At 35.9% G+C, this 72,089-nt stretch overlaps 1 protein-coding gene and 1 pseudogene across 1 annotated transcript; one reads left to right on the top strand and one right to left on the bottom strand.

The window, feature by feature from the left end:
- Window positions 1–33,253: 33,253 nt before the first annotated feature.
- On the top strand, window positions 33,254–34,095 carry LOC149234784 (AT-hook motif nuclear-localized protein 24 pseudogene; annotated as a pseudogene).
- A 2,364-nt stretch (window positions 34,096–36,459) lies between these two features.
- Window positions 36,460–37,014, bottom strand: LOC149234783 (uncharacterized). The gene has a single exon (XM_089368381.1). The coding sequence runs from the start codon at window positions 37,012–37,014 to the stop codon at window positions 36,460–36,462; it is 555 nt and encodes a 184-aa protein (XP_089224507.1).
- Between the last annotated feature and the right edge of the window lie 35,075 nt (window positions 37,015–72,089).

Below are 72,089 nucleotides of genomic sequence, written 5' to 3'. Positions count from 1 at the left end.
ATGCGTCCAATGATCAAAATAATTTCCAACTTGATTCAATATGATGACCATTATTCAAACCACACACATGTATATATTATATTCTTATGGAAACCCTATACACATAAGTTATGTAGTCACCCCCCTTAGTTATTTATTTATACAAAAAATCGAAATTTTTGAAACAAATGCAAGTATACTTGTAGTTAAAGTGAATAAGATAATTGAGAATGAATATCATAAGGTTATTAGGTGGAAAATAAATATATTCTTCAAAAAATTACTGTAAAAAAGGAGGAGACCAATGGTCAACCACAATCAATCCCAACGGTTGACACGGGACAACTCTTTTGGAATGATTTGAGTGTAGCAATACTACGTGACCAATAATGGTAACGTTTAGGTGATTTTCTCTTATCCTTATGAAGATGTTGAAAAGAGGTTGAAATAGTTAATTTTTTGTTTATGCAAACTGAAGGCTATGTGCAGCAACATTGTCATCTAGAATGACATTGGTATCAATGTCGTTGATCTATTTATCACAATAAACAAAAGTATTTTCTTCCAGTACCTTAATCTGAATTCCTTTCCCAAGAAATTACACCTCTCGATTCTCAATAGAGCTAGATATCACTGATGATGCAACAACATGACCTTATTCAATACCTGCTCTTAATGTCTGCATCATAGAGTTAATAGGAACAATGATGTCTTGTCCTTTCTCCCCAAGTCCTCCTTTACTATATCACAATTTTGTCAACATTCAGAACCCAATAATAGCAACATGTTTTTCAAAACTTGGTGTCTTAGGATTTAATTGTGAGTCTCCATTCCTATTGAAAAAATGGCATTTCCTATTGAAAAAATTGCATTTCTTCCTTTTATCTAGATAAAAAAAAATTAACGTGGGAAAATTAAAATTGGGCTAATTTGATGGGGCCAGCGCACGTGGTCCCGCCTTATCTCAGCTTACCTGGACCTACGCTATTAAACTGGCTCGGATATATGCTAATTGCAAATTGATTTTGGTTTAATTAACAATCAACTCACTGTACCTGGTGTTGATCCTCCGTTGGACACCTGCCCTCCTCGAATTTGGCAAACCCTACCTCACTTTTTGTTGCCCGGTTCGCGCCTTTACCATCATTCTTACCTTCGTCGCTTGGTCTCTGCGGTCTCTGTATGGTTTTGGCTCCGCCTCTGGGTTGTTTCTGTCTGTGGTGAAACCCTGTTGGATTTCCGCCGGTTCTGTGGTGAAATAATTTTGCTCAGCTATGTCTGGTCATTACTATGTGAGTCTGTCTATTTGGCTCCTGGTTTTGTGTTGGTAAGTTGCTATGACTCCACCGTGCGTTCAGTTCGTTTTCATGACTGTAAGAACATTTCTTGGTTTGCTTTTGTGGATACTGTCGGGTCGGGCCTTCTTAGCAAAACTGTGGTGAATGACTGTGGTGTATAATGTCTGGCCCGCTCAGTTGACAGATGCACAGGTCGAAGGACTTTCAGTTTGGTTTTTCTCCGGCGCTCGGCTCTGTGGACAAGGTATGTCACCGGTTCATGCTATCATTCCTTTTCCTCTGTTTGCGCTGGAACTAACGTTCCGCAGCCCCTCTATGGACAGGGTCTCTGTTTCGGGTTCTGTTGGCCTTCTGTTCCGGCACACTGTCAGGTATGGTTATTCCACCTTCTCCATACTCAGGGTTTTGTATTTACAGTGTTATAGTTTCAATTTCTTGTGCAAGGGTTTTTGCTGGGAAGAAACCCTGCCCCTCCACCTTCTGTTTCGTTTGCAGGTTTGGCCAGCTCTCGTATCTTCGCAAGGGCTTCTGTCGATTCCTCCCGGGTAGTTTTGTTCTCGTTTTACTTTCTTGAAATGGTTCTTGCTCTTGGTCACGTTTGCAGTCGCTTGTTATGTGAACTGTTGGTTTATCTGTTGAGTCTGGACTTTCTGGGTTTACCAAACCCTTAGCCGTAACGTAGGAGGGTTTTGTGGGTCGTTTGCAACTCTGTTCGGTGAACTCTCAATGCACAGTCTATGTAATTTTTATGTAGAAAATACAATGTAATATAAAGTGATATATCAACTCGTTCACAGATAGTTCTGGTGGCTTACCCGGTTGCTGTGGTGGTCTAGTTTGTCCCTCTGTGGGTGCTGGTTCTTTCCGCCTTGTGTTCACTTTCGTCTCGGCCAGTTAGTAGATTCTCGGATACTGTAAAACATTGTTGTTATATTTAAATGAAATGGAATGATTATACAGCACTGTACATGTAGATTTTTGTTACTGAGGACATATATATTTGAACAGTTTATTTGCTCGTGCACTGAATAAGATGAAGGAAAAAATGTATATTTATTATTCTCATGCAAATGCTTCGTTGCTGAACCTTTCTGGGTTATCTTGCTTGTCTTTTTATACAATGTTTCCAGGCAGTTTGATAACTGCTAGTAGTTATTCAATTACAGTTTATTTTGCAGTTACTATATGCATGATTTTCTTGACTATCAATTAGTTTACTTTGTCTGCCTTTCTACCATAGGGGTTCATTGTTTTAATCACCTATCGACACTAATCTACTCTTAACGTGTCTAACTAGGACCTATTACAACATTTTAAATATAATGAACATAAATTTAAAATAACAGGAGTTAATACTGTAGTTGACCATGAAAGAAATAAAACAAAAAAAACATAGGAACTTGACGGACTTGCTGTACGTTCAGTGAACTGTTTTTCATTCCCAATCTTCTTCAGAAAATGTGTTCTCCCTCTCTCGGTCTTCACCCTGTTGGCCAGATGCTCCTGCATCAGGCTGCCGGGGTAAAAAATATAACTCATGGCTCCGTTCCATGAGCTCCTCCACCGAGTAGCCAGCCTTCCGAATCTGTGCCTCGTCGAGCCAGGAGTTGTCCTCCATTAGATGGTCCTTCCACTTGACGAGGTAACGCAGATACTCCTTCCTGCGCGTCTTCTTGGCTACCTGTGTGCTGAGGATTCCTTCGATTTCATGGGTTCTGACCGAAGGCAACTGTTTCTTCCAAAGACTGCTCTCGAACTAGGTGTCTCGTTGTGGCTGTACCATTCTATCATCTTCCGCCTGGGCATGATATGGGAACAGGTCTGCCACGTTGAATATAGGTGATATACCTATATCAGGTGGCAACTGAATTTCATATGCATTCGCTGAAAATTTCCGCAGAATTTTGCATGGACCTATTTTTTTGAATTTCAGCTTGTTATACGTACCCTTAGGAAACCGTTCCCGGTGCAGATGCGCAAGGACTTCGTCTCCAATCTCAAAATGTACCTCTCGCCGCTTTATGTCTGCATGCTGTTTGTATTTCTGCGTGCTGTCCTATAATCTCAATTTGACCTTTTTCTTGCAGTTCGCTCATTGCTTCGGCAAAATCTTCTCCATCTGCACTTCTCCTTTCTAGCTGTCCCAAATCTCGTAGTTCATGTACCCCTCGCGGATGCATACCATACAAGATCTGAAATGGGCTAAATCCGGTGCTCCGATTGGGCGAATCGTTATAAGCGAATTCTGCCTGGGCAAGAGCTTGATCCCATAATCGCGAGTTTTCTCCTGTCAAACTTCGTAACAAGTTTCCCAAACTCCTGTTCAACACCTCTGTCTGTCCATCAGTCTGCGGGTGATACGCAGAACTGAAATTTAACTGTGTGCCCAACGTTTTCCACTGGGTGCGCCAAAATTTTCCTGTGAACTTCACATCCCTGTCTGAAACTATAGTTCTAGGTAAGCCATGTAATCGAACTACTTCTGTAAAGAAGAGGTGTGCCACATTTGTGGCGTCGCTAGTCTTCCGGCAAGGAATGAAATGAGCCATTTTCGAGAACCTATCCACCACCACCATCACTGAATCATATCCCCGCTGCGTTCTAGGCAATCCTAGGACAAAGTCAATGCTGACCGAATCCCACGGCCTGCTCGGAACAGGTAGGGGTGTGTACAGCCCAGTGTTCTGGCTATGTCCTTTCGCCAGTTGGCAGATTTTACACCTAGTTACATATTTCTGTACGTCCCGGCTCATTTTTGGCCAATAATAAAAATGCCCGAGCTGCTCCAATGTTTTATCGATGCCAAAATGTCCCGCTAGTCCGCCACTGTGTTTCTCTCTTACTAAGTTTTCCCTCATCGAACAGTCTGGAACACATAGCTGTCCTCCTCGAAACAATAATCCTTCCTGTAAATTGAAATCTAGCCATGGGCTTGTATTCCTCAATACGGGATTTTGGCATGCTTCAAAAGCTTCTTTGAAATCTGCGTCCATCTGGTACAAATCCTTCAAGCACTCAAATCCCATCACCTGTATGCCACTTTCTTGTAAGAGCAAAGCTCTTCTGCTTAAAGCATCTGCCACTTTGTTGGCTTGCCCACTTATGTGCTTCAACACAAAAGTAAAACTCTGCAAGTATTCCACCCACTTGGCATGTTTATGGTTCAGTTTGTGCTGCTGTGTTATATATTGTAATGCTGAATTATCAGAGAACAAGATGAACTCATTGCCTAGTAAGTAGTGCCTCCAATGCTTCAAAGCTTGAACCACTGCATAGAACTCTTTGTCATATGACGAATACTTTTGCCGACTCTCATTTAGTTTTTCACTAAAAAACGCCACTGGTCTGTCCTCTTGACAAAGCACAGTGCCAATAGCTGTCCCGCTTACATCACAACGAACTTGAAAAGGTTTGCTAAAATCGGGTAGTCTCATGATTGGCCTCTCCATTATTTTCCGCTTCAGAAGTTGGAAACTGTTTTCTGCCGCCTTGGTCCAACAAAAAGGTCGGCTGGCCTTTTTGATGGTCTCTAGCATTGGTGCGTAGATTTCACTAAAATTCTTAATGAACTTTCGATAAAAACTTGCTAAACCGTGAAAGCTATGTACCTCAAATAAATTCTTAGGTGACGGCCAACTTATGATCGCTGCAATCTTTTTTGGGTCCATCTTTAACTCGTTCTCTGCAACTACAAATCCTAGATAGATTAACTCCTTCTGCAAGAAAGTGCATTTCTTCAAATTTATCAGCAGCTTGTTCTGCTGCAGCTTCTCGAATACCCTTCGAATATGCTGAAGGTGCTCTCTTTTCATCCTGCTGAAAATTAAAATATCGTCCAGATAGACTATCATGAATTTTCCAATAAATTCCTTTAACATTTCGTTCATTAGTCTCATAAAAGTACTCGGAGCGTTACTCAACCCAAATGGCATGACCAGCCATTCGTACAGTCCTTCGTTGGTCTTGAAGGATGTCTTCCATTCGTCTCCCTCTCTAATTCTGATCTGATGATACCCACTCTTCAGAACTATTTTTGTAAAATAAGCTGCCCCACTAAGACAGTCCATCATGTCATCCATTCTAGGCAAGGGAAACCTATATCGAATCGTAATTTTGTTTATAGCCCACGAATCTATGCACATTCGCCATTCTCCACCTTTCTTGGGTGCAAGAACTGTAGGTATTGCACAGGGGCTCAGACTTTCTCTGATTAGTCCCTTATCCAACAACTCCTGCACTTGTTTGCGTACTTCTTCATTGTCCTTTGGACTCATCCTGTATGCTTCCTTGTTCGGCAAGCTTGCTCCTGGTATAAAATCAATGTGATGGCTGATGCTCCTTTTGGGAGGCAATTTATCAGGTATCTCATCAGCCGCAATGTCTTGAAATTCTTCTAACAGGTCTTGTACTTCCTTGGGCAACTCTGATTTTTCTAAGTTCAGCAATACTGGCTTCTTCCTCCTCACAACTGCAAAATTAACTTCATTTTCCTCAACCTGTTTTATAAACTGTTTTCCTCCAATTAACATCGCCTTTGTTCCGCTTGATTCTGCTGAATCTTCCTCTTTGATGGGTACAAGTGTGTGTTTGACCCCATCCTTCGTAAATTTATAACAATTAGTCTTTCCATCGTGTGTCACCTTCCTATCATACTGCCATGGTCTTCCGAGCAGTATATGGCACACGTCCATTGGCATAATATCGCAGACCACTGTATCGTGGTACTTGCCAATGTGAAACTCTACCTCGCATTGTTCATCAACCAACAGCTGGTGGCCTTTCTGTAGCCACGAAACCTTGTAAAGTGTGGGGTGCTTCAGCCGCTTCAACCCCAGTTTTTCCACCATCTCAGTGGCAACCAAGTTATTCGTACTCCCGCTGTCTATTATCACTTTGCAGCACTTTCCATGCGATTTACAGACTGTCCGGAACAGTGCTTTCCGCTGCGTTGGTTCAGCCACCTCCTTGGTTGGCTTTAACAGCACTTTATTCAAAATCAAAGCTTCTCCTGTTTCCGCCATGTCTTCCACCTCCCGGGGTTGTGCTTCAGCTTCTTCAGGCTGTGCCATAAGCGTTCCCCTCTGACCGGCCTGTTCAACTTCTGGACACTCAAAGGATCTGTGCCCCCATTTATGGCACCTGTAGCACTGGACACCAGTCCCTCTTCCGCGGCCATTCCCTCGTCCTCTCTGATATGACCGACCTCCTCTGGTGCTATCTCCTTTTTCTGTTGTCCCTGAAATTTTTGAACTGCTGCCTTCTTCGCTGTTCGCAACATTCCTTCCTCTGCCGTAGGACTCTCCCCATCCTCTGCCATTTCCTCTCCCTCTCCTGCTATTCTGTTTTCTGTTAATTTTTTCCTCAGCCTTTACAGCGCTCTGAAAGGCTTCTTCAATATTCCGGGGAGAAAGAATACTGATTTCATCTAATATCTCCATCCTCAATCCATTTACGTACCTTACTGTTTTTTCTGGGTTATCATTAGTATAACCAGCACGTAAATTCACTCGGTAAAACTCTTCCGTGTACTCTTTGACAGTCACTCCCTTCTGCCTTAAATTCTGTACCCGCCGATATAATTCCACCTGGTAATATTTTGGCAGAAATCTTCCCTTCAATTTCGCTACCATCCTTGACCACTGTCGTATCGGCGACTTATTCATTCGTTTTCTGTCCGCTTGGACACTGTCCCACCACAAGAGTGCGTGTCCCTTTAACTTAGTGGCAGCGAACCTAACTCTTTTATCCTCACTGACTTCTTCATTCTCAAAATATTTATCTAGTTCGCTTATCCAGTCCAATAGGACATCTGCGGACAGACTGCCATCGTAATTAGAAATTTCTGTTTTGGGTTTGTTGTTGGCCAATAAAATTGAACGCAGCAGTCTCAATTCCGGAGCTTCTTCATCAGACCCGTCTGTAGCAGTTACCACTTCCTCCTCACTGGTATCTCCAAGTTCCGGGTCTCTTCGTCTACCCGCCTCCACTGCTTCCAAACGAGCTGTAAGAACTCTGATCTGTTCCCTCAATCCTTCATCTGCTCCCCTACGTGCACCTCTTCCACGTCCTCGTCTTGGTGCTTCCATCCTCTTCTATTTCAAAAAACTGCTCTGATACCACTTGATGGGGCCAGCCCACGTGGTCCCGCCTTATCTCAGCTTACGTGGACCTACGCTATTAAACTGGCTCGGATATATGCTAATTGCAAATTGATTTTGGTTTAATTAACAATCAACTCACTGTACCTGGTGTTGATCCTCCATTGGACACCTGCCCTCCTCGAATTTGGCAAACCCTACCTCACTTTTTGTTGCCCGGTTCGCGCCTTTACCATCATTCTTACCTTCGTCAGTTGGTCTTTGGGGTCTCTGTATGGTTTTGGCTCCGCCTCTGGGTTGTTTCTGTCTGTGGTGAAACCCTGTTGGATTTCCGCCGGTTCTGTGGTGAAATAATGTTGCTCAGCTATGTCTGGTCATTACTATGTGAGTCTGTCTATTCAGCTCCTGGTTTTGTGTTGGTAAGTTGCTATGACTCCACCGTGCGTTCAGTTCGTTTTCATGACTGTAAGAACATTTCTTGGTTTGCTTTTGTGGATACTGTCGGGTCGGGCCTTCTTAGCAAAACTGTGGTGAATGACTGTGGTGTATAATGTCTAGCCCGCTCAGTTGACAGATGCACAGGTCGATGGACTTTCAGTTTGGTTCTTCTCCGGCGCTCGGCTCTGTGGACAAGGTATGTCACCGGTTCATGCTATCATTCCTTTTCCTCTGTTTGCGCTGGAACTAACGTTCCGCAGCCCCTCTGTGGACAGGGTCTCTGTTTCGGGTCCTGTTGGCCTTCTGTTCCGGCACACTGTCAGGTATGGTTATTCCACCTTCTCCATACTCAGGGTTTTGTATTTACAGCGTTATAGTTTCAATTTCTTGTGCAAGGGTTTTTGCTGGGAAGAAACCCTGACCCTCCACCTTCTATTTCATTTGCAGGTGTGGCCGGCTCTCGTATCTTCGCAAGGGCTTCTGTCGATTCCTCCCGGGTAGTTCTGTTCTCGTTTTACTATCTTGAAATGGTTCTTGGTATTGGTCACGTTTGCAGGCGCTTGTTATGTGAACTGTTGGTTTATATGTTGAGTCTGGACTTTCTGGGTTTACCAAACCCTTAGCCGTAACGTAGGAGGGTTTTGTGGGTCGTTTGCAACTCTGTTCGGTGAACTCTCAATGCACAGTCTATGTAATTTTTATGTAGAAAATACAATGTAATATAAAGTGATATATCAACTCGTTCACAGATAGTTCTGGTGGCTTACCCGGTTGCTGTGGTGGTCTAGTTTGTCCCTCTGTGGGTGCTGGTTCTTTCCGCCTTGTGTTCACTTTCGTCTCGGCCAGTTAGTAGATTCTTGGATACTGTAAAACATTGTTGCTATATTTAAATGAAATGGAATGATTATACAGCATTGTACATGTAGATTTTTGTTACTGAGGACATATATATTTGAACAATTTATTTGCTCGTGCACTGAATAAGATGAAGGAAAAAATGTATATTTATTATTCTCATGCAAATGCTCCGCTGCTGAACCTTTCTGGGTTATCTTGCTTGTCTTTTTATACAATGTTTCCAGGCATTTTGATAACTACTGGTAGTTATTCAATTACAGTTTATTTTGCAGTTACTATAGGCATGATTTTCTTGACTATCAATTAGTTTACTTTGTCTGCCTTTCTACCATAGGGGTTCGTTGTTTTAATCACCTATCGACACTAATCTACTCTTAACTTGTCTAACTAGGACCTATTACAACATTTTAAATATAATGAACAAAAATTTAAAATAACAGGAGTTAATACTGTAGTTGACCATGAAAGAAATAAAACAAAAAAAACATAGAAACTTGACAAACTTGCTGTACGTTCAGTGAACTGTTTTTCATTCCCAATCTTCTTCAGAAACTGTGTTCTCCCTCTCTCGGTCTTCACCCTGTTGGCCAGATGCTCCTGCATCATAATTGAAAAGGAAAAAACCTTGTGAATTTTCAATTCCGATGACCAGTGTGGAGGGAGACTTTGATTCAATGCTTTTCATTCCCGATGAGGATGTTCCTACCAGTTCCCCTGCTCGTGATGATGAAGTTTTGATGCACTTTTCCACATAACTTGTTGCTTTCATATTGTTTTCGTGTTCAATTAGAAAATATGTCTCATAATAGAAATCACATTTAGATTAAAAAAAATAAAAGATTAAGATTAAGCATGGCAGGAAATGCCCCAATAAAAAATATAATAGACCCCAAAAAGAATTTAGTAGGGCATGGAATGCCTACTGTGAACACATGTAAGAGTATTCTATTAGTCACAAATTTTATTAAAGTACATAGGAATCCTCCATTATATAGAAATGGAGGAGGTCTAGTCTCCTTTAAGGATAACTACGAAAACTGGTAAGATACAAATCCCTATGTTAGCTTACGACTCTTAATAGCTAGCTCCTTAGGAAACAAAGCATTGGAAAAGCCAACTCTAAAATGGTATAACAAAAAACTATAACAAGTGGATAACTAAGATAATTATAACTATATAGAGTATCCTATATGACAACTATAACTATATAGAGTATTCTATTACTCACGAAATTATGTAAAAGCACGTAGGAAACCTCCATTATATAGTGTGAGAGACATAGCATTGATTAAGGATAGCTATGACAATTAGGCAAATACAAATCCCTATATAAGCTTACAACTCACTATACCTAGCTTAAAAGGAAATGAAGCAACGGAAAAATCATCTCTAACAATTAATAATCTTGTCACATGTTTTATGAAATGTATACATTTTAGCTCATGTATAAACTCTTTTTACAATTAATAGTAAAAGTGATTTAAAATAAAGTAACAATTTTTTTAATCACAAAAATATATAATGAGACAAATATTTTTGTATCTATAGACATTTACTAACCATTCAATTAATATATGTGTGCTAGTTATAATTGAAAATTCAAGTTATGTTCATGTCAATACATATTTATTATCATTTTTTTTACCCTTGTAATCTGACATACATTTAAAATTATTCCATTTTTAATTTTTTTTTATTTCTTTTCTTTATATATTTGATTAATACTATTAATGATTAAAAAATATATATATATTCTTATGATTGGATGAGTGTGTGACTTTGTATTACCTTATTTACCAACATAATAATTTCTAAAAACTAATAAAATACTAACATTTACAGAAATATAAACTCGATCGAATGTTTATGTTCTCCCTCTTGGAAGGGTAAACCCTTCCACTTGCTGAACAATCCTTTCACTTAGAAACCGTTCTACTTGCTAGACAATACTTGCTAGACAATCCTTTCACTTGCTAAACATTTTCTCTACAACTATACATGTTTTCCTTTCGCTTGCTAAACATTTTCTCTACAATTATACATGTTTCTATTTCCCCTGCTCCGTGATTTTTTCTCTCAGAAGCCATTAGACCTCCTAAACATTTCATTCTACGTTAGTTGGTGTGTAAACTTTTCAACTTTCGTTTCAAAATATTTGCATGTTGTAAAATAAGTACGCCCATCCGGCCCACCGTCTTTTTCGTATGTGTTAACGAATTATTGAAATTTCAATTTATTGGTATGAGAATTAAATATATGTATAGAATTTTTATTTCATTGATGGTTTAATTTGACATATTGATTGAAATTTCAATCTATTGGCATAGCAAGATATAACTTTGCAAGTTTATTTCATTGATGTTATAATTTGACTTATTGTTTTTGTAGTAGTAGGATATACTATTTGATTTATTTTTAAATAAATAAAATTTTTGTTTTAGATTTATTTTAAGAGTTTTAAAAATTATAAATGCGAATTTATTTTTTTATTAGTAAATAATAAAGGTATAATTTTTTTTAACTTTTTTATATATATAGGTGTTTTCTTTGTAATTTGTTAAATAGTGCCCATTGATTTTATTATTTAATATTGTTAGTATTTTTCTATAAGAAAATATGAAATTTCATATTAGTAAAAATGTACTACATATTGTACAAGCTAGAGATGATTGTGAGAGCTTGACTTTAGTTCGAGATATTTTTTTCCAGAAACCTATTTTATAGTGAGAAGCATTGTAGAGGGGCCATTTACATGTAGAAGGGAAACTAGATGATCCCTTGGAGACATCATGAGAAAATTTGGGGTAGATTTGAGCATGTTTAATACAAAATTGTTGCTCGCTAGAAGCGCTAAAAAGACTGAGACTGTGCAAATAGTGAAAAAAACAAATGTGAGTAGGGTTTATTGAGAGACATGATCATGATGAGTGCTTGGACTTGGAGATTTTTGGGGTTGACATTTTTTCTCTTTAGATTTTTCCTTCTACTTACGCATTTTTAGGTAGGAAAAAGGGTTGTAATACCCTTTAGGAAGTCATTCATAGCACTCCCTTTCAATTACGCAACCACAAGAACTTGATGGCTAAGAGGATTCTTTCTTGGTAGTTGGGGTAGCATTATCATCATGATGAGGACAATTGTTATGCTTGGGATAAATCTTCTTGTTCGGTGGGGAACTGCCTCCAGTTGCAGGATCTTTGGTTTTTTCATGCACCATAAGTTGGCCACGAATCTAAGAGGTATGGCCTACTCAGTGGAGGAATCCAATGCTACAAAGTCTTCCTTAGAGCTAGTGGATATCAGAATGAGAGACAAAGGACAAAATTCAATACCAATTGATTGAGAGAGATTCCAAATATGTAGCAAAGTGTTCTTTAAATTCAAATAGATGTCTCCCATTTTGTTGGTGGTTCCATCTTGGGATTCTTCCATGGACCAAATATGACAAGCCAACATATTTTGCACAACCCAATTCCCATCACCTAGACGATGTTGTTATTCTACTTGCACTACTATGACTAGGATGTGAATGTGTGGTATAATTTGAGGATTAAAAAGCTCGTTTGGTTGGTCAAGCCAAGGAGAGAGAGGCAGACGACCACGACCTTTGTCCCTGCATCTAGTTGTGCCCCAATCACGAACAATAAATACTTTCTTGGTGTTGAAACACTTGGAACAAAGGTATATGATAACTTTGTGCACAAGAGAAGAGCTAATCCTACATGCAATTATTGCTTATAAGATAAAATACATATCCTAGAGGCTAAATAAAGAACTTGGATAATGTTCTGGATGGACCGTAATTTCGACTATACAATATTGATGGTGCTCTACCTTACATAATTGCTAATTTGGCATGTGTTTAAATGAAAGGTTGGGATATTTCATAACAACTCTAAAAGTGTCATGCACTTTGTGATAGGATGTAACCACTTAGATTCTAGGGAATATTGTCACCCGTTATTAATTATACATTTAAATTATTATTTTTATCTTTAACTAAAGATTATGTGTATATTTACTTCTGTTTAGGATAGCAAACTCGTGATTAGTATAATATACTTAAACTTATTTCTTTGTATTAGACTTCATTGTTAAGAAGCATCTAATCATTACAGCTAGATAAAGTTTTAATTAATTTGTAATTAGGATAAAGCACTATTAAGTTTGGTAGATAGGGTATTTCACTTTCTAATGTATCTTTCTTCTCTATGCATATAGAAGCAAGGCTTACAAATGTTACAAAAAAATATTGCACAAGCTTGTATGAAGTGTTGATGTAAGACTAAATGAAGCAATATCTCAAAAAGAAAAGTCGTAAACAAATGAAAATCTAGAGGGCACAATATACAGAGAAGAAGGAAAGGAAGAACAAGAAGAAATAGAATGTTAATAAGCAAAGGCATCATCCATAAATTTCCAAAAATATTGGTCTTCTTAAACTATTATTCAATTGCACCATTCCCTCCAAAGGAATCCTCTTTCATTGGTCTATTGGTTGAGCAATATTATCTGCATAGTTTTTCTAGGATGTTCTCTAATGTCTAGTGAGACATAATAATTCGCATAAAGATGCGATAATTTTTGTAGGAGGACACTCAATAATTACCTCATTCTTCTTTTAATCCATCTCAACTTCTTCTATCAATACTATATGTTCTATAAATTCTATTTATCTTATATCAAAAATGTGTTTTGATTTGTTAAGATAAAAGTTATTTTCCTATAATAGTATGAACAATATATTTATATACTTAAGGTGCAAAAATTATTCTATAAACAAGTATATCACCGATGGACACAAGCACAAAGTCTCATAAGTGTGAAAAAAATACATCATTCATTACTACTTGAAAGGTTAGTTTGGTAATTAGATAATCCAAAAGGAATAACAAAAAAGTCATGTATGTTATAAGGTGTACAAGTTTTTTGAATGTGATACTCTCATATTATTATCTTATAATAACAAGATTTAAAATCAAGTTTCTATAATTATTTAGTTCCATGGAATTTATCGAGTAGTTCATCCACAATCCAGATGGGAAAATTATGTTTGATTTTAATCTTATTTAACCCATGATAGTTGAAATCAATTCCTAATGAGCCATCACCTATTCCTTACTATTATGACTATCATTAAATACAATATCTTGCTTTGATTTATTACACTAGTGCTGGATAAATCTTGAACTTGACACTCAACTTCTTTTATACGTTGATGACATTTCCTATAATACCTCCTCCTAAGTGGAGCTTAGATAGGAGTGAGATCTATGAAATGATATATTGACCATGCTAAAGTAAGGTGAGAAGGTATGTTTTCAAAGATGGTATTATTTTTCTTGAGTATCCTATCAAAAGTTTCAAGATATTTTGTTCATTATATGCTCCCTTAGCGCAATAAAAACGTAAAAGATAAGGTTTGGTTCCCTTGTTGATCATTTTGTGCATTTTTTTTTATGAAACTATTTGTATCGTTAGTTGTTTAATTCATTTTGAATTTTTAGTTTGTGATGTCTTTGTTATATATTGTAAATATGTTTTGGACATTCAATTGTACTATTATGATATAACACAATCCTTAGGATACTATGAAAACGTTTACCCCTTTATTTTGCATCACATACATTACATATTTTTATTAGTAATCATTGATAATGAATTCTAACTTATTTCATTTTCCATTATAGGAAGTAGTTCTATCTTGTAGAATTGCAATCTGGAAATTAGAGATAAGGAAAACACTAGATTTCATTGTATTATTATTGTTGTTTCTATAAAGTTGTGTGAATGACCATTATTTATAGCCACAATTAATTTAACATTATTATTTTATCCAAACAATTTAAGAGTGAAATTTTGAGTAATAATATATCCAAGATCTTATTAATTTTGAGTAATAATATATCCAAGATCTTATTTTTTAGCCAACTATAGGAAATTGGAAAATATAATAATCACATTGAATAATTCATTCTATGGTTTACATTTTTAAATAAAAACTATTTACTATGGAATAAATAAGCCACATTTTCTCATGCGAGAGTGATTCTCATCAATTTACTTACCATAGTTAATTATAATTATATTTAGGATTATCGCAAAAGAACAATACTCCACATTCAATAAATAATAATATCCAATGCAAATCTCGTAAACAATTAATATGAAAACATAGAGAGAGTCCTATAAAATAATTTTTCATAGTTTTATTAGAATCACTATCCAATGCTCTCAACATTTATTTTTAATTGATAGAGAGTTAAAGGCCCTTATTACTCCAGTTTCCCAATTATATTAGATATGGGGACATGGCTATTAGATTGCCAAGCCATTTGGCATTTTGGATAAATTAATAATTTACTTGAATAATATGGGGTTAATATTTGTCTTCTCCACTACCCAACATAGATTAACTATTATTTATATAATATTCAACATTGATTTTTAAAAATAAGTATGTGGAAGAAAGGCTTGGTTTTAATGTCATGTTTTTCTCTTTGGCTCAGGTTGAATGATAAACTCAATATTCTTACATGAAACACTATAATGAGAGTATAATATCATGTATCTTAAAATATATAAAAATTTAGAATCATAGCTCCAAGTATTAGCTACATGCGAGTGAAAATGCTACGCCTTTGTTTGTGCAAAAACCTAACAAATTATGCTTATGGGTCTTTAACTAAGAAGAGCTTGGTCATGGAACTTAAACCAAATTAATTTTGATTATGTGTTGTGAAATTATTATTAATTCATTTTACACAAATATATCAAAATTTAATACGTTAACTCTAGACATTGAATATGTGAAAGGTAAGACACTAATTCCTTTCTATAAAAATCTAGGAAAACTAGGCTTGTTTCTAAAGGTATCTAAATGGTTCCAAAATTAATAAATTATTTTTGTGAATTTCATAAATTGATTTCAAATTATTAGAGGGCAAGGATTCAAATGCTAGGCCTCTTTCGATGAAAAATAAAATATTGAAATTATTGTTCACTAGTTTTGATGTGAATGGCTATAAATTTCATAAATTATCCCAATTTTTTTTTAAAGTATAATATTATTTTATCTATACCATAGAAAAAATGAGCATATGATTCCATGAGAATAACACTCATTAATCAAAATGTTTAACCTTATTGTTACTAAAAATATAGAAATAATAGAAATAAAAGATAGAGTTGAAAAAAAAAAGTATTTGGGTTTGTATGATGACTAAATCCCTAAAGATTCTCTTAATTCATAGTCTCCTCGTTAGATTTTTTTAGAAACTCACTCATAGTCTTGGTGAGAAAAATGTATAGATTATGTAATGTACTATACAAAACTTTGTTGCTAAGATCCACTATACTTTGATTTTCATGACTTCAACCATTTTTTCATTTGCTCCATTTTTTTATGCTTTCTTACATTCTTTTGAACTATAGTCCACAATATTCCACTTCCATTTCTTCTTCAATCTCATGGTACTTTCTTCCTTAAATGATCACTTTTAATATTTCTTCATACCTCTCTATCCTCTTTGTTAAAATTCATCATCACTATTTCAACATATATACCTAATTCTGATTTCTCAAGCATCTCCTCACATTGTTCTTTTACTACAATGTTGGCATTATGACACTGGTTTGGCTCTATGACACAAGTGTTGTCCTTGATGGCAACTCACTCAAATGACAGATCACAGTTCAGGATCACAGAATGAAGGAAAAAGTGGTATACGCAAGTTCTCCTTGACCAAACCGCGTATACACGCGAGATTGCAGACCAAAAGGCGCGTATGCATATACATGCACTTTCATGCAAGGAAAAGCATGTACATGTTGGAAAACTTGGTTTTGGTCCATGGTATTTGGTCCGTGGTATTTTGACCCATGATATTGGTCCAAGGTATCTTGTTCGAAGTGTTGACCCCAGTTATTTGGTCCAAGGTATTGATTCTAAGTGGTTTTGGACCATGGTATTGAGTAAGGCCTAAGAATATAAAAGGAGGAGGAGATAATTCGGCAAATGCACTCAAGTATTGAATATCTAATGAAGAGAAAGATATAGAATACTAGTCATTGGGTTATGGTACATACTTGGACTTGAATCAAGGAGGAACCTGAATGCTTGAAGAAGGATAAGTTCTATTGATGGGTCAAGATCTTAAGCCTTGAAGAGAAGTATCTTTGTGTGGTTTTTGATCTTTTATCTGAATAATTGGCGCATGTCGTAATCTATAAATCTGATGGTCTAGGTATAACCGATGTCTGAATAGTGGTAAAGGTTAAATCATCTTTTACAGATCTGTATGCAGGTTCAGTATAGCAAAGGCACGTATACACGTTGGGTCGGCATTTCAAAACTACGTATACGTAGGTCTGCCTTGAGAAAGGTGCGTATGAACATAGGTTTGACACATTGAAGTAGCATACACCTCATAAAATATGTTTTAGCTACTTCTGTTTACTGTTGTAGTGTTCTAGGTTCTGGATTGGGTTCTAGTTACTGTTACTGTTGTCTGGTTACAGCTTTCAGAAAAATAATCGTTTGATTCATTTTTGGTTGGAGAAAAGGAGATTGGTTGATGCAGATATATTTGATTTTTGATTGATGTTATTGATGGATCTAGTCTGAAAATTAATGAAATGTGGTCCCTGGAAGAAAATAGAAGGTTGTAGCCTTCTATAGGTCAGCAACTACGTACTAATAACACATCAGCTAGTACAAGAGCTAAGGGGGTGGTAGCTCCCTTCCAGGAAAATCTAGAGAACGAGAGAAGGTTGTATCCTTCTACAGGTAGAAGCCTACATACTGGTATAACGTTGTACACCAGTACAAAATTTGTAAAAAGAAGTTTCTTATTAAAGAAAGACAGAGATGATTGCAGCAGGTGGTTTTCACCCACATTGGGTTTCCACCTTACATCTTGTGTTCATGTGTGTGATTTCCTGTTCTGTTTACTGCATCTGAATACTGGTTATATGGTTCTAATACACATATTAAATATCAACTAACTAAATTATAAGTTTGCAAGGTATACGCTAGTTGCTCTAAACACAGTTTCGTATACACGCAAATTTCATTAACACAGGTAGCGTATATAAATCTTTTTATGGAAATGAAATACTGTTAAATTGCTAATACTGATTCACCCCCCGCTCAGTATTATTTACAACAATTGGTATCAGAGCAGGTCCTTCAGAAGAATCCTGATCGCTTGAAGGAAGATCTATCATCATGGGCAAATACGAAAGAGAGGGATCCATTAGACCACCAATCTTTGATTGGAGCAACTTTGTCTATTGGAAGGTAAGAACCAAAACCTATCTTTAATCTCTTGGAATAGATGTTTTGGAAAACGTGGAAGGAGGATATACATTTCCATCAGCAATTCCTACAAATATGATAGGTAAAAAGCAGTATGAAACAAATGCCAAGGCTATCAATACTCTATTGGAGAGTCTGTCATAATCAGAATTTGTCAAGGTTATGCAGCCGAAAACCGCCAAAGAAATATGGGACAAGATTGTTTTAAGCTATGAAAGAGACAATCAGGTAAAACGTGCAAAACTACAATATCTTAGAATTCAATATGAAACTCTCAAAATGCACAACGATGAAAGTATAGCTCATTATTTCCTATGTATAGATGAGGCTGTTAATTGCATGAAAAATTTGGGTGAGGAGGTAAAATAAGTCACTTTCGTTGAAAAGGTTTTAAGATCCTTGTCTTCTAAGTTTGAATCAAAAGTTTCTGCCATAGAAGAAAAGCAAGATCTTCAGAGTATGACTATGAAACAGGTGCACGAAATCCTAACTGCTATTGAAATGAGAAAAGGAGGTCCATCAGATATGAGAGAAGCCGCATTCAGGGCTTTAGGAAGAGAAGAGCTCAATGAATCAGGGCACATTTTAGAAGGAGGAAGAAGCAAACTTTGTAAAAAACCTTCAACGAGGTTCTGCAAGATTCAGAGGTAAACTACTTTTCAAATGCTTTGATTGTGGAAGAGTCAATCATTATGCAGCCAAATGTCCTCATAAAGATAAGCTTGATAAAGGTAAGGAACTGGCAAAATGGAATAGAAAGCATAATATAAGTAAGAAGAGCTACGATACACATGAAGATAGCGATCGTTTATCAAATAGTGATGACGATGAATATGGTAATGATTATAGACTTTTGATGGCTTTTGAAGATGATAATTTCTTGGATGCTTTAGATGAAGATGGTCTCTATGAATAAATTTCTAAACTTAAAATCTATTTAGAAGAAAAGAGTATGATTATAGATACTCTGACATTCCAACTCGCTGAGAGGGAAAAACAAAATGAAAAGTTAGAATGTGAAATTGTGGGTCTAAGAAAAGATATTGAGAAAACAAAAGCTCTTAATCTTAGATTTGCGGAAGGATCAAAAACTTTAGATGAAATTATCAAAGTGCAATGTTCTCCTCTGATAAAGGCAAGTCTTGGATATACTAAAGAAGCATCTCAAGCACAGAAGCCATAAACCTCCAAAATCTATCTTGATGCAGCAAGGAGAAATGAACAGGATGACAATCGTCAGCAAAGGCATAAAGAAGATCATCAGGTAAATCAAGTCCAATTTACTTCAAGGATGAATAGAAGCTATAACCAACCACAGGTAAATCAGTCTCAATTTACTTCAAGAATTAATGTCAATGGAAACTACAATCATCACGTCAGTAGATTTGATAATCACAAGAATTTCTTTAATGGCCAATGTTTTTCATGTCATAACTTTGGACACAAAGCTGCTCAATGTGTTTCTTACAAGACCATCATGACTAGAGAAGCACGAAATCAAAGGAATGTGATTGGGATCATGAAAAATACCTACAATAACTTTTTTTCTCTTGAAAATGAAATAGAATGCTCTATCTGTAACAACTTCAGTCATGAAGATTCTGAATGCATGAGTAAATTTTGGCAAACATCTCAAAAGGAGCAAGATTCATTGGGTCCCAAAACATGGAGAAAGAAATAACCGAAAATAGAAAGATGTGGAATAGCCTTGTATGCAGAAGGACAAGAAAATTAGTGGTGCATCGACAGTGGATGCTCGAAACACATGACAGGTGATAAAGAAAAACTTCAATCCTACAATGCCTTAGAAAAGGAAAACAAGGTCTCATTTAGTAATGACACTCCTATAGTCATCAAAGGTAAAGGTTCTGTTCTCTTAAAAGAAAAGGTTAAAGATGGGAATGTTATGTATGTTGATGGTCTAAGGCATAACCTATTAAGTGTCATTCAAATGTGTGATCAACGAAATGAAGTAGTATTTCGATCAAATGGATGTGTTGTTCATGAGCTTGATATAGGAGAAACAGTGATGAAAGGTGTAAGAACTCCAAACAACTTGTACATTCTCAAGGGAGGACAACAACAATGCTATCTAAGAAAAAATGATCAACACTAGCTATGGCACAGAAGACTGTGGCATCTAAGCTTCCCTCAAATAAGAAAAGCATGAAAATACTAGGCGGTTCGTGATCTTCTAGATATCTCCATTCCAAAAAATACAATATGAAAATCATGTCAATTTGGTAAGCAAACCAGAACACATTTCCCTGGAAAGGAAGGATCAGCTAGTAAGCCTCTTGAGCTTGTTCATACTGACTTATGTGGACCATCAAGGAAAAACTCACCTCATGGAGAAGAATATTTTATATTGTTCATCGACAATTTTTCAAGAATGTGTTGGATAGGACGTCTAAAGCATAAAGACGAAGCATTTGAAAAGTTCAAAGCCTTCAAATCTTTAGTTGAAAATGAATCAAATCTCAAAATCAAATGTCTCAGATAATATTGAGGAGGCGAATTTACCTCGGATGAATTCTTTGACTTCTGTGAAGAACATGGAATAAGAAATGAATTCTCTTCTACAAGAACTCCTCAACAAAATGTTGTGGTAGAAAGGATGAACAGAACTGTTCAACAAATTGCACGTGCTATGATAGATGAGTCTGGAACTCCTGTAACCTTCTGGGGTGAAGCTACATTCGCTGCCATCACTATTCTCAACAAAAAAAGCCTCTGGGTAAACAACACTCAAAATCTACATGAACTTTGGTATGGTAAGACTCTTACTGTAAAATACTTCAGGACTTTTGGAAGCAAATGTTACATCAAAAGGAATGATGAAAAACTTGGCAAGTTTGAACCTAGAGCAGATGAAGGCATTCTCCTTGGTTACTCTTCCTGAAGTAAAGGATACAATTTTTTTAATAAAATACTTGGGAAAATTGTTGAGAGTATTGATGTTGTGGTTGATGAAGCAAGAAAAAATCCAAAGCAGGTAAAAACTGAAGATTATGAAGAAGATGAGGACTATCCTTCCACATCAGATCAGACTAATTCTGAAGAAGAAACCAATGAGGCACCAAAAGAACAGATAAGGTTAGAAGAAAAGACTCCATACAGGTATGTTCAGAAGAATCATCCAGAGACTCAAATTTTGGGGTAGAAAGAGGCAGGTGTGCAAACAAGAAGAACTATTATAGAAGCTTCAAGCTATCTAGCATTGTTTTCCTTTGTCAAAATGAAAAATGTAAATGAAGCATGTAAAGATGAATGTTGGGTCAAGGCCATGAATGAAGAACTTGAGCAGATCGAAAAGAATAATACTTGGGAATTGGTTCCTAGACCTAATGATAAGAATGTCATTGGAACCAAATGGATATCTGAAAAATAGATGAATGAAAATGTAGAAGTTATTAGAAACAAGGCCAGACTTGTTTGTAAAGGGTATGCTCAACAAGAAGATATAGACTTTGAAGAAACTTTTGAACCTGTTGCTAGACTTGAAGCCATAAGAATTTTCCTTTCTCTTTCTATCTTTTAGAAGTTCAAAGTATATCAAATGGATGTGAAATCTGCCTTTCTTAATAGAGACCTAGAAGAAGAACTATATATTGAGCAACCAGACATATTCATCCTTGAAAATGATCAAAAGCTTGTATGCAGACTCAGAAAGGCTCTCTATGGTTTAAAACAAGCTCCAAGGGCCTGGTATTATCGTCTTGACAAATACCTTCATCAACAAGGTTTTTCAAAAGGATCAGTTGATAGCAATCTATATATAAAAATTGACAATGATAAATTGCTAATACTTGTTGTGTATGTTGATGATATCATTTTTGGTAGCAATGAAGAAGCCATGAGTCAAAACTTTGCTTTGGTAATGCAGAAATTTTTTTAAATGTCCCTACTTGGTGAGCTCACATATTTTCTTGGCTTACAAGTTCAACAAAATAAAGATGGTATTTTTCTATCACAAACCAAGTACCTCAAGCAGATCTTGAAGAAATATGGCATGGAAGATTCTAAACCAGTATGTACCCCTATGGTAACAGGATGCAGCCTTAGCGCAAATGATGAATCAATAGCAGTACATCAACCAACCTACAGATCCATGATTGGTAGTCTGCTCTATCTAACAGGTACCCGACCAGACATTATGCATGCAGTGGGAATAGTTGGAAGATTCCAAGCAAATCCAAAGGAATCACATCTTTAGGCAGTCAAAAGGATCTTCAAATATCTTCAAGGAACTCATAATTTTGGCTTATGGTATCCTAGAGACACAGATCTTACACTTCATGCATACACAGATGGAGATTGGGTAGGAAGCATGGATGATAGAAAAAGCACTAGTGGTGGCGCATTCTATATGGGTTCCAGATTAGTGTCTTCGTTCAGTAAGAAACAAAGTTCAGTTGAATTATCTAGAGCTGAAGCAAAATATGTGGTTGTTGCATCTTTCTTCACACAACTCCTTTGGATGATGCAAACATTGCAAGACATTCATATCACATGTACTCCACCCATCTCCATTCTATGTGATAATACAAGTGCAATCAAAATTTCAAAGAACCCAGTCATGCATTCCAAGACCAAGCACATACCTATTAAATATCATTTTCTCCATGAACAAGTGTTTGAACAAAAGGTCAAATTGGGGTACGTTCCCTCGAAACAACAGGTTGATGATATATTCACCAAACTATTGCCAAGAGAGACATTTGAATATCTCAGACAAAAGCTAGGAGTAGTTGGTGCATCATCTTGTTGTTGAAACCTACCCGGTTCAGAGAAAAGTGGTTGTACGTGAGTTTTTTGAAGCATATCCGCGTACATACACTGGTTGTTGTGGATACAGTCACGTATATGTTGGTTTGAAGAAAACAGTGGGCTAGACTCGGGATGAAAAGAGTATGATATGGGTCTGACAAAGACCATCTGGCACAGGTTTAGGGGGATCATATACTTCTAATAATGCATTGTTGGCATTATCTTAGAAGATCTTGGTACAATTTCGCAGTTGTTTTTTATTCAAGTGGAACAGGTGCAGAGGGAGATCATGGTTGCTGATGGTGTTTGACAAATGCTACTAATGATAGTTGTTGATAAATATCTTGTTTTAGATATTTTTTCTCTATGTCATATATATATTTTATTATCAAGGTCATGTAACGACCTATTTTGTTTCCCAACTATGCCTGGGATAAATGATGTAATGTTCTTGTTTTCTCATGTATAAACTTTTTGTGTATCCCCACTTGGTTGGGTGGATGAGTTAATTTTGGTATATCCCCACTTGGTTGGGTGGATGAGTTAATTTTGGTATATCCCCACTTGGTTGGGAGATGGATGTATGCATGAGTCTTTGGTGATAAGAAGGTCATCTATGATGATAGAGTCATGTTCTTCTTGAAGAACATATTTTCGCAGACCTTGCTTATAGTCAGGGGGAGCATGAACAACACACTTCAACATATCAGAGAATTCAGCATGTACTCAGGGGGAGCATAACCTTTTGCCCTTGATGACAAAAGGGGAGAGTGACTTGGTGTTGTCATCAAGTCCAAAGGGGGAGATTTTTGGCATTATGACACTGGTTTGGCACTATGACACAGATGTTGTCCTTGATGGAAACTCACTCATATGACAGATCATAGTTCAACGTCACAGAATGAAGGAAAAAAAGGTATAGGCAGGGTCCCCTTGACCAACCCGCGTATACATGCAGGATTGTAGACCAAAAGGCGCGTATGCGTATACACACAGTTTCACACAAGGAAAAGCATGTACATATTGGAAAACTTGGTTTTGGTCCATGGTATTTGGTCTGTGGTATTTTGACCCATGGTATTAGTCCAAGGTATCTTGTCCGGAGTGTTGACCCCAGTTATTTGGTCCAAGGTATTGATTCTAAGTGGTTTTGGACCATGGTATTGAGTAAGGCCTAAGACTATAAAAGGAGGAGGAGATCATTAGGCAAAGGCACTCAAGTATTGAATATCTAATGAAGAGGAAGATCTAGAATACTGGTCATTGGGTTATGGTGCATAGTTGGACTTGAATCAAGGAGGAACCTGAATGCTTGAAGAAGGATAAGTTCTATTGATGGGTCAAGATCTTAAGCCTTGAAGAGAAGTATCTTTGTGTGCTTTTTGATCTTTTATCTGAATAATTGGCGCATATCGTAATCTATAAATCGAATGATCTAGGGATAACCAATGTCTGAATAGTAGTAAAGGTTAAATCATCTTTTATAGATCTGTACGCAGGTTCAGTATAGCAAAGGCGCATATACATGCTTGTTTGGCATTTCAAAACTGCATATACGTAGGTCTGCCTTAAGAAAAGTGTGTATGCATGCAGGTTTGACACATTGAAGTAGCATACACCTCATAAAATATGTTTTAGCTACTTCTGTTTACTGTTGTAATGTTCTGGGTTCTTGATTGGGTTCTGGTTGCTGTTACTGTGTTCTAGTTACAACATTCAGAAAAATGATTGTTTGATTCAGTTTTGGTTGGAGCAAAGGAGATTGATTGATGTAGATATATTTGATTTCTGATTGATGTTATTGATGGATCGAGTCTGAAAATTAATGAAACGTGTTCCCTGGAAGAAAGGAGAAGGTTGTAGCCTTCTGTAGGTCAGCACCTACGTATTTGTAAACACATCAGCTGGTACAAGAGCTAAGGGGGTGGTAGCTCCCTTGCAGGAAAAGCTGGAGAATGAGAGAAGGTTGTAGCCTTCTGCAGGTAGAAACCTGCATACTAGTATAAGGCTGCACCAGTGCAAAATTTGTAAAAAGAAGTTTCTTATTAAAGAAAGACACAGACGATTGCAGCAGGTGGTTTTCACCCACATTGGGTTTCCACCTTATATCTTGTGTTCATGTGTGTGATTACCTGTTTTGTTTACTGCAGCTAAATACTGGTTATATGGTTCCGATACACAGATTAAATATCGAATAACTAAATTATAAGTTTGCAAGGTATACGCTGGTTGCTCTAAACACAGTTGCGTATACCCACAAGTTTCATTAACAAAAGTGGCGTATATAAATCTGTTTATGGAAATGAAATATTGTTAAATTGCTAATACTGATTCACCCCCCCTCTCATTATTATTTCCAAAAAACAAAAAATGCTCCATTGTAATCATCTTCATGTCACTAAATGAATTACTCTTCTTATCATACTGCCATAATTATGTTTTCCTCTCTCGACAATACCAATTATTTTCCATTATGCAAGCTTCATGGCATATAATTATGTCTATGATTTATTCTTGTACTCAAAATCAACTATAATTTCTATGCAACCTATTTAAAATTATTCAACAACTCATATTTAATGAACGCTACCAAACACCCATCAAGATTGAAGTTGTATCTCCTATTCCTAGAAATATATAATCAACCCACTTAGGGAATGTATTGTTAACTCATTTAGATAACTTGACAAAACATCACACCCTTGATAGAGACATGTACACTTTTACTCTATCTACGACAAATTTTCCACTATAAGCATTGCTAGACTCAGTATAAATATCCTCTTAGTACTAAATATATTTTCACTATCATATCACCTTTCTACTAGACGTATTCATATGCTTCATTGCCTAGTATCAATTCTTATTGATACCATTTCTTCTCTATTAAGAATATATTATTCTTTTCTTTGTAATCTTAAAACAATCTCTAATAATTTAGGTTACACTACTAATATGCATCTCCACCTTATCACCTCCTTAACATCAGCAACATTATTTTTGCATCCTTTCTTTGATTTTTTCAACACTTCTTCAAGCAAATTGATCTTTTTATCACCTATACCCACATCAATACTCAAACAATCATGGTATTAATTTTAAATATACATGTATTTCACATTTTCATTTGTGGTAACATGATATTTTTGCAATTCAACTACTACAACATCACTTTTGACAATAAAATTAATTTTCTCATATATGTTGCCTCACTAATTGTTTTGTTTGAATAATTTTCCTCTCTTTCTCTTATGTAGGCCACCTTATTTGATAATCCATTAACATATTCAATTTTTTAGCAAAATACAATTCTCAAAGGCACACATTTGACATTCTTCCCATTCACATAGAATCTAAACATCAATCTTACCCCACATTCACTTACATATTTCTTCATCTCTACTAGTATATTTGTAATACACACGTCCCTTCTTTAAACAAAAAATATTTTGCTTTGATGTCTCATTCCTTCATAGGTATAGTTATCATGATATTCAACTAGTTTTTGCTTCTCCTATTGTTATAATTGGCAGTGATACCACTTGGTACAACATGGAATATAATTACATTAACACAAAAAAATCTATGATATCACTTGACATAATAAATTCACCCTTTTGTATTACAATATGTGGTCCTTAAACTAAACAAACATCTCTAGATTTCCTTTATACTCCAACCAATGATACAAATAATATATATGATGGATAAAGGGGTTTTATAAGGAAAAGTTAAATTCATTCCAAATAGATATTATTTCTAAATACTAGTTTACAAAATCAATATCTTATTACTCTAATTTTTATTCTATTTTACATTCCCAAAATTAATATATATCATAAGAGATATGGATATTGGACAACCTCCCACACTTAGTAATAGTAATAATATCAATGTTGGTTACTACATATCATCATTTAAGAATAGTGAGATTTTGTCCCTACTACTACTTATTACACACAAACTTACCTTATTAGAAGAATTAAAAATGAGATATCCATAAAACATCCTAATGAATTTAAATTGAGTTAGCAATATTAACTTTGCAACCAATAAAACTGCTCATAAAAATTATATATTTCAAATAAAACTCAATATTCGATATTTCTAATAAAAAAATTAATATATCATAATATTTAGTAAACACAAAAAAGAAAACCTATATATAAATATCAATAAAAAATTAATATATCATTATATTTAATAAACACACCAAAAAAAGCATATATAAATATAAATATGATAAACTTTGTAATATATTTTGGTTCGCCCCAGTTTTTTTTTAAATGAACATGTTCTTAATTTAGCATAAGAATAAATTATTACAATGATTATGAAGGGAATCTCTTTTCAAAATAAACATTTTTCCTGGAATAACATAAATTACTTCTTGACTTTATCTAAAATTTCATCGTCTATAGTAAGTTAACATTTTCGTGATTAACCATAAAGTATTTCTTGACTCTATCTAAATTTTAATATTCACTATAATTAAAACCATGTGTAAAATATTACAGGTAGTGAATGCACGACAATATTATGACCCCATCTTAAGTGAAAAGTCATCACGATGAACATGGTCATAAAAATCCTATTACTTTAACTTGACCTGATGCATACCCTTATCTTCGTACACACGTATTAATGGGAGCCTTGTGATGTATAGGTTCCATCATCAAATGGAGACAAGGTGGGTTAAACTTTCAAATGCACTTTCCTATGTTTACTTAATGGTGAAATTTGGGAGACCACCATCAAATGGAGACAAGGTGGGTTAAACTTTCAAATGCACTTTCCTATGTTTATTTAATGGTAGAATACGGGAGCATTCTCTGAAAGGTAAAAATGGTCTCTGAACGAGTGAAAAAAAAATTAATGTGTTTGAAATTATAATGATTATTATTAGATTTTTAAAAGTGTAGATTAATAGTAATTTTCTCACATTTTATTTTTATATTTTAAAAGTAAAGATTAAGTGTAATTTTTTAACATTTTATTTTTATATTTGAAAGGAGTGAGAGGAGTATTTTAAAATCAGTATAATTTTCTTGACTTAAAAAATCTAAAAGGATGGTTGTACCACATTTTCTTTGAAAATTAGATCAAATGTAAGTATAAGATGAACACTTGAAGAAAAAAAAAATCATCGTTTAGGAGCTAATATTTTTTGGTCATAGTCTTTTGGGAATTGATCAACTCCAACTTTCACTATGAAGCTCATGAGATTGAATTGTTGTTATCTTCACAATTTTTAATTTCTTCTTAACACTAGCAAAGTCAAATAGACATTTTACAATTTTGAGATTGAGGTTGAGTTTATTTTTTTGTCTAAGTCTTTATTGTCCCACAATTTCCACTTAAATATTAAAGTAAAAATATTTTTAATATTATCGTTATTATGCAAAATGATCTCTTCCTTTATCCCCCATTGGTCTAGCCAAGATGGGGCATCCTTATGCCATCCTTGCTTAAGATGAAGGTGGGGTTTTAGCTAGAGTTACAAACAATTTTAGAAATCCTCTTGAGTTCCATGTTGTATAACTTCTTTTTATACATAAGATGTCTAATAATAGACAATATTTTTAATGAGGGAAAGTGTTGCTTCAATTAGGGTCCCGAGCATTTTCTTTAATTTTGAGATTGTATGTTATAAATTGCTTTTGAATCTATTCAATCTTCTTCCATAATTTTGTACATATACTAAAACCCTAATCCCAATCCTTAAAAAATAAAATAAGTGAAGAAAAAAAAATAAAAAATAAGAAAATGTTTCATTTATAATTTATAATTTATTTTTTAATTTCTAATAATAAATAATGAATAAACTAATTTTTAATATTTATATTAAAATTATTAAAATATTTTTCAAATAAAAAATTTAAAGAAACTAAACACCAATTTTTTAAAGAAAATAAATAATGACAAAACTATAACTATACATACATATTTAATTGAAAAAATAGAGAATGTTAAAGCGGCACCTCTAATTTTATCATCAATTAATTCTATTATTTGTCATACAATATATCATATTCAAAATCTCTAATCCATTAATGTAAATTACGTTAAAACTTCCATTCGTAACTTTAAGGACAATGTCATATTTTTAAATTGAAAACCCATGCAAACCATTAAAAAAACAAAAATCAATAAATAAAACAGCTACAGTTAATATTATTCATAAAATATGAAATATAAAAACCCATTTTTAAAATTGAACATCTATACACTACAAAACCTCGAAAACAAAAAAAAACCAATAAATAACATAACTATAACAAATATTATATATATATATATATATATATATATAATAGTAATAAATATATATATATATATATATATATATATATGTATATATATATATTCAATAAGATTATAGGTTTGAGACTGGTGAAGGAAACCCTGGTTTTTGAACATGAACCCTAGCTCTTCCGTCGATGCTGCCTCGGCATTGGCCGCCGTCCGGCCTCTGGTCTGCCATTACGGAGCTGGAGAGGTGCGTATCAGGCCAGGATTACGGGACTATTCTACCAAGAAACGCCCAAACACACCAAGAGCATCGAAGGCAAGACTGGAGCAGGATGTTGTTGTTGATGGAGCTTCCAGCGGGGGTGCCGTCAGGGCGGCCGTTGCACAGAGGGTCAGGAGATGCGTTTTCGTGTCTGCCATTATCCGAAAACAGCAGGGTATGATAGCGCACGTAGGGGCTATATTTCACGCCGATCTTCCGCCTCTGCAACCACCTGCACAAATCAGCCCAGATCTGATCGATCCCCCTGTTTTCCATGATCTGACAAGTATGGGTTACACCCAGAAGACGATGATTGTCGATTACCCTAGGATCGGCACAAGCGTTTTGAGTGAGGGAGCGTTCTTCAGTAAAAATGGAGCCCTCAGGATGGAAAAACGCAGATTGTATTTAAGGTATGAAGGAAAAACCCATTTCATAGAATATCAGAATGTTGTTCTGTTAATATATGATGCAGATCTGAGTACCTACATACCATGGGGCTCTGCCTGGGAGCCATTGCCAAGGGACCTGTATAAGCCAGACCTGGAAACCCCATGGGATGGACAAAATAAAAAAAACAGGGGAGCAAGTTCTTCTTTACAGAAAACATTCAAACTACCGCAGCTCAGCCACAAAGAGGCCGAAAATTTCTGCCAGGGTAAAGATTGGATCCAGATCTTCATCAAACAAACAGGGGGCAGCCACTGTTGCATGCGACTAAGCAAGAATTCAAACATACAAGAGCTAAAAAACAAAATACAAAACCAATTTGGAATACCCACAAGACACCAGAACCTGATATGTGCAGGTCGTAGCTTACAGGACCATCTTACTCTACAGGAATATGGGATCTGTCAGGATACAACCATATACCTTAACCTAAGACTGCGTGGTGGCTGCAACGGATCTGGCTCAAAGACTCCAGGCTCCTTTCGTGATGCAGTAAAGGGGAAAGGGAAAATGCAGGACAAACCAATGTTACCACCAGAACAACCTGGGCCACATATAGTAGAACAAAAACTGGAACATACAATGCTCCAAGTTACTATACCAGAGGTAACTGCACTACACTCTGACTTCACAAAACATGCTGTAATATGTAGATTTAATGGTTTCTGGCCAAAATCAGATGCTTTACATCAATGGATACATTCCCACTGGACACCAGAATGTAATATATACCTATGTTCAAAAGGTTTTTTCATTGTACACTTCCACACAGAGGAAGAAAGGGACAACATCATCAATGAGGGGCCTTGGTTTTGGGGTAGTGCAGGTCTCTTTGTTACCCCTTGGTTTGCTGAATTCGACCCAAACACTATGAAAATCTCAACAACGCCTGTTTGGGTGAGGCTTCACAACCTCCCATTACATCTCTGGCACCCCATAGTATTATATGCCATTGGGAATTCCTTGGGGAAATTCCTAAAAGTGGATGAAGACAGATATAGCAAAGGGATTTACACATTTTCCAGAATTTGCGTTGAAGTGGACTTGAGTCAGGGGCTGCCTGATCAAATATCATTAAACTATAATAACACGGAGTGGATACAGCCCCTAGACTATGAAAACACAGCATTCAGATGTCGCAGCTGCCGGCAAACAGGACACCTTCAAAATTCTTGCCCACTGGCCAGAAAGAATACAAAAGGAAACAAGAAACAACCAAAAAAGCCAAATGGGTGGCAGAATACAAAACCGTTGGAAGAAGAGGACATTCATCCAGAGCATAAAGTGAATCAAGAGGAACCGGATATAAATATGGAACAAAATGGCACACATGAAGAAAAAGCACCAGACCCACAAATGGAGGACCATGTTAGGCAGCAGGAAATGCCACAGCCGGAAGCTAGTGGCAACAAAAGAATCCATGGATCAGAAGGATCAGAATCCGACAAAGAACCTCCAGTGAACACGCAGGAATACTCACAGGCCATCATTGTTCCCCCTTCCGACTCACAGGGTTGGCGTAGGGTGGAGAAGAAGAAGGGCAGAAAAGTATAGGCTTTGATGTAATTGTAACTTTTTTTATTCTTTTTACGAGTGTACTTGTCCTATTCATGGACAACTATCTGCATATGCTCTAAGCATCTACAAAATGTAATTTATCTCAATATGAATATAAACTACGACTTTTTCTACCGGAAAAAATATAAATTCAATAACTTTTTTCAGAAAATGGAATGCTTCTGCAGAGCATTTAGAAACAACATATGATATGAGAAGTAATGAGATATCACATAGAATATTAAACTTATGATTTTTGGAAAATTTAAATTGAAATTCCAGGTATCACAAAATTTAAAATAAAATTACAAAATTTTAAAAACAAATAAAATACCAAAAATCAATAAATAAGACAACTATGAAAAAATATAAAAAAAATATATCTCCAATTTTATCATCAATTAATTTGCATATATAAAATAAAATATACAATATCTAAAATTCCCTATCCGTTCATCTAATTTATAATTTTAATTATTTACTTTAACCAATGGAAAATTTTAAATTGAAAATCCATACACTACAAAACTTCCAAAAAAAAAAACTTTAATTATTAACTTTAGGAAGGAAAAAATTTTAAGTGGAAAATTCTTACACTACAAAATTTATAAAAACAGAAAAAGCAAAAATATCAACAATATAAAAACATGAAGATTTTAAATTGAAAATTATTACACTACAAAATTTATAAAAAAACAAAAACATCAATAATATAGGAGGAGGATAATATAAATTTCAATAAAATTTTCTCCTTTTCCATCATCGTGAAAATGGAATAATGGAACGCTTCCTAGCCGTGTTTAAGATGAACATATGATATGAGAATATTGATGGGATTATTTTCAAAGTGAGTTGTTTTTAGTGAGTTTTTTTTGGGATTTTTTTAGTGGTTTTTTTTAATGTCTTACAAAATTATTGAAATTAGAAGTTTGATAGATAATCTGTGTACAATCGAAGTGTTGTACAATTTTTCAGGATGCTAAATCTATTTGATAGATAACCCGTGTACAATCGAAGTGTTGTACAATTTTTCAGGATGCTAAATCCATATATCTAGTCAAAAACATAATTTAAATAACACAAATCAAAATTTCAAGTCAATTTTTTGGCGGTAGTCTAACAACTATGCTTTTTTGCCCTAAAAATTATCGAAATTCCGGACATATTTAAAAAAAATCCATATATCTAGTCAAAAACCTAATTTAAATAACACAAATCAAAATTTCAATTCAATTTTTTGGCGGTAGTCTAACAATTATGTTTTTTCTCCCTGAAAGTTATGGAAATTCCGGACATATTTTAAAAAAATCCGGCAGGGGTTTTTGTAAATCCAAGTAAAAGATTTCAATATTCATAATTTTAGGTGTTCTAAAACTTTTTGATGGTGCTGAATCTATTTCCACCATCAAAAACATGATTCAAAAATTGTCTCTACAAAATCTTTTAAAAAAAATTGTCAGATTCCAACTACGTTTAGCCGTCCGAGTTATTCCTCCGCCTCAAATCTATTTTTTTTTTTTTTTTACAAAATTTGGGTACTAGAAAATCCAAAAATCACATTAAAAATAATTCCCTGGCAAATATCCCATAAAATATTAAATTCATTTACTTTAACGGGGTTCCGAGGTAAAAAAATCCAATTTTGAAGTATTTTGGGGTTCCAACGTACAGAATCCAATTTTGATGTATTTGTCGGAGAATGAGACAAGGTAGGGTCCATAACCACCCCAGCTTGCCTCATTGGAGTACCAAGCGATGCGGACTCTTTTCCCTCCCATTCTCTCTTTAATACGCTCCACTACCGCTTCCCTCACCTCGTTTTTCTCTTTCGGTGTCTCTGCATCTTTTCCTTTCTCGCCATTTTGCACCACTGAGAACTCGAGCTGAGGGATCGATTCCCTCGTCGTCGATATCTATATTTCTTCTTTTTGTGTTCGGCTCTAATTGACCCGTATGTACAGCTAACCTCTGCTTTGTTTTGGATCTGAATTCGGGGAGTGGATTTCGTTTATATAAATAGCAATCGCTGGCAATCGTGCAAGTGAGGTGTTGCTATGCCGGAACCCCACTGGACCCTGTATACTTCCGATGAGGAGCAGAGCAGTGGAGAAAGCGGCCGAGGAAAAAGGAGATGTAAAGAAATTCTGAAAAACCAAGGAGCTCGGCTTGGTGATGATGTTGGCCCCAAGAGACGGAGGGGCAGGCCTGCTGGCTCCAAGAACAAGCCCAAGCCTTCCATTCTCATGATGACAAACGAAAACCCTAACGCCCTCCGTCCCCATGTGCTGGAGATCTCTGATGGCTGCGACGTGGGAGAGAGCGTGGCCACATTCGCCCGCAGGAGGCAACAGGGCATCTGTGTTTTAAGCGGCAGCGGAATCGTGAGCAATGTTACCTTCCGCCAACCTCTGGCACCAGGTGCAGTCATGTCTCTACGAGGTCGCTTCCAGATTCTTTCATTGTCGGGAGGTTTTCTGCTGCCGCCCGCTCCTCCCGCGGCGTCCGGCCTCACGATACAGTTAGCCGGCGGGCAGGGACAGGTCGTGCGGGGAAACGTTGTGGGTGCTCTGATGGCCTCTGGTTCTGTCATAATCGTTGCGGCTTCCTTCATGGATGCTACTTATCATCACCTCCCGCTAGATGAGGAACAGCCACCGCCTACCCAGTCTCAGTCCTCGCCCCTTTGTGCTCAACTACGGAGCGATACACCCGTCATGTACAAAGTGCCTTCGAATTTTGTTACCAACTGCGTACCTCTTCAAGGTGAACGCGTCTATACATCAGGGGTCTCTGCCCGACCTCCCCCTTGTTGAGCTATCGGGCAACAAACAGGTAAGTGTTGTGGGTAAAGATTATAGCTCAACCGTCATCTATTTTTAAAGTCGCTGACCCTAAATCATATCTCCACTGAAATGATCGATTGCAATACTGATATTTCTGTAGTGATTATCTGGTAGGGTTTTGTTATGGCTTATACATGTGGATGGTTCTAGAAGATGAAGGCGCTGCAAAGTTCTTCCGGGAAGAAGTGCTCCTATTAAGATTCACAAGAGAAAATGGCCGAATGGATAAGTCGTTGGCAGTATTTAAATGGGCTGTATTAGGTTTCTATAGGTAACAGAGAAATAGAAGAAACAATAACAACCGATGTATGTATTCTAGTCTCCGTCGTCGCTTTCTTAGCTGGTTATATCGATGTAATCCAAGATGCAGAGACAATTAAAAAAGGGATCCGTCTTTATGTTTTCAGAAGGAAAAACACATACTACTTTTATTAAAAAGAAAAGTAGTTACATTGAATCGTAGGTCTATCTACTATTTTCTCCCAGCTATGACGGATATTATTAACATTATCCATTAACATGATCGATTGTGTGCTTTCTAAACTATAACATGTTTAACATTGAATTGTAGGTCTATCTACTATTTTCTCCCAGCTATGAATGATGTTATTAGCATTATCCATTAACATTATATATTGTGTGATTTCTGAACTATAACATGTTTAAGAGATTTAGTCCGGACTATTAAATAACTTTACATATACATTTTCATTCAAAACCTCTATCCATTAACATTATCGATTGTGTGCTTTCTAAACTATAACATGTTTAACATTGAATTGTAGGTTTATCTACTATTTTCTCCCAGCTATGACCGATGTTATTAACATTATATATTGTGTGATTTCTAAACTATAACATGTTTAAGAGATTTAGTTCGGACTATTAAATAAATTTACATATACATTTTCATTCAAAACCTCAAAAAAAAGGGAAGAATCCCTTATATATTTGAACATTATCATTGTATGACTTCATTCTCAAAATTTGTGAACTTGATCTTCTCCACATCTATCATTGTATGACTTCATTCTCGAAATTTTTGAACTTGATCTTCTCCAAATCTATCATTGCATGACTTCATTCTCGAAATTTGTGAACTTGATCTTCTCCAAATCCATGTTGCACCATTTTTTTTTAAGAAGCCATCCACTCCTTGAGAGAAAGAGGTCCTTACATATGTGAGAGAAAGAGGTCATTTTCAATGTAATGATCATTAATTTGATCTTCTTCATCTAATTAGATAGTGATAGAAGATTAAAGACAGATCTCCACACTACCCAACCAATGATGACTTCAAAATTCCCAAGGATATCAACCTCCTCCATTTCAAAGCACTTAGCGCAAAAATGGCTCCCCACAAAGCGAGGAGCTCCACTCTGTTATTAGTACCAACTCTACTGGACGACCTAAAATGAAAAAAGCGCCGAGGCTTTAAAACTATAAATGTCCTCTGGCACATGCCTTGAAAGATGAAGCTCCATCAAATAGTCCACAACAAATTTTAACCAAATATCCTTGAATTGAAAAATTCTTCGAGATATCTTATCCCTCATAAGCCTTTTCTCCATGTAATAGGCCACCACCATATCGAAAGTTCTCCATGACCTGTTCAAAAGTCCATGTGTTTCTAATCCCCCATATGCCCCACATAATGTAGAAAAGTAGCCCCATATGCCTCTTATAATCCTTAAACCATAAGGAGAGACAATCTCTAATCAAAGACCTCCGTAAGTGGCATAAATCTTTAACATATGGAAAACCCGAAACCACCCTCAGACCACAAATCTGAATTTGAGAAAATATGTCTTTTATATTACAACTAAACCTTGCATAATTTGCATTATCTAAGACTATAAAAGCTTCTTCTCAATAAATTTTCCAATATTAACATCCTATTATGTTCTATCAAGCAAATAAATGACTTCAATTTGAGTAAGGTATCCCATTTCCATACCTTCCACACCTTTTGGATCCATAATGCTCTATCATCCCAATCCCAAACCTTGAAAATACTAGAATAAAAATCCTTGATTCAGATTTGACTTTTACATATTTTTTTTCAGAAGAAAAAGTAGTATGGTATTTATATTATGTTCAAAACAGTTTTGTATTTACAGAAATGTGGTGAGATTTTATCCCAGAAAATGCATCCTATTTTGAGAGTATTTTCTTTTATACATCTTTCATTGTTGATATTCAAAATTTTTGGACTGCATAGAGATCATTTCATCATAGAAATATTCAAAAGACTTCTAAAAATATGGAGATACCTGGCCATCTGACATATTTTCCAGAAAAAAAGAGCTTGTAGCATACCAGATTTTTGTCGACCTTATATGCCCGGCATAGAGAAAGGCTGAATGTCATATGTACAAGATTCCATAGAGATGCTCAGTTTCCACTTACCGTATGGAGACTGCATTCCCTTCTTTGAAAGATCATCCGCTTGCTCATTTTGCTTACGTTTTATATGTGAGATAGGGAATATATCAGGCTTCCATAGAGATGTAATCCTGCCCAGCCATCCTGTAAGGCTGTCATTTTTTATACTATGTTTTCCTTTCACGTGATCTATGATTATTTTAGAGTCACCATATACATTGATAGGGCCGATGTCCATGAATGTGCAGAATAGAAGCAGACCATGCAGGGCCATGGCCTCAGCTTTGTTATTGGTCCCATTGCCACCATTCCAATACATGTAGTATTGGAGATCACTTGATATACCAATGAAAACACCACAAGCGCATATGCCATTTTTTGCTGCACCGTCAAAATGAGCCCGTGGGAAGAAGAGTTGTTGAGAGTCTGAGACTGTCGATTGATGTTTTATCTGTTGAGGAATGTTTTGGAGTACGGAGAAATAAAAAGGGATAACCTTATCCATTATATGCCCAAAACTCTCCTTACTGTTTTGGAATATCCTTTTGTTTCTCCACTTCAATATGAACCAGAAGACAGTTAATGGAATGTGACGCCAAATTGATTTTTGTGAACCCCACCATTCATAAGCATCTGTTATGGATGGATGTGAAGTCTCAGGAAAACCCAAAATAGAAGCCATTCGCTTCCATAAACTCTATTATTGTGGGCATTCTAAAAAAATGTGGAAATTATCTTCTGTGCTGGCAAAGCAGATTATGCATATGGCTAGCCCCTGCCAGTTCCTTTTCTGCAAATTTTTCCATGTAAGATTTTTATTATGATATACTAGCCACGAAAACATTATAATTTTTAGAGGACAACTAACCTTCCATAGAGAGTATGGGAAAAGTTTGCGGGAGGTCTCTCTTCGCTGTTCTATCAAGGAGAGATATATGTCTCTCACTAATACAATGGACCAGCCTTTCTTTACCTGCCAATCAATGCAATCTCTGTCCTCTGTTTTATAAAACCCTGCATTTTTCATTGTCCATACAATTCTATTCCATTGGGCAGCCATTTCTCCTTCAAGGCCAAGCTCTCTATGCGATTTTGATTGAGGTATGGCATCCTTCCATCCTTTTATTACTTGTGCCTAGAAGAACAGACCTTTTGTTTTTTTATTGCTCCCATTGAGACCAATCTTCCCCGCCCCTAACCATACATTCAGACCAAAATGGGATTGTGCACCACATAAATTTAATTCAGATGAGAAATATTATTGTTACGTAAGAACTCAACCATTGAAAAAATAGAGGATTTATTTCAGCCATACCTTCTATGGATTCTAATCCAATCTCCACCCTCCTCCTCGGCCTACCTCCCACCTAAAATTTCCCGATGGCCAATGTTTTACCTTCACCATATTCCTCCTTATATGCGTTTCCTCCTTTTCCGGAGCCCGTACATTAATCCAGCTTATCACCTGGTCATTTTTTAGATATTTAGTTCTAATAATATGTTGCCAAATTCTCTCGCCGTTTAATGTCGTCCACCCATTTTCAACAAGTAGAGCCATGTTTATGTATATATTGAGTTTAGGTTGTGATAGTGTATCCTAAATGAGATTGCATGTTAATTTTCTTTTGTAAGTTAAGGAAATAATATCTATGTTCTCAAAATTAATTGGAAATGGGATGGAGTTTTACATCATATATCGTAAATGAAGAATATTCTATGCTAAGAAGTATTATTTGTTTTGATGTCACAGATTAAAAAAAAATTGAAATAATATCTATGTTTTCAAAATTAATTGGAAATGGCATGGATTTTTACATCGTATATTGTAAAAGAAGAATATTTTATGCTAAGAAGTATTATTTGTTTTGATCTCACAGATTTAAAAAATAAAAATTAACTTCACGTTTTAAGGGGTGAAATAATATCTATGTTTTCAAAATTAATTGGAAATGGCATGGATTTTTACATCGTATATTGGAAAAGAAGAATATTTTATGCTAAGTATTATTTGTTTTGATCTCACAGATTTAAAAAATAAAAATTAACTTCACGTTTTAAGGGGTCTTAGCATTAGGTAGTTCAATAACAAAATTATCAAAAGTTTTAAATTTAGTTTTAATTGGTTTGTAGAGTTTATTTTGTCTGGAATGGTTTTCACATTCTATTGAGAGAATAACAAAATTTTGAGCATTTTTAATTGAGTTGTAAATTTAATATAGAAAAAATAAGAAATATTTTTTTTAATAAGCAAAGTTGTTAGTTATAGGTGGATGTAATGTAAAATAAAAAATTACAACCAAAAATATTTTAAATTTAGTTTTCAAACTCATAATAAATTTAAAAATTTAAAAGTTATTGTTTATAGAGATATTGTTTAACTATAATAATGGTTATGCACAATAGGATGTGTACTTTAAATGTATATCTACATAAAATTAATATAAAAATAAGGAAATATAATGTCACATCATAATCTGGAAATACATGATCTTATTTTATTGTGCTCATCATATGCTCACATATAATCAAAATTGAAGATGTCTTACTTATTTCTCAATATGAAAATGCTAGAATGGTTTTCAAATGAAATTTTAGTTAAATATCCCTTTATCAAGCAGTAGAATAATATAATGTTCAATATATAAACTCTACTTTACTATGATTGAGAGGAGTTGGATGAATTCTCTAGTAGGAGATATGATGAATAGTTGAAATTAAAAGATACAAGAGTACTACAAAAAATTCTTCCAATCTATAAGAAAAAGTAGCAAAATATTGCCTCAGATCATTAAATCTCTGAATAACTATCTAGAATTTAGGCTTTGTACCTCAAACCCTCAAGTACCTATAAGGTAATCACTGTCTTAACATCCTAAAGATGAAGGGAAGCTTAGACCAATCTTAAATTACTAGTAGAGTTCAAGTGCGTTGATGTTGTTAGAATTCAAAATAGGAACTAAGAATGTGAAATTGTCACTAAATTATTTACTTCTCAATTTCACTCTGTAATTCATTAAAATCATAAATAAAGAGTCTGATGTGAATGGAAAAGTAAATGAGAAGAAGAAAGCAACCTAAGTGTAACATCCTACCTATATATATATATATATATATATTATTTCGTTAATCTAACAAGCATTAATCATTATAATACTCATTCCTTGTCTACCCCTTGGTCCATCATAACATGGACTTGTATGATTGTTATGGTAATGAAGGGTTAAAAATTGTGATTTGGGTTAGAGTTGGAGCTGTGGAGTTGGAAAGTAAATGACCACGCTGGTAGCCTACATGGTACATTCCACTGCTGCTAGTATTTTTCCCGCACTCGTTCATCGTCATTGGGTAGGATGCCTTCCATTAAAGTCGCAGTGTCCCGAGGTGTCCTCTTGCCTGGAATATGTGTGCTCGTCCTTGCCACCTGTGATGGTGTTAATGCCCTTACCTAACCTATCGTGGAAGGATCCCGAAGTTAGGCTAGCTATCTATCTATCATCCGATCGGCATCGATTGATGGTCTTGATTGTTTAAGCGTGGCCGAAGGGTTTGTCGTCTATTTTGGCAGAAGGGATAGTTCATTTGGTTAATCTTTGCTTCGATGCTCTACTCTGTCATGGCAAACATATGAAACTTTTCGGCTAATTCGCCTCTGAGACTCGAGGTGCCATCCTTGTCCCCATTCTGCTCATATTATGCTATTATGCCTTGTTTCTTCCACTAAGGTTGGGTTATGATAGTTCTAGAGTTGTTTAACGGGTTACTAGCATTTTGGGCAGCAATTTAGAGCCCGACCTAGTCCTTAGTGGTCTTGAAGAAAGGATCATTGCTCTGACGTTCTGAGGTAACATCTATTCCACTGTGATAATATCGTTGATTCTTCTTGCAATTATTTTCCAATTCTTTCCTTGTTGAGGTGGTCCGGTTCCATACAAGTCTGGTTGTAGCTTCAATGGCTTCCCAGCCCACATACAGGTAAGCCTACTTACATTTCATGGTTGATGTTGTTGTCGATTTATTATAGAGGTGGTCTTTTCCTCATGGTTTCTTGTTGTGCAGGTATTACCTCAGGGTCTAGTTCGAAACACTCGTTTAGTTTGTGCATTGTTGAGGACATCTCCAGTGCTAATCTCCACTTCTTCCTACTCCTTCCAAGTGTGTTGGAAAAATCATTTATTGTGCCTTGATTTAGAGAATCACTCTTTGAGACAGACAGTTTCAAGAGTTGTAATTTGTTTGATGTGGCAACTTCAGCCAAGATGGGTTCGAGACCATGAATTGTAATATTAATTAGGGTTTTGGGTTTATTTCTTCTCATACTAGCCCCCTAGAATTAATATAGTTCAATTCTCTGTTGAGCATATGACAAAACTTATTGTAATTTTGTGAAATGTTTTTCGATTGGATTGGATTCGACGGAATATAATTATATCAGACTTATTAATGAATTTTTGGTGTTTATTTATGTAAACCCTCATTGTTGTATAATCAGTTGCTGAGATTTGGGATTTGGTTGATTACCGAGGGTTATTTGTTATGCATGATTTTCTTCTTAGTCGTTGTGCAGGCTATGACATTCATTTTTGTTTAAAGTGCTTTACGTACATATTTGTGATCAGTATGATTAGAATTCATGATTTAGTTTTAAGAAAATGGGGTACATGGCTATGGATGGGTTCTTTACGGACCCGTCTACAGCTCAAATCCTAGGTATGTAAAGAACTGTAAAGAAATCATTTAATTAACCAGAAGCATGGGGAAGGGTTTGCTGAGTTGACTTCTTTCTACAATTTAAGCAAATTATGTGTATAACAAAGCTCTCGTATTTAGGCATATATATTGCTATATGAATATGTTTACAATTCGTATCATTTATTTATTTATTTCTATTAGAAAATGAATAGGCATCTGCTTCACAGTTTATATACTTATGTGTTTCTATGTTAAATTGAGATTCATCTGTAATGCTATTTTCCTTATTAGCTCAACATTGATTACTAATTGACAGTTGTATGGTTCTCTATATGTGTATCAGTATCCATTAGGAAAGGATGCATCATCTATTTGCCTTACTATTCTACTCAGAAATTAGTGAATGATCATTATCTATGCTAAACCATTTCCAAACTATCTACTTATAGGTAATAGGTCATTCACTATTACTATGTTATCTCAATTTACAGTAAACATTCAAACTATTCTACTGACAATGATTACCATGTTAGTATCACTTATCTGTATTTAATTACTTATATATTAAATAATAGGAATATCTCACCACCCAGCCTCGGAACTGACAATTGCGTCCAGGTTTCCCATCCAAGCCCTTCCACCTTTGCCAATAAGGAACAACTGGGTACCTTGGGCGTTAGGACGTTGTCCGGACTCAAGTCACGTACCTCACAACTTGTTACCTCAAATTTCTTTCCCACTGGTTATGTTTGCTAGTTCAAGGAAGAATGCAACACAGTCCTCCACTTCCAACCCCTTCGGAGTTCTACCCACTTTTCCCTTTAAGGAAAAAGGGTGAAGGAGAAGTTGTAACTATTCTCAGAAGTTTGTTCAACTGTTTCTTTGATTCTTTTAATAATCTGGTCCAAAGTCTTTTAAATAATAATTAACAATATTTGTTCTAGCTATTTTAAGCCCATTAGGTTTAATAGTTAAATAACATAAATGAAATTAAACTTGGTAAAAACAACTCATGATGTCTTGTTGTACATTACACTAAGGCTATTATTCATGAAAAATATAATATTGCAAACACTATTGTTAAAGGAGAAAATAAAATATGATAAAGTTTTGTTAGTGCAAAACATATTCGAAGAACAAATCATCCAAAGATATGGAGTAAAATTTGATTCCTTAAATAATTTTCCCAATTCCTAAAAAGCCACATGTAATGTAATTTTTTAAAAGTGAAATATTGTACCCAATAAATTCATAATGGAAGAATTTATATTAACATAAATAAATACTTTAAGTAAGTTCATCTGTACAATTATTTTGGTCATTTAAATGTTGAAAGTTCATTCATATTCATCAAAACTAAATTATGTTGACAAAAAGACCTAAAATATAATTCACTCATTAATCTATTGAAAGTCTAACCATTCCAACACTTACAAAACATACAAATTTTGAAGAGAAAATAGTAAGATATTAAGAAATGACAACCAGATACAATAATATAGTAGCCTAATTCAAATCATCATTTACATATATATTCAATCCTTTAAATGAATATTTATAGTAGCCTAATTCAAACCATCAATTACATATATATTCAATCCTTTAAATATTTATTCAATCCTTTAAATGAATATTTTGTGACATGATTTTTTGCAAAATTAATTGTCAAATATACTATAGCTGGGCAAACTATTATATCAACATGAACATATTATCTCTAGCAATTATCTATAAAATATATTTTTACACAATTAAAAAAAATCCTACAAACTCTTATTTGAAATTTAACAATATTTCCTAGTCCTTTAGCAGGCCTATATTTTGGAAACTTGTTTAAAAATACAACCTTTACATTGTGATATATGTCTAAAAATATTCAATTAAAAAAAAAAGTGTTACGCAAAATTTCTTTTCATATAGAGAACCTTCGCTCTAACCTTTCCTTCTTTCCATATAACCAAAATCAAAATTCACTTTTCCAGTGGTGAGTAATATAGAAGGTTCCCAATTTTAAAGTTGGATAATGCCATCGTATACCTACATTCCAATGTATGATTACACAGAAATGATACTCAAAATATTTTCATAGGAAAAATATAAGTGCTAGTTTTATTCCTATAATGACAAGTTAACAAAAAATCTCAAAATATTTTCATTGGACAAATATAAATGCTACTTTTATTTGTATGATGATAATTTACAAAGAGTTAAATTTGAAGGCAGTCCATGAATGATTTAGAAGACACGGTTAACCTATACTTTCGTTGTAATTGATGCAAACAATGTAGACTTCATGTTTCTTTAGTTATAAGATGATTTAAATAGGAAACGTACGATTTATTACCCACTAATGATGTCACTAACGATGTTCATTTTAATGGCTAAACAAAAAATATATATCTCACTTTTATACCAGACAAGAATTTCAAAGAAACATGGAAATTTATTCCCAAGCTAATTACTATCAATTGTTTGATTTAAAATTTTATTGATTAAAAAAACGATAAATAATTATTGTGTTATTATATGTTTATAAAAATTCAATAATATTATATACTAAAAAGAATAAATAAACAAATATTTGAATAGCTAAATAAACAACTTTTATGTCATGAATTATGCTTTCAAAATTCATAGATACTTAATACTTTAGGAAGTGCTAAGGTAATCTCTTAAAATCAACCCATAATTGGCGGAATTAGTTGAGCATTGTGCATTATTAAATTTTATCCCAAAAAAATATCAATACCCAAAAAATTTGACAAAATGTTTTATAAGAAGTACACGTGATTTCCATCCCTTGAGATAAAACGTAGACGAACGATGATAGAGTTTCCACAAGTTTTGAATACCATGCTTAAATTTCATAAATTATTAGTGTAGTTTCTTCAAGTACTTAATATGAGTTTAAATTTTTTATAGAGATATAAAGAGGGATATCTAAAACTTAAAAGATATATAATGAATTGATAATTTATTCAATTTTAAAATGCAAAAACACAAAGGAGCTATTACAAAACATTAGAGGTTACATAGTATTATATTTTAGGATTTGTTGTCTAAAACTATTTCAAAGTTGCCACGAAGCACCGAAAGCTTATAAATGTTTTGAAAGTATTTAAAATGAAATTTAATTTATTGAATTTAGAAAATTTATTTTTTTTGTTTAGTTCATTCTGTGTAGCTTAATTTATGAAATTTCAACAATTTCGAAAAATAAAGCACTAGTATTCTTAATCATAATAAATGGAATAGAGTTCAGATATATTGAAATATTAATAATAATTATTAAGTCATTAATTTTAGTTTATAAATTTCACAAATTCAAACAATTATAAAGATTAAAATTTTAAATTGAAATTTTATGTGTTATTCACTGTATAATGAAAGTTTCATTTATCATATTTAATTTTTTTGGACAGAAACACTTCATAATTTCTTGTTTGAATCACTACATAGTTAGCTATGCAAAGACTTCACCTCATAAGAATGAATTATTGTAAATTTATATTCTTACAACTATACCTTATTGTATCAATTTCTCTAACCAAAATTAAATATTTTTTTCCCAAAATAAATATTTTTCCAAAAACTATCAACTCCATCCTCTATCCCAATAGAAAACCCCACCCTATTACCAAATTGAGTTTCCTGATTATTTAATACATATTAAATAATGACTCATCATTCTATATTTTAAGTGTGCCACCCAGATATGCCAATTATATAGTACCCTAGTTCCATGTTCCTTTACTTATGTTAAGGTTCTTTGCACCTCCAAACCCCTTGCTTTCCAAATATTCTTTTCCTAATGAATCTTATACATTTAATCCTTTACAAAATCAACAAATCTCCTTGCAGTATGAAACTCCTATTTTTCACACTTATTGTAGTAAACACTCCACTATGGTCTTTTATATATGTAAATTATATACAATCCCATTTTTCCATCCTAATTTAATTCATTTGAAACCCTAGATATTTTTCCCTCCAAATCAATTGAAACCTTAATTACCACTCCATTTAATTTGACATAATGTTAGTAATATTCAAAGCATTGAGACACCAGTTTACAAGAACATTAACACACAAATAATTAAATAATTACTGAGGATCACATTCATCATATGGAAAAATCAATAATGGATGGAAATGAAAATTCTCTTTGGTTAAATAATCCTTCTAAGAGCCATAATTAAGTATAACAAGGAGATTAAGTATCCTCCACATAATGAAACATTGAAACTAATATACTCCCAACACCTTATTGTATCTTTAGTATTCATCATATTTTAGTATCCATCCTATTTTAATTTATTTTAGTTGAAATTTTATTTAATTTTCCAAAATAATATCAATAATAACAAAACCTACCAATTTTAATGACGGAATTAATCATTAAATTTTTTAATATAAATGTAACATTGTATTTTCCTAAAATAATACATCATATTTGTATTCAAATAATATTTAGTATGAAACATTTTTTTTAATCACATGAGCGAGATCTTGATGCAGGAGCATCCAACTAAGGGCATCATAACCGGGTGTTGATCTCAGCTAAGGAGGACATGTTCAATGTCTTTTACTTTCATTTACATTTACTGAATAAAACAGTGTCTAGAAATTAGTTTTTTTTTAATTATTATTAGTTCAGGAATATTAGGAACAATCCAATTAGGATAGTGTCACTACAGTACGTTGTTCTGTCATTTCTCTTAATCCATTGTATAGCTATCTGTTCATTAAAAAAAAGAAAATGTAATGTTGTAAATCCTACAGCATAAGAAAGCCCAGCATAATCATCGGTTGTGTAACTACAAAGAGTAACTGAAGGGTAACCGAGAACAATTCAAGTAACTGTCTAAACACAACATAAAAACCAATGTAATACATTCTGGAGGGGTTCAGTGCATGAGAAGAGAAATACAATAAAAAGAGTAATTTTTTCATCCGAATATCTGAATCCATCTGTAACAGTTTGTCCAGGACCAACATTTATTTTTTTCCTCTAACTATTGAGTAAGCTAAGTAGTTCTGTGCGTTCCTATCTTTTGTATTTTTGTAAAACAGAGAGAGCAAACGGAGAAACCAAACGAGCGTTCCAGCATAGAGTCCGGCAATAACCACAATGGAGTCCAAATAAACAAAAGCCAACAATAGTACGAGCAGTTTGAAATAGAATGAGAATGTAATCACTGAATAATGATCCCAAAACAGAGGTAAACAGACTATACAAAAAAACTTTTCCTATTAATTCTTTTCATAATCAAAAAATATTTGTACACATTCAACAGTCCCGAATATTCAGTTAATAACAGAGGCAAGATAATACGATATCACCAAACCCTGAAAGTGAGGGTTTAGTCGGCCACCATATAAAGGTGGACAAAACAAAATTTACAAGTGTTCAGGGCATAGCCGAAAGTTTATATACAAATTGAATCCCAGGTCGCACAACAACAAAGAAAACCCAATGAAGGAGTACTGGAACTTTGCCCAGTAACCTGACAGAGACAACTAAACTAAAAGGAATTGACAACAGTAGTAGAGAACGAGCCTACCGGAGCCATTGCTCGAAACAGTTACGCAGACCACGCCTGGGAACAAACCCTCACCTGCACAATGAGTCCACGGGGTACTGTCAATCGAATGTATGCTGAAATATAGCCAAGAAGCAACAACAGAAAAAATAGAACCGAAAGCACAGATGGGAAAGTCATTTACCTGAAGAGCATTTGCATTGGAGGAGTGAAACCCCACTGAGCCACAGTCATCGGTGAAACCCTACAGACCAAGGGGCGAACATTGTTAGTGCTAGGGAAAAGCGAAGAGGGTAAGCAATATCATGGAGGAACAACTTACCTTGTCAGGACCGCGAAGCTGAGGAGGCCACCGTGACCGTGACCTGTAGAACACAGAACAGGCATCCATCAACCATAAGCTAACAACCAGAAAGACTATAACAGAATGAAAACAATGGAACAGGGGAAAGTATAGTAACCAAGGAGACAAAAACAACAGTAACCCACTCATACAGACGAGGAAAACCTCCACACCATGCCCAAGTAACCAGGAAACAAAGTCACAAGAACAAGGGAAGATACCATGCCAACAGAAAACATAATCCATAGTTGGGTGCACACAGAACCCTGCTACCAAACTCCACATAGTCGCAACACAAACCCTCACTACAAGTCTAAACCCTCGGCGCAGCGAAAACGTAAATGGAAAATGAATGAATGACCAAGAACCAAGGGTTTTGGCAACAACCAAGAGTGGGAAAACAGTAACCGAGGTAGGTACAGCCAGCAAGCCATCATTGAATTCTGACATAAATACCATCCAACAAATATCCAGAACAATCCTTTGATTAGCGCCTAATCAAATGTATTAATCCCCGAATTATTTTCTAATCATTCAATCATTGATTGAAGCATTGATTTATCATTGTTAAACATAATAAAGTATAAGTTATGGGCTGGTCCCATCATAGTGGTATCAGAGTAGGATTTAGAGTTTTCTTGACAGATGAGAGTTGGAAGATGATGATGTGGAATAGGTGCTCAGAGAGCAGTAGATGAAGGATTGCGGGAGGAAATCAGGATCCTTACTGCCCGTTTGGAGGCAATTGATGTAGGTAGGAGAAGGGATCCAGAGGTAGGATATGATAGCGACAAAGAAGCTGTAGTGACAACAGATGGATCAGATGAAGAAGGGTTAGAAATGAGATTGTTGAGGTCGGTCCTATTGGCAAGTAGCAAGCCTAAACTAGAAATTCCAAATTATGATGGCAACTTGTCCACAGAAGTTCTGTTGGACTGGATCAACGAACTAGACAAATATTTTGAGTATGAAGAGGTCAGTGAAGATCGGAGAGTTAAGTTCACTGCAACAAAGCTAAAGGGACACGCAGCCCTATGGTGGGATAGTGTGCAAGTAGAGAGAAGAAGGATGAACAAGTTGCCAATAAAGAAATGGCCAAGGATGGTGGCCAAGTTGAAAGGCAGATTTATGCCCAAGGATTACCAGATTACACTTCATCGGCAAGTGCAGAACTTGAAACAGAATGGGATGATAGTAAGAGAGTACACGGAAGAATTCTACCGTGTAAATTTAAGAGCTGGTTATACAGAGGACACCCCGGAGAAAACAACAAGGTATGTAAATGGTTTGAGATTGGAAATATTAGATGAAATTAGAATTCTTTCCCAAAAAAATATAGAAGAGGTGTACCAGAGTGCTATGAAGGCGGAGGAGAAGATCACCAGAAAAAAAAATGCTAGGAGAGGACGGGGAACTGACAGATGAAGAGGATAGTCTTACGATAGAGGATGAACTGCCAGCAATAGTGAAGAAGGCAACAGTTCCAAAACTTCTGGGACAGTAGAAAAAGGTGACAACACTAGAGGTTGTAGGCCATATCAGCAAGGAAGAGGAAATGGCCAAGGCAGAGGAGCTAACTATGAGTGCTACAGGTGCCACAAGTGGGGGCACAGATCTTTTGATTGTCCAGAAGTAGAACAAGCTGGACAGAGAGGTGTGCATGTTGCACAGCTAGAGGAAGCAGAGGCACCCCCCTAGGAAGCAGAAAATGTGTCGGAAATAGGGGAAGCCTTAGTTTTGAATAAAGTGTTGTTGAAACTAGCCAAAGAAAACGCTGAACAAACTCAAAGGAAAGCATTGTTCCGGACAGTTTGTAAGTCACACGGAAAATGCTGCAAGCTGATTATCGACAGTGGAAGCATGGATAATCTAGTTTCCACAGAGATGGTAGAGAAGTTGGGTTTGAAGCAGCTAAAGCACCCCACTCCTTACAAGGTATCTTGGTTGTAGAAAGGCCATCAGATGTTGGTGGACGAATAGTGTGAAGTTGAGTTCCATATTGGCAGATACAAGGATAAGGTTATTTGTGATATTATGTCGATGGATGTATGTCATATAGTACTAGGAAGGCCATGGTAGTATGACAGGAAGGTAGTGCACGACGGGAAGAGAAACTGTTATAAGTTTGTCGAAGATGGGATCAAGCACACACTTGTGCCCATCAAGGAAGAGGAGACAACAAAAACAAGCGGCACGAGAGTGTTACTAATGGGTGGAAAATAGTTTTTGAAGCAGATTGAAGATAGTGAAGTGAACTATGCTATTGTAAGAAGATAAAAGATGGTGTTGATGCACATAGTGGTGTCAGATTTGCCTGCGGAAATTCAGCAAATGCTACAGGAATTCAGCGATATAGCAATGGACGACTTACCAGATAAATTGCCTCCCAAGAGAAGTATAAGTCATCATATTGACTTTATACCTGAAGCAATTCTACTGAATAAGGCAACATATAGGATGAGCCCCAAAGACAATGAGGAGATCAGAAAAGAGGTGCAGGAATTGCTAGATAAAGGACTGATAAGGGAGAGTTTGAGCCCCTGCGTAATTCCAACAGTTCTCACTCCCAAGAAAGGAGGAGAATGGCGAATGTGCACAGATTCAAGGGCCATCAACAAGATTACCATCGGGTACAGATTTCCACTACCATGGATGGGCGACATGATGGACTACCTAAGCAGGGCAACATATTGTTCAAAGATTGATTTAAAGAGTGGGTATCATCAGATTCGAATCAGGGAAGGGGATGAGTGGAAGACAACCTTCAAGACCAATGAAATATTGTATGAGTGGCTGGTAATTCCATTCGGATTGAGTAATGCACCCAGTGCCTTTATGCGACTTATGAATGAAATGTTGAAAGAATTCATAGGGAAGTTTGTAATAGTGTATCTTGTTGACATATTAATTTTCATCAAGACAAGGGATGAACACTTTTGACATGTTCGAAGTGTGCTGGAAAAATTGCAGCAGAATAAGTTGCTGATAAATCTAAAAAAATGCACTTTTCTGCAAAAAGAATTGGTTTATCTAGGTTTTGTGATTGCAGAAAATGAGTTGAAGGGGGACCTAGAGAAGATTGCAGCAATTTTCAACTGGCCATCCCCAAAAAGTTTGTTTGAGGTACGTATTTTTCATGGGCTGGCAAGTTTTTACCATAATTTTATAAGAAATTTCAGTGAAATCTGCGCACCTATGTTGGACACTATAAAGAAGGTAGGTCAGCCTTTTCATTTGACCGAGGTAGTAGAAAGGAGTTTCCAGCTACTGAAGAAGAAGATCACAAAAAGACCGATCCTGAGATTGCCAAATTTTAAAAAGCTTTTTTAGGTTCACTGTGATGCAAGCGGTATAGCCATCGTAGATGTACTTAGCCAAGAAGACAAATGTGTTGTGTTTTTCAGCGAGAAGTTGAATGAAAGCAGCCAGAAGTATTCATCCTACGACAAGGAATTATATGTTGTCATCTAAGCACTAAAGCATTGGAGGCACTATCTGCTGGGGAATGAGTTTGTTTTATTTTCGGATAATTATGCATTGTAATATGTGATGCAACAGCATAAGCTGAATCACAACCATGCTAAGTGGGTTGAATATTTGCAGAGTTTCACCTTTCTGTTGAAACACATTAGCGGGTAGGCCAATAAGGTGGCGGATTCGTTGAGCAGAAGAGCCTTTCTCTTGCAGGAGAGTACGATACAAGTGCTAGGCTTTGAGCATTTGAAAGACTTGTATCAGACTGACATAGATTTCAAAAAAGCTTATGAAACCTATCAGAATCCTTTGTTGAGAAACAATAGTCTGTGGTTGGACTATAAGTTGCAGGAGAAGCTATTGTTTAGAGGGGGACATTTATGCATTCCCGATTATTCAATGAGAGAGAATATCATACAGGAGAAGCACAGTGGAGGTCTAGCCAAACATTTCGACATAGACAAAACATTAGAGTACCTCAGCCATTTTTATTATTGGCCAAGAATGCGAAGGAATGTGCAGAGATTTGTGACCAGATGTAAAGTGTGTCAGTTGGCGAAAGGAAACAGTCAGAATATGGGACTCTACACACCATTTCCCATTCCGAGTAGACCGTGGGACTCTGTCAACTTGGACTTCATCTTATGTCTACCAAGGATGCAGCGGGGTTATGATTCGGTGATGGTAGTAGTAGACCGGTTTTCAAATATGGCACATTTCATCCCTTGTAGAAAAAATAGCGATGCCACTCACGTGGCCCACTTGTTCTTCACAGATATCGTCAGGCTACACGGCCTACCTAAGTCCATCCTTTCTGAGAGGGATGTGAAGTTTGCAGGGCACTTCTGGCACACCTTGTGGAAGAAGATGGACACACAGTTAGGTTTCAGCTCTACTTATCACCCGCACACTGACGGGCAAACATTGGTGGTAGACAGAAGCTTGGGGAACCTGCTACGAAGTTTGATCCGGGAAAACTCATGAATGTGGGATCGAGTACTTGCCCAGGCGGAGTTCACTTACAATGACTCGCCCAATCACAGCGCAGGTTATAGTTCTTTTTAGATCTTATATGGCATGCATCCTGGTGGAGTGCATGGGTTACGAGATCTAGGACAATAGGAAAGATGGAGTGCTGATGGGGAAGATTTCGCCAAAGAAATGAATGATCTACACGAGTAGGTGAAAATAAAGTTGTAGGACAACAGTAAAAAATATAAGCAACGGGCAGATTTGAAACAAAGAGAGGTGCAGTTTAATGTGGGGGATGAAGTCCTCATGCATTTGCGCAACGAGTGTTTTCCTGGAGGTGCATATAACAAGCTGAAGTACAAAAATATGGGCCCTTGCAAAGTTCTCTGGAAATTTTTAGCAAATGCTTATGAATTACAGCTACCACCAAGAATAGGCACCTCGTCCATCTTTAATGTGGCAGACCTATTTCCATACATTGTTGATCCAGAGGAAGATAGTACAACATAGCCTACATGAGACACATAGGAAGGAGGGGGGTGTTATCAGTCAGGTTTTTCCAAAAGTTGTAAGAAAAGGAAAGGAGGCCAAGGAAACCATAGACCAATCTTTTAGATATAGAATCTAGCCAATTTGTGTTCAGAGAGGGCTCTCTCTTTATGATTTAGCTTTGTTTTTAAATGTATTAGGCTAGTTATGAAGTTCAGCGGTTTTGTTTGAGTTTGGGTAGTGAGATCCAATAGAACAGAGAGGTACGACAGAGTAGTTTAGTCCATTGGGCTAATGGAGTCAAAGAAGATGGCTTTCTGGATTTGGTTTCTTAACAGAGGATGGTTTCACAAAGCAAGGTGGTCAAACAAGGAACAAATAAAGACTTGAAACAGATGCAATGGGCTCAAATGGGGTGAAAGGCAGGTTAGAATACTTCAACCTATTTGAAGAGGGAAATTAGATGATTACTGATAAGGAGCAGTGAAGTATTCTTTAACAAATAATCAACATGAAAGAATTAGGAAACATGAGCAATTAAGATTTCACTGTTTATCCTAATTCTAAAGAAAACAAAGAGAACAATAATGACTGAAAACAGAGTGAAATCAAGCATATTCTGAAATTAAATCTTTCTTTATCATTCAGATTGTGAAACACAGATGATATAATAAACTAAGAAAACTTTAAAACACAAGATATAGATGACTTATTGATCGGGTGATTGATTCAAGAAATCTGTGACAAGTCCTCTGCTTTAATTCCTCATCCAGTAAGCCATGCAAAAATTGATTCCAACAGCTCTTTATTCCAAAAAATCAATATTACAACCAAGTCTAGGAATGCACCCTCAAAACTCCAATGGAGGGTGTATTTATGCTCAAAATTGTACAACAAATATCTCAGTGAGATAATATCTAGGATGACTAAAAATAGTTTACAAGAAATAGAAACAGCTAGCCTTGAAAATAGGGAAAATATGAACTGATGTTGTGCTGGTCTTGTTTTTGTTGAATGTGCTGGAGGCAAGCCCTAGGATTCGACTTGCAGCTGTTTTTCTTCGGTCACTTCTGTGCTGGCTGCCTTGTCCTTACTGATACTCTTTAACTGCTCTGATCTGATACACTTTGACAATGTTTACCCTGTTCATCCTGCTCTGGTAAAAAGCTCTAACTGGTCATCTTTCCTCTGTCAAATTGTGCCTCTAAAGGTCCACTGGTTAAGGTAGCAATCTCCCTATATTTCTCTTTATTTCTATCTTCTGCGAGCTTAGAAGTGCCTCGGTGTTAGTTTAGACTACGTTAAAGAGGAAGAAACTGTAAAATGCCATGTTGTTTGAGGCTGCGAGTTCGTTGTTGGAGTCTTTGTGGTCGGGTGCCGGTCGAGAAACTAGAACTGTGAACTTGATCGATTTTATGCCCGGAGCGGTGTATGCAGAAAAATATAGCAAAAATGACATTTTACCCTTTTATTTGACAAAATGAAGTTTTGGCGGGATTTTTTGATTTGATTGGGTGGATGACGTAAACGTCACGAATGACGTCAGTGGAGGGTCGATGATGTGGCTGGAGTACGGGGGTAGATGACGTGGCAGATGACGTCAGCCATACCAGACCTGATGTTAGTGGATGACATCAACAGTAGGGTGGTAAACCGTTTACCCCGCATCGCTTTTGGCGCTGAGCAGTTTCGCACTGGGAGGGAGCGAGCACCCCCTATGGGCGACGCGTGGCAGAGTATGGGCGCAAAACCGTCGAGCCCCCACGAGTTAATGCTCCATTGCAAGGTGGGTTGCGATATGAATATAGGCCATTGGATGATAACGGTTTGATCAAATGGTGGACGGGCAGGGGACATGGCAGGGAGTTGTGCAGTAGGGCCAACATGTTTATTAAATGTTTTTAATAGTTTCAAGTGAATTTGATTGGTTGGGGGGATGGTTTTTAATTAAACCAAGTGGTTAATCAAACCTATTATCGCACGACAGGGAGATTTTTAATAAATTTCAAACAAATTTATTAATTCTCATTAAACAGTGCTTATGGTCGTATTTTGACTGGGGCAGGAATATGTATAATATCAGGATTTTTTTATATATTTACGTATTACAAGAAAAGGGAATTTTTTATGGGATCTAAATAATAAATGTTAAAAATTAATATGAAATAAAATGAAAATAAGCGCTAAGCCAATGTTGAGAAGTTACATTAAAACTTAGGCTAAAGTGGAAATGGAGTTGTTAGGTGATATTATGCATTTTCCTAAGTAAAGTAGGAATTTATTTGAGAAATATTTATGAACTGGAATGAATGGTTTATGAGTGATATTAAGAACAGATCTTAATACTTTTGGGGAAATTAGTGAATGATTGGGGAAAAGTATGAAGGGGAGTTAGTTATTGAATCTTGTCTTGCTTGAGCTACTTTAAGTGTAATGTCCGCCTTGCTCTAGTGATAGAAATAAAGATTAACAGTTTTAGAGACATAATCTATCACTGGTATCATTCTGCAACACCAATCTACCTACCCTGCCTACTTAGGCCTAGCATTTTTTCCTTCTTTGCTTGGGTGCACTTAGACTGGCAAACCCTTTTCGACTTTCCTTTTCTTTTCATGGTAAGCCTACCTAAGTCTGCACTTATTACATCCAAGGGCTCAGATTTAACTGTTGAGCTCCTTTTTATTTTCTCTACCTATCTACTTATCTGCCAAGATTAAACAGTTTGGTCAGATTTTATTCTCTATCTCTAAAACAGGAAATTCAAATATGAACTAGCCAAGATTAAGCCATTTGGCCATTCATCAATTGTGGCATAAATTAACAAGCTTCACACAATGCTTATTACAGAAAACAAAAAGTAGAGGCATTTTGGACTTGCACACTTTCTTGGTCTTTCTTTGTTTGTGGTTCATTTCTTTCACTTTTTTGACCATTTTATTCTTTTTACCCTTTGATTTTTCTTTTAGGGCATACCCTTTTTACATTTTTTTTATATTTTTTGATTTTTTGATAATATGGAAAACCTTTGCAACAAGGAAAGGAATGAACATATTACAGAGCTCAACAAGTCAATCATGAAATATGACACCTATTGGTATAGGAGTATAACAATGGCTCCACTTGGGGATGGCTTTCCCTGGTGGAAAGTCAAGAACAACAGGTCAGATGGCCTTCTGAATAACTTTTACTGTGCTCTGAAATCTCCTTCAGCTGGTTGCTTTATTGTATATATGACAGCACACTTGTGAAGCTTAGGGCCTTCTCTTCGGGCTTCAACTGCAGCAAGTTACTATCCAATCCAAACTGTGACATTATTAAGGATATAGTATGTACATGTTAGAGTCAGAATACATTAAAAAACTAGATCAAAGTAATGTTTCAGCATTCGACCATTCACTGGTCCTTCTTCTATTTCTGTACCATCCAGGCTTTTCAGAAAGTAAGTATTGTTCCCTTGCGATGCCTAGATGATAAATGGCCCTTTCCACAGGAAGTCTAACTTCCCATGTTTTCCTTTGTCTTCTCTCCTGGAATCCCACCTTAGAACTTTGTCTCCAAGGTAGAAGTCTTCTTCTTTGGTTCTTTTATCAAATATTTTCTTGAGTTTTTCTTGTAACACTTGGGATCTTTGGTGAACCTCTTCTCTGGTCTGCTGTAAATGGATGGTCTGATTTATTCTCCTTTGAATGTCATTGGGTTCCACCTGAGCTTCTTGCAATAATTTCATTACAGGAACTTCTAAAGATGAAAGAAATACATCCTCCATGCCGTAAACTAACTCATAAGGGCTAGTTCCAATAGATCTCTTTGTAGTAAGTCTGTCTGACCATAGTGCATTGGTAAGTTTCTTGTGCCAGTTTTTCTTGTTCTCTTCCAACAATTTCTTAATAATATTAATCAGCCTTTTATTGGAAGATTCAGCTAGACCATTACCCTTTGGATAATAGGCTGTGGAATGGCCTAAAGTGATATGGTATTTGTTACAGAAATTTATCATTTTCTTGGACTTGAAGGCAGCAGCATTATCAGTTATTATCTTTTCAGGACAGCCAAATCTAGACAGTATGTTGGTCATTAAGAATCCTGTAATCACTGTATCATTGGCTTGTCTAGAAGGAATGGCTTCTATCCATTTGGTGAAATAGTCTGTGGTAGTGAGGATCCATTTATGTTGGCCAGAAGAGGGAGGGTGTATTTCTCCAATGAAATCCAAACCCCATTGTTGAAAGGGCTTTTCAGTGGAAATTGGTCTCAAGGGTAAGGGTAACAGTTTCCTTTTGCCTTAAAAAATTTGGCATTTGTGGCAAGCAGTGAAAAACTTCTTTACATCAGCGAACAAGGTTGGCCAATAAAATCCATCCCTTAAGATTTTGTCTACAATTGATTTCTATTAAAGGTGTCCATCGCAGTCCCCTACATGAAATTCTTTGAGAACTTGTTAGCTTCTTCTTTTATTAAACAATTCAATAGAATACCTTCATGATTTTTCCAAAAGAGAACATTATCTAAAATACAGAATTTTGAAACTTTCATCTTTAAAAACCTTTTATTTGTTCTGGATAACCCTTGAGGAGCCTCCAGGTTTAATAATACATGAGTTATATCAGCATACTAAGGTGATTCTAAGAAGGCCTCGCTGATTTGTGGAGTCTCCATCTCCCGTTCATTATCTAGTTCATTAATATCCAGGGCTTGAAAGTTTGTTTCAGTCATGAGTTTAACCAATCCCTGTTCTTTTATAAGCTTTGTAGGTTTTATTTCAATATCATACTCCAATATATTAGCTATTCATTTACATCGTTTGCCTTCAATTCCATCCCGAGTCAGGATGTCTTTGACAATAGCATTTGGTACATAAGCTATTACATGGGAGTACAATATATAGACTCTGAGGTCTTTAATAGCTTTCACAAGTGCAAAAGCTTGTTTTTCCATGATTTTGTAATTTAGAGGTGCATCTCTAAGTGCTTTACTGAAAAAGGCTATGGGTTTTTCACATCCTTGATCATCTTTTTGCAGTAAAATAGCTGCTATAGTGTGTTCTGATGTAAATGAGAAAATTATGAAGTCTCTATCGAACTTTGGACTTGTAAGGACTAGTGTTCTGGTCAGAGCCATTTTAATTTCTTCAAATGCTTGTTTGGGTTATACTGTCCATTTAACCTTTGAATCCTTTTTTAACATATTTTTCAACAATCTACTTAATTTAGCCAAATTAGATATGAATCTTCTTAAAAAGTTGATCTTTCTTAGGAAAGTTTGAAGTCCTTTAACATTTCTGGGGTGGGGTATTTGCGGAATAGCTTCTATTCTAGCAGGATCAATTATGATGCCATATTTGGAGATGATATGGCCTAACAGTTTGCCTTCTTCTAGACCAAAAAAAGACTTTTTAGGATTTAATGAAATACCATACTTTCTACATTTTAAAAGCACATGTTTGAGATGATGTAAATGTTGCTGATCTGATTCAGAAAATACAGTCAGGTCATCTAGATATATAACCAGAAAATCATGAATTTCTTTTGCAAAAGGTATGTCCATTGCTCATTCAAAGGTTTCCCCTACATTCTTGAGTCCAAATGGCATTTTAACATATTTGAATGTACCCCATGGTGTTGTAAATGCAGTCTTTTCCTAATCATCAGGATGAACCAGAATCTGATTATAACCTGAAAACCCATCCAAAAGTGAAATCCTAGAAGCACCTACTACCCTTTATAAAATATGATCCATCTTAGGTAAAGGGTAATTGTCTTTGAAGGAAACCTTGTTTACATTTCTTAAGTCAACACATAATCTGATTTCCCCTATTTTCTTCCTTGTAGGCACTAAATTAGACACCCATTCTAAAAATCTAATTGGAGCAATTATCCCTGTGTCATGCATTCGTCTGATTTCTTTTTCAATTGAGGGAAGTAGTACATGGTTAATTCTTCTGAGCTTTTGTTTGAATGGTTTTTTATTTTCCTTGAGGGGTATTGTATGTTGAATTACAGAGGTGTCATAAGATTTCAGGTCTTCATAGCTCCAGGCAAAAACATCCTGGAATTCTTTGATCAGTTCAACATACTTAAGTTTTTGATCAGGGGGCAAAGATTTGGATAATTTTACCATTTTTGGATTCTCTTCAGTTCCTATGTTGTAGTCTTCAATGTCTGCTTTTAGAGGTTCCATCTTGGGTTTCTTTGGAATATCGTTGAAATTAAAGAGATCTTCCAAAGGAGTTAATCCTTTGGGCAAATGATTGTCTTTCAAATTGATAACTTCAGATTCTCCTTCAATAATCTCATCAACATCTATTTCTTTAAGATCCTGTATTTCCTTTTTGGTAAATTTCGTTGGATGAAGCATTTGAGTTGCATTTTCTGCTAAAATGTCTGTTTCTATCTGATTTGTTTGATCAAACTCATTAATTATATTTATATCTATGTTAATGCTAGAAAATTCTTCTTCTAGGGTTAAAAAATTGTTGATATGATTATCACTGTCAAACACTTGCCAGTTCCTTACATTATCAGGTATGGCTGGCCTGTGTCTAATCTCAGCTGTGAATTGATGATTTGGTTCAAATGGTAATTTACAGGTGCCGGTAAACATTGCCGGGCTATGAGCTTGCAAGTTATGTTTTCTCGGGATTTTGGAAAGCTGAGTTTCTTCAAATGTATTGAGGATCTCTATAGTTGTTCCTCTGTACTCTCTTAATCTGGGATCATTTACTAAGAACTTCCCGTTTATCTGTTGAATGATTAAATCAGAATCTCCTAGGACTAACACTCTAGTTGCTCCCAATTTCTTGACTAGCTTAATACCTAGCAATAGAGCTTCATATTCAGCCATATTATTAGTGCATCTAAAGTTTAATCTGTAGGCATGGGTTTCAGCATGATTGTTTTCAGGATTGTGCACCCAGGCTCCTGCTCCTGCACCTAATTTTTTCACAGAACCTTCAAATTCTAAGTACCAAAGGGTTTCATGTTCATAATTAGTATCTAGAGTTTCAGGGATCTTTTTAATATGGAGATCTGGCTTTTGGTTTCCTTTGGTTTATCTGATCTTTCATGATTTTCAAAAATTTCTTGGATTCGAACACTAGACCTTTCATTTGTAATTTCTTCTGTTTTATCTACTAAAACTTTTATTTCATGTGGGGGATCAATTTTAGAATTGTGAACGATAAAAAAATCCATATCCGAATGTACTCAGTAGATAGGGAAATTTTGAGGCTTCTCTTGACTACTTACTACATACTTCATTAAGGTTTCTCTGTATAGTGTCTTGGGTTGACCAAACACTGAAATAGTAGCGTAAGACATGTCTAACTGTAGAGATCCTTGAAGCTTTGCACCCCAATATCTAGACAATAACATGCCATACTTTGGTGGAATGCCAGCTACTACTATGTCCATTAAGATGGTTTTGACAGGATATTGGACTAGTGATACACATAAGTCTTTGATTAAACCTAAACATCTGACCTAAATTGAATCAAAAGAGAAAAGGTCTTTATATGGCCTGGTGATGTCAAGGTCAAGTCTCTCCATTACAGATTTAGGCATTAAGTTATGAGAAGCACCAGAATCAAACATGGCATTATGAAGTATTTTATCATGTATGTTTAAACTTACATAGAAAGGAGGAACTTCTCCGTGTACTGATTTTCCATTTACTCCAGGGCCAAATACCAATTCAGGTTGGTCATCAAAAACATTTCCTGAATCTTTGTTCATAGAAATTTTGAGTGATCTGATGATTTGGCTTCTGTAGACATCATGTTTAGCTAATTCTGATAATGGAATAGCTATATTTAGTTTGCCTACTTCTGTCTCAAGATTAAAAGGTTTTTCGGTCTGAATTATTGTATTTCGGACAACTGGATTTTCTTCGTTTTTCTCCTCTTCAGGAGTGGGATTATGGGCTAAAGTTTTTTCCAGATCAAGTTCTAGATGCTCTTCTACGTTTCCTTTAGAAGGAATAGAAGTGGAAGGTTGCCTGTTAGGTGGTTGATTATTTGATACATCTTCAACAATTGGGTTATTAGGGTTAGGATCTGTTCTAGCAAGAATATGTACAGGGGGGGCACTGATCTTACCTTTGTTAGGCTACTTGGTATCTTTCTGTTTACTGGTTTCAGGGACATCTATTCTTCTACTCCTCAGATTGTATTTTTTGTGGACTCATAAATGGTTGTATCATATCCCTCCCTAAAGTCAAATGATTCACCTAACTGGGTTAGGAATTGTTTAAGAATTTTGGCTTCTTGATCCTCTTAGGTCAAGAAAACTTGTTGTTCATTGTTGAGTCCCATCAAATTAATTTGAGTGTCTTCTGGTGGTTCATCAGAAGTTGAGGCTTCACCATAATTTTCTTGAAATGGTGGCCTAATATTTTGGTCAGGCCCTGCCTTTCTAGTGTTAGGATTTTGGTTCTTCCTGAAATTTGGATTTCTCCCAGTATTGCCTGTTTGACCATCCCAAGGGGATTTTCTCTCGATTGTTTCTACTCTATCTCCAAGTCTATCCATTCATTTAATAATAACATCTAATTTCTGTTCAAAGGCAGAAGGTTCTTCTTTGAAAGGTGTCCTCCTTTCAGCTCTGGCTCTATATCGTTTAGAAATCAGGTTGGCCTCAATGCTGACAGCTATACTCTGCATCTCTTCTAAGTTTCGAGGAGCTCCTTCCGTAAGTTGATATGCCATATCAGAATCAAATGCATCAGGGAATTTGATCAAGGCCAAATCTAGAGTAGGTCTAAGATTTTGAGGAATAGCATTGTAGACATTATTGAATCTAGTACAGTAATCTTGGAAAGTTTCTTTTGTGCCTCTTCTGAGGTTTTCATATTCTCACAAAATGTAGAGAGGATCTTTGTTCTTTTCCCATCTATTCAAGAAGGTCTGATAAAGAGCTTGTGGGTCATTGATACTGTTTGCAGGGAGGGCTCTAAACCATGTTCTAACATCTCCAGTTAAACTTTGAACAAATACTTTCATTCTAACATCATCAATATCAACCTCATATCTTTCAAAATACTTGGTCATTTTATTGGTATGTTGTTGGGTTGTGTATGTGCCAGTACCTTCAAAAGAAATGATTTTACTTTGATAGTCTTGGGGCATAGACCCTGGATTGGCAGGTAAGTGCAGGGGAGTATATAGGTTTGCCATGGTTGCAGAAATGGATGTGACAACTGGAGGAGTAGGGATAACAATGGGAATGTGTGTTGTAGATGGAGGAGTGGAAGGGGTGGCTGATGGTGAACTTGGAGAAGCTATAGTAATCACAGAAAGGTTTGGTGTTCTTTCAGAGGTAAGGTCAGATTGAATGGAGTTCTGCAAATGTCTGTCAAGGTGTGAAGTAACAACTTCAATATGCAAATTTTCAATAAATATTGGATTTTGAACTGTGTGGGTTAACCCAGATTCTGAAAAGGTCACAAATAAAGAGCTTTCCAAATACTCATCAAAAGGCTCATCCTCAAGGTAGATCCACTTCACAGGATAGGATCTTGATCTGTATAGAGGCCGAGAACTAGCAGAATTTTCTTGGCTCTCTTGTCTTCTAAGAATCCTAGGAATCAGATTAGGATTTTCAAACATAGGTGGGGGATTAGGATCATGATTTGATATGATGTAATGAATCCTTTCTGAAGCCAGGTTTCTAGGTGTGTTTTTGGTTTTTTCTTGAAATAGATTTGACAATACAACTTTAACAATTTCTTCTAGGAGGTTTTAGATGTGGAAATTTTGAACTTTACTAAAGACTTATTTTGAAAAGAGGAACTGATCAAGTATTTGGAACCAGATTTTCAATCCATAAACTAGACCAGAGATAGACTGAAGCAGCATTCATTTACTTCTGCAATTGCAAAGCAAAAGTATTTCAAAGGCTACCTGGCTTACTTCAGGCTCTGTCTGTAGCTTATGAAATAAACAATAGTAACAAACAATTATTCAGGTTCCGAGTGGAGTCGCCATTGATGTTATCACTTAGGATTTCCCAAAAGTTTTAAGAAAGGGAAAGGAGGTTGAGGTAACCACAGACCAATCTTTTAGATACAAAATCTAGCCAATATGTATCTAGAGAGGGCCCTCTCTTTATGATTTAGCTTTGGTTTTAAAGGTATTAGGCTAGTTATGAAGTTCAAGGGTTTTGTTTGAGTTTGGGTGGTGAGATCCAATAGAACAGAGAGGTAAGACAGAGTAATTCAGTCCATTGGGCTAATGGAGTCAAGGAAGATGGCTTTCTGGATTTGGTTTCTTAACAGAGGATGGTTTCACAGAGCAAGGTGGTCAAACAGGGAACAAATAAAAACTTGAAACAGATGGAATGGGCTCAAATGGGGTGAAAGGCAGTTGAGAATCCTTCAACCTATTTGAAGAGGGAAATTGGATGATTACTGATAAGGAGCAGTGAAGTATTCTTTAACAAATAATCAACATGAAAGAATTAGGAAACATGAGAAATTAAGATTTCACTGTTTATCCTAATTCTAAACGAAACACAAAGAACAATAATGACTGAAAACAGAGTGCAATCAGGCATATTCTGAAATTAAATCTTTCTTTATCATTCAGATTCTGAAACACAAATGATATAATAAACTAAGAAAAAATTTAAAACACAAGATATAGAGGACTTATTGATCAGGTGATTGATTCAAGAAGTCTGTGACAATTCCTCTGCTTTAATTCCTCATCTAGTAAGCCATGCAACAGTTGATTCCAACAACTATTTATTCCAAAAAATCAATATTATAGCCAAGTCTAGGAATCCACCCTCAATACTCCAATGGAGGGGGTATTTATGCTCAAAATTGTACAACAAATATCTCAGTGAGATAATATCTAGGATGACTAAAAATAGTTTACAAGAAATAGAAATAGCTAGCCTTGAAAATAGGGAAAACATGAACTGATACTGTGTTGGTCCTGTTTTTGTTGAATGTGCTGGAGGAAGGCCCTAGGATTCAACTTGCAGCTGTCTTTCTTTGGTCACTTCTGTGTTGGCTGCCCTATTCTTACTGATACTCTTTAATTTCTCTGATCTGATACACTTTGACCATGTTTACCCTGTTAATCCTGCTCTGGTAAAAAGCTCTGTCTGGTCATCTTTCCTCTGTCAATTTGTGCCTCTGAAGGTCCACTGGTAAGGGTAGCAATCTCCCTATATTTCTCTTTATTTCTCTCTTCTGCGAGCTTGGAAGTCCCTCGGTGTTGGTTTAGACTGCGTTAAAGAGGAAGAAACTATAAAATGGTAGGTTGGTTGAGGTTGCAAGTTCTTTGCTGGAGTCTTTGTGGTCGGGCGTTGGTCGAGAAACTGGAACTGTGAACTCGATCAATTTTATGCCCGGAGTGCTGTATGCAGAAAAATATAGCAAAAATGACATTTTACCCTTTTATTTGACAAAATGAAGCTTTAGCTAGATTTTTTGATTTGATTGGGGGGATGGCGTAAGCGGTATGGATGATGTCAGCGGAGGGTGGATGACGTGGCAGGAGTATGAGGGCAGATGACGTGGCAGATGACAGCAGCAATAGGGTGGTAAGCGGTTTACCTCGCACCACTTTTGGGGTTGAGTAGTTTCGGGCCGGGAGGGAGTGAGCACCCCGGATGGGTGATGCGTGGCAGAGTATGGGCGCAAAACCGCCGGGCCCCCGTGAGTTAACGCTCGGTTGTGAGGTGGGTTGCGATATGAATATGGGCCGTTGGATGATAATGGTTTGATTGAACGGTGGATGGGCAGGGGACATGGCGAGGAGTTATGCAGCGGGGCCGGTGTGTTTATTAAATGTTTTTAATAGTTTCGGGCGCGTTTGATTGGCCGGGGGGTGGTTTTTAATTAACCCAAGTGGTTAATCAAACCCATTATCGCGCGACAAGGAGATTTTTAATAAATTTCAAACAAATTTATTAATTCTCATTAAACAGTGTTTATGGTCATATTTCGACTGGGGCGAGAATATGTATGATATCAGGATTTTTTTATATATTTATGCATTATGGGATTTATATAATAAATGTTAAAAACTAATATGAAATAAAAGAAAAATAAGCGCTAAGCCAATGTTCACAAGTTACATTAAAACTTAGGCTAAAGTGGAAATGGAGTTGTTAGGTGATATTATGCATTTTCCTCAGTAGGAATTTACTTAATAAATCTTTATGAACTGGAATCAATGGTTTATGAGTGATATTAAGAATATATCTTAATACTTTTGGGGAAATTAGGGAATGATTGGGGAAAAGTACGAAGGGGAGTTAGTTATTGAATCTTGTCTGGCTTGAGCTACTTTAAGTGTAATGTCTGCCTTGCTCTAGTGATAGAGATAAAGATTAACACTTTTAGAGACATAATTTATCACTGGTATCATTCTGCAATACCAGTCTACCTACCCTACCTACTTGGGCCTAACATTTTTTCCTTCTTTACTTGGGTGCATTTAGACTGGAAAACCCTTTTCAACTTTCCTTTTATTTTCATGGTAAGCCTACCTAAGTCTGTACTTATTACATCCAAGGGCTCAGATTCAACTGTTGAGCTCCTTTTTATTTGCTTTACCTATCTACTTATCTGCCAAGATTAAACATTTTGGTCAGATTTTATTCTCTATCTCTAAGACAGGAAATTCAAATATGAACTAGCCAAGATTAAGCTGTTTGGCCATTCATCAATTGTGGTATAAATTAACAAGCTGCATACAATGCTTATTACAGGAAACAAAAAGTAGTGGCATTTTGGACTTGCACACTTTATTGGTCTTTCTTTGTTTGGGGTTCATTTCTTTCAATTTTTTGACCATTTTATTCTTTTTACCCTTTGATTTTTCTTTCAGGGCATACCCTCTTTACATTTTTGACATTTTTTGATTTTTTGATTTTTTGATAATATGGAAAACCTTTGCAACAAGGAAATGAATGAACATATTACAGAACTCAACAAGTCAATCATGAAATATGACACCTATTGGTATAGGAGTATAAAAGTGGCTCCACTTGGGGATGGCTTTCCCTGGTGGAAATTCAAGAACAGTAGGTCAGATGGCCTTCTGAATAACTTTTACTGTGCTCTGAAATCTCCTTCAGCTGGTTGCTTTATTGTATATATGACGGCACACTTGTGAAGCTTAGGGCTTTCTTTTCGGGCTTCAACTGCAGCAAGTTACTATCCAATCCAAACTGTGACATTATTAAGGATATAGTATGTACATGTTAGAGCTAGAATACATTAAAAAACTGGATCAAAGTAATGTTTCAGCATTTGACCATTCACTGGTCCTTCTTCTATTGCTATACCATCTAGGCTTTTCATAAAGTAAGTATTGTTCCCTTGCGATGCCTGGATGATAAATGGTCCTTTCCATAGGAAGTCAAACTTCCCATGTTTTCCTTTGTATTCTCTCCTGGAATCCCACCTTAGAGCTTTGTAACACTTGGGAACTTTGGTGCACTTCTTCTCTAGTTTGCTGCAAATGGATGGTCTGATTTATTCTCCTTTGAATGTAATTGGGTTCCACCTGAGCTTCTTGGATTAATTTCATTACAGGAACTCCTAAAGATGAAGGAAATACAACCTCCATGCCATAAACTAACTCATAAGGTCTAGTTCCAATAGATCTCTTTGTAGTAAGTATGTCTACCCATAGTGCATTGGCAAGTTTCTTGTGCCAGTTTTTCTTGTTCTCTTCCAACAATTTCTTAATAATATTAATCAGGCTTTTATTGGAAGATTTAGCTAGACCATTACCTTGAGGGTAATAGGCTGTGGAATGGCCTAAAGTGATATGGTATTTGTTACATAAATTTATCATTTTCTTGGACTTGAAGGCAACAGCATTATCGGTTATGATATTTTTCAGGATAGCCAAATCGAGACAGTATGTTGGTATCTAAGAATCCTGTAATCACTATACCATTGGCTTGTCTAGAAAGAATGGCTTCTATCCATTTGGTGAAATAGTCTATGGCAGTGAGGATCCATTTATGTTGGCCACAAGAGGGAGGGTTTATTTCTCCAATGAAGTCTAAACCCCATTGTTGACAAGGCTTTTCAGTGGAAATTGGTCTCAAGGGTAAGGGTAACAGTTTCCTTTTGCCTTAAAAAATTTGGCATTTTTGGCAAGTAGTGACAAACTTCTTTACATCAGTGAACAAGGTTGGCCAATAAAATCCAGCCCTTGGATTTTGTCTGTAGTTGATTTCCAGTAAAGTTGTCCACCGCAGTCCCCTACATGAAATTCTTTGAGAACCTTGTTAGCTTCTTCTTTTATTAAACAATTCAATAGAATACCTTCATGATTTTTCCAAAAGAGAACATTATCTAAAATACAGAATTTTGAAGCTTTCATCTTTAAAAACCTTTTATTTGTTCTGGATAACCCTGGAGGAGCCTGCATGTTTAATAATACATGAGTTATATCAGCATACTAAGGTGATTCTAAGAAGGCCACAGTGATTTGTGGAGTCGCCATCTCCTGTTCATTATCCAGTTCATTAATATCCAGGGCTTGAAAGTTTGTTTCAGTCATGAGTTTAGCCAATCCCTATCCTTTTATAAGCTTTGTAGGTTTTATTTCAATATCATACTCCAATATATTCGCTATCCATTTACCTCACTTGCCTTCAATTCCATCCTGAGTTAGGATGTCTTTGACAACAGCATTTGGTACATAAGCTATTACATGGGAGTACAATATATAGACTTTGAAGTCTTTAATAGCTTTCACAAGTGCAAAAGCCTATTTTCCCATGATTTTTTAATTTAGAGGTGCATCTCTAAATGCTTTACTGAAAAAGACTATGGGTTTTTCACATCCTTGATCATCCTTTTGCAGTAAAACAGCTGCTATAGTGTGTTCTCATGCAAATGAGAAAATTATGAAGTCTCTATCAAACTTTGGACTTGTAAGGACTGGTGTTCTGGTCAGAGCCATTTTAATTTCTTCAAATGCTTGTTTGGCTTCTACTATCCATTTAACATTTGAATCCTTTTTTAACATATTGTTCAACAATCTGCTTAATTCAGCCAAATTAGATATGAATCTTCTTAAAAAGTTGATCTTTCCTAGGAAAGCTTGAAGTTCTTTGACATTTCTAGGGTGGGGTATTTGTAGAGTAGCTTCTATTCTAGCAGGATCAATTCTGATGTCATCTTTGGACATGATATGGCCTAACATTTTGCCTTCTTCTAGACCAAACAAAGACTTTTTAGGATTTAATGAAATACCATACTTTCTGCATTTAAAAAAAACTTGTTTGAGATGATCTAAATGTTGCTAATTTGATTAACAAAATACAGTCAGGTCATCTAGATATATAACCATAAAATCATGAATTTATTTTGCAAAAGCTATGTCCATTGCTCGTTGAAAGGTTGCCCCTACATTCTTGAGTCCAAATGGAATTTTAACATATTTGAATGTACCCCATGTTGTTGTAAATGTAGTCTTTTCCTAGTCATCAGGATGAACCAGAATCTGATTATAACCTGAAAACCCATCCAAAAGTGAAATCCTAGAAACACCTACTACCCTTTGTAAAATATGATCCATCTTAGGTAAAGGGTAATTGTCTTTCAAAGAAACCTTGTTTATATTTTAAAATCAACACGTAATCTTATTTCCCCCGTTTTATTCCTTGTAGGCACTAATTTAGACACCCATTCTGAAAATCTAATTGGAGCAATTATCCCTACGTCATGCATTCGTCTGATTTCTTTTTCAATTGAAGGAAGCAGTGCAGAGTTAATTCTTCTAAGCTTTTGTTTGAATGGTTTTTGATTTTCTTGAGGGGTATTGTATGTTGAATTACAGAGGTGTCATAAGATTTCTGGTGTTCATAGCTCCAGAAAAAGACATCCTGGAATTGTCTGATCAATTCAACATACTTAAGTTTTTGATCAGGGGGCAAAGATTTGGATAATTTTACCATTTTTGGATTCTCTTCAATTCCTATGTTGTAGTCTTCAATATCTGCTTTTAGAGGTTCCATCTTGGGTTTCTTTGGAATTTTGTTGAAATTAAAGAGATCTTCCAAAGGAGTTAATCCTTTGGGCAAACGATTGTCTTTAAAATTGATAACTTCAGATTCTCCTTCAATAATCTCATCAACATCTATTTCTTTAAGATCCTGTATTTCCTTTTTGGTAAATTTCATTGGATGAAGCATCTGAGTTGCATTTTCTGCTGAAATGTCTATTTCTATCTAATTTGTTTGATCAAACTCACTAATTATATCTATATCTATGTTAGTGCTAGAAAATTCTTCTTCTAGGGTTAAAAAATTGTATATTTGATTATCACTGTCAAACACTTGCTAGTTCTTTACATTATCAGGTGTGGCTGGCCTGTGTCTAATCTCAGCTGTGAATTGATGATTTTGTTCAAATGGTAATTTACAGGTGCTGGCAAACATTACCAGGCTATGAGCTTGCAAGTTATGTTTTCTCGTGATTTTGGCAAGCTGAATTTCTAGAAATGTATTGAGGATCTCTATAGTTGTTCCTCTATACTCTCTTAATCTGGGATCGTTTGTTAAGAACTTCCCTTTTATCTGTTGAATGATTAAATCAGAGTCTCCTAGGACTCACACTCTAGTTGCTCCCAATTTCTTGACCAGCTTAAGACCTAGCAATAGAGCTTCATATTCAGCCATATTATTAGTGCATCTAAAGTTTAATCTGTAGGCATGGCCTTCAGCATGATTGTTTTCAGGATTGTACACCCAGACTCCTGCTCCTGCTCCTAATTTGTTTACAGAACCATCAAATTCTAAGTACCAAAGGGTTTCATGTTCATATTTAGTATCTGGAGTTTCAGGGCTCTGTTTAATATGGAGATCTGGTTTTTTGGTTTCCTTTGGTTTATCTGATATTTCATGATTTTCAAAAATTTCTTCGATTCGGGAACTAGACTTTTCATTTGTAATTTCTTCTGTTTTATCTGCTAAAACTTTCATTTCATGTGGGGGATAAATTTCAGCATTGTAAAGGATCAAAGAATCCATATTTGAATGTACTGAGTAGATAGGGAAATTTTGAGGTTTCTCTTGACTACTTACAGCATACTTCATTAAGGTTTCTCTGTATAGTCTCTTGGGTTGACCAAACACTGAAATAGTAGCGTAAGACATGTCTAACTGTAGAGATCCTTGAAGCTTTGCACCCCAAGATCTAGACAATAACATGCCATACTTTGGTGGAATATCAGCTACTACTATGTCCATTAAGATGGTTTTGGCAGGATATTGGACTAGTGATGCACATAATTCTTTGATTAAACCTAAACATCTTACCTGACTTGAATCAAAAGAGAAAAGGTCTTTATATGGCCTGGTGATGTCAAGGTCAAGTCTCTCCATTATAGATTTAGGCATTAAGTTATGAGAAGCACCAGAATCAAACATGGCATTATGAAGTATTTTATCATGTATGTTTAAAATTACATAGAAAGGAGGAACTTCTCCATCTACTGTTTTTCCATTTACTCCAGGGCCAAATATCAATTCAGGCTGGTCATCAAAAACATTTTCTGAATCTTCATTCGCAGAAATTTTGAGTCATCTGCTGATTTGGCTTCTGTAGACATCATGTTTAGCTAATTATGATAATGAAACAACTATCTTTAGTTTGCCTACTTCTGTCTCAAGATTAAAAGGTTTTTCGGTCTGAGTTCTTGTATTTCAGACAATTGGATTTTCTTTATTTTTCTCCTCTTCAGGAGTGGGATTATGGGCTGAAGTTGTTTCCAAATCAAGTTCTAGAGGCTCTTCTACATTTCCTTTAGAAGGAATAGAAGTGGAAGGTTGTCTGTTAGGTGGTTGATTATCTGATACATCTTCAACAATTGGGTTAGTACGGTTAGGATCTTTTCTAGCAAGAATATGTACAGGGGGGGCACTGATCTTACCTTTGTTATGCTGCTTGGTATCTTTCTGTTTACTGGTTTCAGGAACATCTATTCTTCTGCTCCTCAGATTGTATCGTTTGTGGACTTCATAAATGGTTGTATCAGATCCCTCCCTAAAGTCAAATGATTTACCTGACTGGGTTTGGAATTGTTTAAGAATTTGGGCTTCTTGATCCTCTTGGGTCAAGAAAACTTGTTGTTCATTGTTGAGTCCCATCAAATTAATTTGAGTGTCTTCTGTCGGTTCATCAGAAGTTGAGGCTTCAGCATAATTTTCTTGAAATGGGGGCCTAATATTTTGGTCAGGCCTTGTCTTTCCAGTGTTAGGATTTTGGTTCTTCCTGAAATTAGGATTTCTCCCAGTATTGCCTGTTTGACCATCCCAAGGGGATTTTCTCTCGATTGTTTCTACTCTATCTCCAAGTCTGTCCATTCCTTTAATAATAGCATCTAATTCTTGTTCAAATGCAGAAGGTTCTTCTTTGAAAGGTGTCCTCCTTTCAACTCTAGCTCTAGATCGTTTAGAAATCACGTTGGCCTCAACGCTGACAGCTATACTCTGCATCTCTTCTAATTTTCGAGGAGCTATTTCCCTAAGTTGGTATGCCATATCAGAATCAAATGCTTAAGGGAATTTGATCAAGGCCAAATCTAGAGGAGGTCTGAGATTTTGAGGAACTTTGCCTAGTAACCTGACAGAGATAACTAAACTAAAAAGAATTGACAATAGTAGCAGAGAATGAGCCTACTAGAGCCATAGCTCGAAACAGTTACGCAAACCACACCTGGAAATAAACCCTCACCTGCACAGTGTGCCCACGGGGTACTGTCAGTCGAATGTATGTCGAAATATAGCCAAGAAGCAACAACAGGAAAAATAGAACAGAAAGCACAGATGGGAAAGTCGTTTACCTGAAAAGCAATTGCATTGGAGGAGTGAAACCCCACTGAGCCACAGTCATTGGTGAAATGCTACAGACCAAGGAATGAACGTTGTTAGTGCCGAATAAAACCAAAGAGGGTAAGCAATATGATGGAGGGACATCTTACCTTGTCAAGACCACGAAGCTGACGAGGCCATCGTGACCGTGACCTGTAGAACACAGAACAGGCATCCATCAACCATAAGCTAACAACTAGGAAGACTATAACTGAATGAAAACAGTGGAATAGGGGAAAGTATAGTAACCAAGTAGATGGAAACAACAGTAACCCTCTCATACAGACGAGGAAAACCTCCACACCGTGCCCAAGTAACCAGGTGACGAAGTCACAAGAACAAGTGAAGATATCATGCCAACAGACAACAGAATCCATAGCTAGGCGCACACAGAACCCTGCTGCCAAACTCCACACAGTCGCAGCACAAACCCTCACTACAAGTCTAAACCCTCTGCGCAGTGAAAATGCAAATGGAAAATGAATGAATGACCAAGAATCAAGGGTTTTGGAAACAACCAAGAGTACGAAAACATTAATCGAGGCAAGTACAACCAGCAAGCCATCATTGAATTCTAACATAAATGCCGTCCAGCAAATATCCAAAACAGTGCTTTGATTAGCGCCTAATCAAATGTATTAATCCCCAAATTATTTGCTAATCATTCAACCATTGATTAAAGCATTGGTTTATCATTGTTAAACATAATAAAGTATAAGTTACGCACTGGTCCCATAAGATCTACATTTAGTGTAAAATTCAATTCTTTATATTCTTACAAGTGTACGCTATTGTATCAATTTATTTAACCAAAATTAAATAATTTTTTCCTAAAAGAAATATTTTAGCAACCACTATCAACTCTGTCTTAAAACCTGATGCCGATACCAAACTAATTTTCTTGATTCTTTAATACGTATTAAATAACGACTCCTCATTCTAAATTCATTCTATATTCTAGGTATGCAACCTAGATATATCAATTATATAATACCATAGTTTCATGCTCCTTCACTTATATTAATATTCTCTCCACATCCAAACCTTTTTTTCCAAAACTTCTTTTACTAATGAGTCTTATACATTTAATCCTCTACAAAATCAGCAAGCCTCTTGCAAAATGAAACTCTTATTTTTCAAGATTTTGTTTAGTAGCGACTCAACTAGAGTCTTTTGGATATGTCAATTATATTAAATCCAAAATTCTCATGTTAATTTCATT

The sequence above is a fragment of the Pinus tabuliformis genome, chromosome 8, assembly GCF_031772625.1.
Source record: "Pinus tabuliformis cultivar Carrire ecotype Pingquan chromosome 8, CPIR1, whole genome shotgun sequence".
Classification (NCBI taxonomy): domain Eukaryota; kingdom Viridiplantae; phylum Streptophyta; class Pinopsida; order Pinales; family Pinaceae; genus Pinus; species Pinus tabuliformis.
The sequence above is the reverse complement of the archived record's forward strand: the minus strand, read 5'-3'. Positions and strand labels throughout refer to the sequence as shown.

What these genes read in the sequence shown, in the direction of transcription:
- LOC149234783 (XM_089368381.1), bottom strand. Translation starts at nt 37,014, where the DNA reads ATGGATAAGGTTATCCCTTTTTATTTCTCCGTACTCCAAAACATTCCT.